The 66,899-nt window shown below is 49.5% G+C and overlaps 2 protein-coding genes and 1 long non-coding RNA gene across 4 annotated transcripts; 2 read left to right on the top strand and 1 right to left on the bottom strand.

Moving 5' to 3' along the window:
• Nucleotides 1-10,227: 10,227 nt before the first annotated feature.
• LOC146757067 (zinc finger CCCH domain-containing protein 11A-like) lies at nucleotides 10,228-22,564 on the top strand. The gene is made up of 3 exons (XM_085523317.1): nucleotides 10,228-10,248; nucleotides 21,401-21,475; nucleotides 22,306-22,564. Exons 1-3 carry the CDS (start codon nucleotides 10,228-10,230, stop codon nucleotides 22,477-22,479), a joined length of 270 nt encoding a protein of 89 aa, XP_085379443.1. The 3' UTR covers nucleotides 22,480-22,564.
• A 12,548-nt stretch (nucleotides 22,565-35,112) lies between these two features.
• On the bottom strand, nucleotides 35,113-36,012 carry LOC146757066 (uncharacterized). The gene is made up of 2 exons (XR_014937021.1): nucleotides 35,488-36,012; nucleotides 35,113-35,194 (listed from the first exon to the last, which is right to left on the bottom strand). It is a non-coding gene; the product is annotated as an uncharacterized LOC146757066 (long non-coding RNA).
• Nucleotides 36,013-36,248: 236 nt separating this feature from the next.
• Nucleotides 36,249-43,952, top strand: LOC146757065 (uncharacterized). Of its 2 annotated transcripts, XM_085523427.1 has the most exons (9): nucleotides 36,249-37,182; nucleotides 39,758-39,897; nucleotides 40,920-40,988; nucleotides 41,130-41,201; nucleotides 41,293-41,394; nucleotides 42,098-42,178; nucleotides 42,221-42,283; nucleotides 42,808-42,949; nucleotides 43,135-43,952. In XM_085523427.1, exons 2-9 carry the CDS (start codon nucleotides 39,885-39,887, stop codon nucleotides 43,229-43,231), a joined length of 639 nt encoding a protein of 212 aa, XP_085379553.1. In that variant the 5' UTR covers nucleotides 36,249-37,182; nucleotides 39,758-39,884; the 3' UTR covers nucleotides 43,232-43,952. The 2 variants fall into 2 exon arrangements, with proteins under 2 accessions (XP_085379553.1, XP_085379552.1); XM_085523426.1 differs by having other exon boundaries at nucleotides 36,250-37,182; nucleotides 42,098-42,283.
• The last annotated feature ends 22,947 nt before the right edge of the window (nucleotides 43,953-66,899 follow it).

Genomic DNA, 66,899 nt, shown 5'->3' with positions numbered 1-66,899 from the left:
GACAGGACATGCTGACAAGAAATGACACAGAGTGTGTGATGAGGACCTCAATCTGCTTATTATGTGGATAACGCGGAGAGGTCTTGCTGACGGAGCTTCTCACTGTGTGAGTTGGTCAGCATTAGAGAAAGCCAGCATGGAGTTCTGTGAGCTTTTGCAGGGGATGAAGAGGCGCAGAAGCTGCTACCCACCCTTGGTGCTCTTAGAAAGTTAACTGAATCGGCCAAGGAGGAGCGGGAGTTATGGCTAACCTGTTTCCTGCAGGGGTGAACCCCAGAGGTTTGAGACCAAATGAGGTTTGGCAGCTGGATGTCACAGACTTCCCAGAGTTTGGGTGTTTCCGTCACTTGCATGTCACAACTGACACATGCAGTGGTTTTCTCTGGGCTGTGGCACAATCTGGACAGACCGCCATGCATTACATAAAAGCGTTGTGCATGGCCATCACTGTCATGGGTGTACCTCATGAGTTAAAGACTGACAATGACCCAGGATATAGAAGTGCATGTTTTGGACGCTGGTGCACAGCTTGGGGCATTAAGCATATCTTCAGCATTCCCGGCAGCAGCACCTGCCAGGCTATTATGGAGTGTGCACATCAGACCTTGAAGGGGCGTCTTTGTGCGCTTAAAGAGGGGGGAGGGCTGGAGGGGCCTGAGCTGTGCCCACACGCTCTCCTCCTGCGTGAGAGAATCGGATGGGAGACCATCAGCTGACCGAATGGACACCAATAGGTCAGGTCCTGATCAGACCTGACGGAGGGCCATGGCTCCCAGACCCTATGCCACTCCTCGTCATGGGCAGGGGATACGCCTGTGTCGGGACCCCAAGTGGGCCCTGCTGGCTGCCGGCACGTTGGGTTAAGCCGGCACCAAATGACGAGCCATCCTGTGCACCGTGAGGATCCGAACATCTCAGCACCGGTTTTGGTCAATGTCTCCTTGGTTAATGTCTCCAGTGCAGCCAGTGATTTGACGTCAGCACTGGGCAACGGCTGCTGGTAACGGCACATGAGACAGCGTTGATCCAAATGTGCCTGAAGGTCCGAACTGGGAATCCAGCCTTCATGCCGGACTGATAGTTCGTGAGCGGGGGAGACCTTGTTCCTGGATAATCCCCCAGTGGAGGACATTCAGAAGGATTCTGCACAGCCAATATGTTTTTGTCTTGTTATTTGGTTATGGAGTGTGACATTATAATGCACACTGGACAGAACTGGACTGCCACAAAGATTCTGTACAATAGTGTTACATTGAACTTGGAAAAGTTGTAACTCCATTGTGTACTGTGCTGTTATCTTGAACTTGAGTGCACTGTTCTCTACAAGTTGACTAAGTGTTGCCATACAGCATTTCACAATTGTTAGGCAGATTGCTGTTGTGTGCTTTCAGGTTTGTAGTCACTGCAGCTGCATCACTTTGGTATGTTATTATGACAGCTTAATTGTTTTTCGCATATGTTTAATGTTTGAATCATTTGTGGAATCACCTTTGGAGTAACAGGGAGTACGCGGGGGAACCTTTACAGGGGCTGCAGATGATAAAGAGGGGGGAGATGTTGGGTATTGGGCAGGTGGTGCCTGCGTGCACCAGGGCTGGAGTCAGGGAGGTCACAAGTATCTGATGAGGCGGTTCTAGATTCTAGAACCCTTCCAATTGTGAGAACAGAAGTGCTGAGCTGTGTGCGTGTTCCACGGTGCAGAGTCCAGTGGTAGTTGGTGCCCGGTGTCTGTGCTGAGCAGCATTGAGGTCTTTAGGATCGTAGGAATCTGCCAGAGAGGAATCTGTTGTGAAGGTACTAAAGGTAAAAAGGCAGCATTTCTATCAGTATTATAGGAGGGAAGGAAACTTTATCCTTAACTGCTGTTTTTGTTCCCTTTGTCATGCAGTCTGTCCAGCAACTAACTTGAGAACCCGACTTCTCCTCTCTTTAGTTTAGATTTGGGAAAATTCCCTGAAAAAAAAAATTATTTTTTGGAAAATTCACTAGTGTTTGTGTGAGTAAAAGGTTCCAGCCTTTCCTTACTGACTGTAGGCAATGCTTAGCACAGAAAAGTGCAACACTTTAATGATAGAGTTCCGAATAACTTGAATTTGATCTTCTGTCTGTCCTGGTTGTAGGTTTTACTGCATTTGATACCTTAAAAAAAAAAAGCAACCAACAAAACAAATCTAAAATACCAAAATATTTGATTTTTACATCAGAAAAGAAAAAAAACCGACCCAAACCCTTGTTGTGGCTGAGCAGAACGTGCTGCAGCTCCATGCAGTGCTGAGTTACAGTATTCAGGCACATGTGTGTGGATTTGTGTATCGATACGCACTGGCATGCTTTTGCTGTACAAGTAACAAAGACAGGGGAAGGTTTTAGTGTTTTCTTCGTAGGTGAAGAAACCTTGAAGACCAGAAATTCCAACTTACAGAATTTGACATTGGCAAAGTGAGGAGGAAAATTCTTCCTACCCCATTATTCTTAATTGACGGATTCAGTGTTGGTTCAGCCTACAGGAGAAGTGAACTGCAAGGCTTTGAAGATCGCTGTCTTTGCTGAGGTTGTCCAGGTGGGTGAGCTTGAAGACCTGCAGCGGTCAGACAAATGTGTTGGGGTTACTCACTGCTGTCACTCGTGGTGTTGAAGGAGGGGCTCCATTGGAGGGCTTGCAGCCGTGCAGCCCAGGGGCTCCGTGCTGAGTCAGGGTGATGTTACTAGAGTTTGACCAGTGTTGAGGAGGGCAATGTTTTGAAACAACTGCTCCTGAGAGACTGATTGAATGAAGAAAGCTGGGAAGATGATAGATAGGAGCACAGCTCAACTTTATGTGCTTCTGATATTTCAGTTTTTTCTTGCATGCTCAGCTTCTTTCTGCTCCTGTGGCCTTTGCCTTGCAGGTTGTTTTCCTGAATTTAAGCTTTTACTGGGTGAATGTTGTGTAGGGGGGAATTTCTTTGTTCGCCCAGTAGCCAGTTGGATGGGCAACTGGAGACTCAGCATTTATCTGTGTGGGTTTTCAGCCTTGCTTGCCATCTTTGTGCAGTGGTTGTAAGGTTAGGATCAAAGTTTTAAATTGATCCTTTTATTCCTGTAGCTACTCTGCTGAGTCCACCAGAGTCTGCAGGTGACGATCCGAGGGCAGCTCAGATAACAGTGCAGCAGAGCAAGCTTTCTGTGCACTCCGATCCCTTTCCACAGTCATTGGAAGTGATGGAAGTGGAAAAGTCAGAGACTGTCCCAAGCCCGACACATCCTCCCGTTGTCATCAATTCTGCACATGGTGACAAATGTGATGGTGAGTGTGGTTGATTTCCTGGTTCTCTAGTAGTTAATCTATTCACATTGGCTGCTTCTATGGGTTTACCAGGTAAGTGCAGCTGTTTAAATAAAGAACCCATCTGTAGTCACTTACATTTGTACTTAAGAATATTAACTGTGGGCTGAAGTGTCATTGTATGAGCTACATAAATATGGGAAATCTGATTGAATTCCTACCGCGTAACTGAAGAGACTGATTTTTTCTTTCCTTGTACAGACCAGCTTTCTAAGGAGGGAGAAGGAATAAAAACACCTGTCCAGCAACCAGCTAAAGAAAACCATCATGGATCGCGGATCATTTCCATCAGGAAATCTAATGCTGATAAAAAACAAGGTATTCCAGGATTAATCAGAAGCACTTGCCAATTAACTCCAAAGCAATTTATTGAACAAACACAACAGAACATAGGGTTGCTGAATGGACTCGGCTATTTCCATGATCTTGTTACTACCTCGTATCTTCATGTGCCTTTCAGATTAGGAAGGTAAACTCCTTTGTTTACAGCATTAGAGCAAGACGAGGCCACAGCATGGAGTTTAAGTGCCTGTATGTGCATCTTTCCAACCAGTGGTGAAAGCCACATTTGCTGATAGAGAAATCTAATGTCGTGTGGATGGGATAAAGTAAGGGATAAAGCCTACTTTTAATATCCAGAAGGATGAAAGGAGGGCAGCAGACAGACATCAGGTCCATGGTGCTCTTAGCTGTGGGGAGAGCCGACAGGGTTTGTTCTGCATGCTTCTGAGCAGGAGGCAGTTTGCAGAGCTGTGGTCCTCAGCGTGTGCCTCTGTCCTTCAGTCTCATTCACTGCTCTGTGTTCCCAGATGACAGTCTGAATTTTGGAATAAAAACACTTGAAGAAATCAGACTGAAGAAACAAAAGGATAAAACCAAACAACAAAGTGGTGAGTTCATATGCCCTACTTTGTTATCCTTCTGATAATACTCAGATAGCTGGCACTGTGTTGGGGAATAGAGCCGTGCAGTGGTTGTTGCACATTGGACAGTAGTGAGTAACAAATGCGCTTTGGTCTTTGTGACAGTTCTGTCAGGTTTGTTTTTGTTGTTGGCAGTGGCTTTTCTTTTTCCTGTTGTAAACACTGTCTGTTTGTTCACTTGGATCAGAAGGGCCTTCAGGAGCTCCTGCTCATCAGCTCCAATCTCAAACTGTTCCTGTGCCGAAGAAGGAGAATGTGCGGACACTGGTCAGCACTGTGATGCTGCCTGCAAAGCAGGGTAATGATGAGTACCTTTGTTTCCATTTGGTGGCTCCTAAGTGGAATGGATAAATTACAATTTGGACTTACCCTGAGTGCATTACAGTTGCAATATTATTTTCTGTCAGGGCTGTCAAAGTGGTGTCTTTGTTTTGGGTGGGAAATGAGCTCACAGGTCAGTAATTCTGTTGGTTTCTGTCAAATAAGCACTTTGTTTTTCTTTGTTTTAGGGGAGGTGCCTGTGATTCAACTGAATATTGCTGATAAACCTGGAAAACAGGAATCCTCTGTAGGTAAGGGCTGCTTGTGAGCTGCTGTTTGGCTGCCTCCACGTAAATGGGAGGGCACTGCTGAAGCAGGTGGGAGGAAAGTGTGTCGTGGGTCTGTGATGACTCCAAGTGGCACACAAGTGTAGCAGCTAAAAGGTGAATTTGAGAACATACACTTGGAGAAACCAAAGTTTGTGGTTGACTTGTAAAAATCTTTCTCCAAAGGAATTATCTTAGCAATGTTGTTTTCTCTCTGTAGCTGATGTCAGTGGCCTTCCACTGAAGTGCAGCCTCGCAGAAAGGCTGGGGAAGAAGATCAAGATTGACAGAGCACCAAGGAGAGGTAAATGGTCATTGGTGTTTGCTGCACAGATTCTCTAGGCTTTCTGCTTATTCTTTCTCAGGAGCGTTGTTGTTGGGAACACGTATATTCTGTAATATTATGACAAATCTGGAAACTTAAGCTCTCGTTGGACTCTCATTTAATCATTATGTTTCTCCTTTCTTGATGATGGCAGAGAAGGGTGCCAAGCCAGCAGGGGAGATCCATGTCAAAACTCTGGAAGAGATCCGTCTTGAAAGAGCGAATCAGCGAGGAGAAACCCCAGCTGCCCCCCAGGCAGAAGGGTGCTGTAAGGTGGAGGATCCCAGCTCCGGGGTGAGGCCTTCTCCTGCAGTTCGCATTAAAACCTACTCGGAAGCCCTGGCTGAAAGGAAACACAAAGGACTGGAGGATGAGAAGCAAAATGTAGAAGAGCTTCTTACTGAGAAGAGAGCTAAGGGTAAATGCAAGAACGAGAGAATTATCCCTCCACCTGGGCCGGGTAACGTGAAACTGGAAGAGCCACGGCGTAAAATCAAGAGATTGGAAGAAATTCATATTAAAACTTTGGAAGAAATCAAGCAGGAGAAAGCCCTGCGGATGCAGCAGGTCGCAAAGCCAGCAGGTAAGGAGGTGTTTCACTGTCTGCTCTGCCAAAGTGCTTCCCCTGTCAAGCAAATGGAGTTTGCTTAGAATTGCCTGGGCTGTTTCTTACCAAATGCAAAGGCAGGAAGTGCCAGGATGTCCATCCATGTGTTTTTCCATTGAATCCGTGGTGTCTGTCTGCTTTATTCTGGAAAATTCATTCGCTGTGAGGTTTTGTAATTCAGTTTCTCTTGTACATTTTTTTTTCTGCCATGTTTTTGGTGTAGCATGTCCTGTGTGTTGATGCCAAGGTTGCCTTCATCTTTGGCGTGTGTTGCTTAGTTTGATATGTAAATGTATTTGAAAAGCATGGATTGACTCCTCAACATGGGGGCCAACCTCTGTCAGAAAGGTCAGGGGGGTGAATTATTCATTGGGGAGGTGAGAGAGGCTTTGTGATGAGACAGCATGTGAAGGAGGGAAGAGCTTGGATACTGTATGGACTGCGAGATGTCGCCTCTGTGCTTTGTTATTGAATGTGAGGAAATAAGCACATGGAGGAAACACTGGCACTCAGGTTTCTTTCTATGCTTGCTGTTGACCAAGTGATTTTCTTTTTCCTTGTTTTAAAGCACCTGGAAGAGAAGAGAAAAAGACTGTGGGATGGAGCAGGGCTGCTCCCAAAGCTGTCTCTGCACCCGCAGAGGTGAGTCCCTTCTGAAGATGGACACAGTGACACAATTTCTTCACATGTTCTCATGTCTCACTGCTCACCATGTGCCACCATCATGAGTGCATTCCTACCTTCCTGCCTTTGGTGAAGAGCTGCAGCCATGTTTCACAATCCTGATACTTTCAATGGCTTTCCCAGACAGCTTTGCACTCCTCAAACTCAGAATTGATCTGATTGTATCTGGCAGTGAGGCAGTAACCCTGCTGGCACCAGGTACAACATGTGAGGTTAACGTGGGGGGCACTGGATACAAAAAGTCCACAATGGCTTCCTGTTCAATGAAATCAGACTGTGGGTGGATGTTGTGTAGGGGAACAGGAATGACTTTCTGTTGCTCAGATAGAATGTGGTAGGTAACAACTCCAGTACTGCGCTGATTTAAACGAGCTTGCTTTGTTAATTGCACACGTTTGAAACAGTGTTTTCACAGCAAAGCATGGATCTTGTTATATGCAGGCATTTATTAAAGGGTCAGTGACCCAAGTGACAGGAATGTACTGTTCCAGGTGCAGCCGTTTTTGCAATATCTCCAATCTGATTTCCTTCATACACTCCCCCTGGTGTTTGTTCTTATTTTGCACTTACTTTATTTCTTTTTAGCCCTGGGATCAGAGTACACCAAATTCTAGAGCTCAAGCAAAGAGCCTTGAGGGGGCAATAAAGGAGAAGCTGCAGCTGAGACAACCAAAGAAGCTGAAGAAGGAAGTGGCTGCTGTGCCGGCTGCAGCTAAAGAAACAGTCAAAGGTAAAAGTGCAGAGCTTAGCAGTCCTGAATCCACCCTTCATGTTCAGCTTATCAGCTTGCAAAGGCCTAAGTGAAATCTCAGCACGGTGGGCAAACGCATTGCCAGGGAAACCATCAGCCCAACCTCAGAAGCAGAGAACTATGAATGAGTGTTGAGTGTGAGGTGGTCCTCGGAAGTAAAGGGACCTGAGTGCTCATGGTGGGTGCATGCCTTTGCTTAGTGCTAGAAAGGGAAATGCTTATTTTCTTAGTTCACTTGTGTTCCTTCCAGCCAGACTTCAGCTTGAGAACGAGGGACAGACAGTGGCACTGAGCTGCAGACTTACCTGTGTGATAAACCCCTGGATGTATTTTGTGGGTCTGTTGTGGCTTGCACAGCGTCTGGTTGCACACTCTTGTCTGTAGCTCCTGCTTTTTCCTTTCTCTAGAGGGACCATGTATTGCTTTCTCCTGCTGTATGGCTGTTTCCCTTGTCTGGGTTATAATATGGTGTAGCTGTGCAGTTTCTTTGTTCCTTTGGTGGGACTGTTGGTATGCAGCACTTACTGTGGAAGATATTGCTGAGATTTGTGGAAAGAGCAATGTAATTTTGCTGGCCAGATGTATTTAACTGTGGAGAAGAGCTGTGGGAATGACAGGACAACCTGGACTCCTCTCAAGGCACAATTGTACCAGCTCTCTCTTCTTCCTGTAGCCAAGGGCAACGTGTGTGAGAAGCCTTGGGATGGCAAAGCCAGCAGCCCCACGAAGCGAGCAAGGAAGAGGAAGGCTGCTGAGATCTCTCCCTCTGCTGTGGCAGCTGTTAATCGTCAGAGAAGCACTGAAGAAGAGGAGCCTCCAGCTAAAAAAGCTAAAATAGCAGCTTTGGTAAGGAGAGGAGGAAGCATGAGTGCTGCCCTGGTCAGGCTTACTGATAAGGTCCTTCAGGAGCCCCTTGGCCCCCGTGTTGGGTTAAGGCTCAGCAGTGCTGAAGGAGAAGCGCTGCAGAGGAAGGATCTCCTGAGCAATCATTGACTTTGTCTTCCTTCTTTCCAGACTGCTGCTCCAGCCCTGCCAGAGGTCAGCCTGCTCACCAAGGCTGTAGAAGAAGATGACTTTGAAAAGTTCATCTCAGAAATCTTAGCAGGGGAACTGGAAGCCAAGTGCAACGTGTGTGAGAAGCCTTGGGATGGCAAAGCCAGCAGCCCCATAAAGAGAGCAAGGAAGCGGAAGGCTGCTGAGATCTCTCCTTCTGCTGTGGCAGCTGTGAATCCTCAGAGAAGCACTGAAGAAGAGGAGCCTCCAGCTAAAAAAGCTAAAATAGCAGCTTTGGTAAGGAGAGGAGGAAGCATGAGTGCTGCCCTGGTCAGGCTTACTGATAAGGTCCTTCAGGAGCCCCTTGGCCGCATGTTGGGTTAAGGCTCAGCAGTGCTGAAGGAGAAGTGCTGTAGAGGAAGGATCTCCTGAGCAATCATTGACTTTGTCTTCCTTCTTCCCAGACTGCTGCTCCAGCCCTGCCGGAGGTCAGCCTGCTCACCAAGGCTGTAGAAGAAGATGACCTCGAAAAGTTCATCTCGGAATTCTTAGAGGAAATGGAAGGACAATATGACTTGGAGCTGCAGAAGGACGTGGATGAACTCCATCTTGAACTTTCTGAGATGATTGATAGTATATCTGAGTAGTCTTGTAGTATATATATATAAAAATAAATATTTTAAAAGGCTTCACAATGAGTCTTAAAGCACAGCTGAACTGGTAAAAGATTGGCAGACTGCATTCCACTGTCCTGAGTTTTCCTGCTGGTCAGAGTTGAGGTCCTGTGCATCCATTCCCTGATCCTGGTTGGCTCCTTTCAGCAGCAAGAGGACAAAGCAGTTCTGTGACAGCCCAGAAGGACGTCCATCTGTGTGCTGCAGTGCCTGGCAATTGATCTCCTGATCCAGTGATGCTCTGAAGGCTTCAACCTCAAGCTCCTTCCTTCCTCCTCCCTTGGCCATGCTCAGCGTTGGGTGCAGCTGGAAGCTTCTTTGGGGCTCCCATTTCTTGGGTAGTCCCTATGTCTAGCTTGGAGTTCTGCCAGCTCTTGAGTTTTGTTGGTGTATGCTTTTGTTTTTGACTTGAATACTTTAAGGCAACTTAATGACAATGTGGGGGTGGGAGGGAGCAGAATTATTCTGGTGTTTTGGACCAAATGTGCCTCCAAGAATGGGGGGTGCTCCCTGCCTTCCAGTTATCAGCAGTGATGCAGCAGCAGTGTGAGAAGCGGGAGCTGCACGCCACAGCTGCGTTATTCCCCCCTTTCCCTTTTTCTGGACTTAATAAGCCTCCCTGCTTATTAAGTGGATAATGCAGAGAGGTCTGGCTGATGAAGCTTCTCACTGTGTCAGTCGGTCAGCATTAGAGAAAGCCAGCATGGAGCTCTGTGAGCTTTTGCAGGGGATGAAGAGGCGCAGAAGCTGCTACCCGCCCTTGGTGCTCTTAGAAAGTTAACTGAATCGGCCAAGGAGGAGCGGGAGTTATGGCTAACCTGTTTCCTGCAGGGGTGAACCCCAGAGGTTTGAGACCAAATGAGGTTTGGCAGCTGGATGTCACAGACTTCCCAGAGTTTGGGTGTTTCCGTCACTTGCATGTCACAACTGACACATGCAGTGGTTTTCTCTGGGCTGTGGCACAATCTGGACAGACCGCCATGCATTACATAAAAGCGTTGTGCATGGCCATCGCTGTCATGGGTGCACCTCATGAGTTAAAGACTGACAATGACCCAGGATATAGAAGTGCATGTTTTGGACACTAGTGCACAGTTTGGGGCATTAAGCATATCTTCAGCATTCCTGGCAGCAGCACCGGCCAGGTTATTGTGGAGTGTGCACATCAGACCTTGAAGGGGCGTCTTCGTGCACTTAAAGAGGGGGGAGGGCTGGAGGGGCCTGAGCTGTGCCCACACGCTCTCCTCCTGCGTGAGAGAATCGGATGGGAGACCATCAGCTGACCGAATGGACACCAATAGGTCAGGTCCTGATCAGACCCGACGGAGGGCCATGGCTCCCAGAATCTACTCCTCGTCATGGGCAGGGGATACGCCTGTGTCGGGACCCCAAGTGGGCCCTGCTGGCTGCCGGCACGTTGGGTTAAGCCGGCACCAAATGACGAGCCATCCTGTGCACCGTGAGGATCCGAACATCTCAGCACCGGTTTTGGTCAACGTCTCCTTGGTTAATGTCTCCAGTGCAGCCAGTGATTTGACGTCAGCACTGGGCAGCGGCTGCTGGTAACGGCACATGAGACAGCGTTGCTCCCAATGTGCCTGAAGGTCCGAACTGGGAATCCAGCCTTCATGCCGGACTGATAGTTCGTGAGCGGGGGAGACCTTGTTCCTGGATAGTCCCCCAGTGGTGGACATTCAGAACGATTCTGCACAGCCAATATGTTTTTGTCTTCTTATTTGGTTATGGAGTGTGACATTATAATGCACACTGGACAGAACTGGATTGCCATGAAGATTCTGTACAATAGTGTTACATTGAACTTGGAGAAGTTGTAACTCCATTGTGTACTGTGCTGTTATCTTGAACTTGAATGCACTGTTCTCTACAAGTTGACTAAGTGTTGCCATACAGCATTTCACAATTGTTAGGCAGATTGCTGTTGTGTGCTTTCAGGTTTGTAGTCACTGCAGCTGCATCTCTTTGGTATGTTATTATGACAGTTTCATTGTTTTTCGCATATGTTTAATGATTGATTCATTTGCGGAATAGCCTTAAATGTGCAAATCACATTTGGGGTAACAGGGAGTATGCAGGGGAACCTTTACAGGGGCTGCAGATAATAAAGAGGGGGGAGATGTTGGGTATTGGGCAGGTGGTGCCTGCATGCACCAGCAGTGGAGTCATGGAGGTCATGGGTATCTGATAGGGGTGGTCACCTGTACCACTATATAGGGTTTGTGGCGCGGCATTAAACTGGTACTTTCAGCGTTACACACTGTGTGTTCTGGTTAGCATTTGGGCTGCTGTGCTAACAGATGTGTCTGGGGTTATCTTGTTTTAAAATGGAAGGGCTCGTAAGGAGCAGAGGGATGTGAGGTATTTCTAGTCCGCTTCATGCTCCCGATTCCAGAACCCTTCCAATTGTGAGGAAACAGAAGTGCTGAGCTGTGTGCGTGTTCCACGGTGCAGAGTCCAGTGACAGTTGGTGCCCGGCGTCTGTGCTGGGCAGCACCGAGGTTGTTAGAAGCATAGGAATCTGCCAGAGAGGAATCTGATGTGAAGGTACTAAAGGTAAAAGGCAGCATTTCTATCAGTACTGGAGGAGGGTAGGAAACTTTGTCCTTAAGTGCTGTTTTTGTTCCCTTTGTCATGCAGTCAATCCAGCAACTAACTTGAGAACCCGACTTCTCCTCTCTTTAGTTTAGATTTGGGGAAATTCCCTGGAAAAAAAAAAAAAAAAAAAAATTTCCTTGAAAATTCACTAGTGTCTGTGTGAGTAAAAGGTTCCAACCTTTATTGACTATCGGAAATGCTTAGCTCAGAAATGTGCAGCACTTTAATGAAAGAGTTCTGAATCACTTGAATTTGATCTTCTGTCTGGCCTGGTTGCAGGTTTTACTGCATTTGGTACCTTAAAAAAAAAAGCAACAAAACAAATCTAAAATACCAAAATATTTGATTTTTACATCAGAAAAGAAAAAAAAAAAAAAATGAACCAACCCAAACCCTTGTTGTGGCTGAGCAGAACGTGCTGCAGCTCCATGCAGTGCTGAGTTACAGTATACAGGCACATGTGTGTGGATTTGTGTATTGATACGCACTGTCATGCTTTTGCTGTACAGGTAATAAAGACGGAGGATGGTTTTTGTGGATTCTTCAAAGGTGAAGAATCCTTGAAGACCAGAAATTCCAACTTACAGAATTTGACATTGGCAAAGTGAGGAGGAAAATTCTTCCTAACCTGTTATAATTAATTAATTCACGGATTCAGTGTTGGTTCAGCCTACAGGAGAAGTGAACTGCAAAGCTTTGAAGATCACTGTATTTGCTGAGGTTGTCCAGGTGGTTGAGCTTGAAGACCTGCAGCGGTCAGACAAATGTGTTGGGGTTACTCACTGCTGTCACTCGTGGTGTTGAAGGAGGGGCTCCATTGGAGGGCTTGCAGCCGTGCAGCCCAGGGACTCCGTGCTGAGTCAGGGTGATGTTACTAGAGTTTGACCAGTGTTGAGGAGGGCAATGTTTTGAAACAACTGCTCCTGAGAGACTGATTGAATGAAGAGAACAAAGCTGGGAAGACGGGTGGGCATTCCTCATTCTTTTCTGCTTTTTGGTGTTTTGCTTAGGGTTCCTTTTCAAAAGAAGATTTCACTGATCAAGACTGTAGAAGACTTTCAGTCCAAGGAAGCACGAGCCAGCTCTTTGAGAAGCACAGGAAGAGCTGCACAGAGATCCCCAAGACCAGAACTGCTTCTGTGCGCTCGTCCAGCATGTCGATTAAAGGAAATGATTGCTATTTCTACTTCTATTCCACTTGTAAAAAGGTCTGCTTGGGTTTTTTCCTTCATTTTTTCTTTCTTTCAGTTCTGAAGTTAAGAGGAATGGGTAGAATAAGTAGAAGTATTACTGGTCTTCAGCAAACTTCATAACTAATTGCATTGTACAATAGAGCAACTCGCTAAAAATGAGCTGAAAGCATGGCCAGTTCTCAGGCTGTACTACTTCATTTTCCTCTCTTGGTTTCCATTGGGTTACAGGGAGACAACTGTCCCTTCAGGCACTGTGAAGCCGCTTTGGGCAATGAAACCATCTGCACGCTGTGGAAGGAGGGCCGCTGCTTCAGGAATGTCTGCAGGTTCAGGCACATGGAGATCAGTGTGAGTGTTGGCTCCTCAGAGTTTATCACCAAACCCACTTCTCATTTCTTTAGGTGGGCTGAATGTGCTTTTGCAGATTAGGTTCATTTGCTTTGAAATGATGATGGTTCCTATTGTTAAGAGGGGGCTGGGAGGAAGCAGAGGGAAGAGAGCTCAATGGCATTGGTATATCATAGCAGAATATTCTTGTAGTTGATACCAACAGTGTTCTATCAACAGATACTAAAGAAACACATCAATCAGACAAGCATTCTGCAAGGTGTGTTAGTTTAACCCCTTCTAAACTGGTGTCCTCACCCACAGAATGCTAGGAAAGCTCAGTGAGCCTGGTGCTCCCAGCCTGCGCACTCTTCAGAGTGGTGTTTGAGTGCTGCTTTGTGGCAGTCTGCTCACTGGCACCATCTGGAGCTCAGTCTCCCTTTGCAGATCTTAGGTCCACGTTACCATCAGCTCTTCTTCCTTTCTGTCTTCAGAAAAAACGCAGCATGATTTCCTGCTACTGGGAGAACCAGCCAGGAGGCTGCCAGAAATCCAACTGTGCCTTCCATCACACCAAGGGACGTTACCTCAATGGGGTTTTCTTTCCACCAAGCCAAAGTGAGTTTGTCTTTTTTAGGTACGAAAGATTAACTCTATTACTCACAGGTGGGTATAGTGTCATAAAGAACGCCAGGTAACGTTCACTTGTGAGCTGATAGATAGGTTCAGAGCTGAACTTTGTGTGCTTCTGATACCTCAGTTTTATCTTGCATGCTCAGCTTCTCTCTGCTCCTGTGGCCTTTGCCTTGCAGGTTGTTCTCCTGCATTTAAGCTTTTACTGGGTGTCAGGGAGATGAATGTTGTGTAGGGGGGGATTTCTTTGTTCACAGAGAAGCCATTTGGATGGGCAAGTGGAGACTCAGCATTTATCTGTGTGGGTTTTCAGCCTTGCCTGCCATCTTTGTGCAGTGGATAATCTGATTGAATTCCTACCGCATAACTGAAGAGACTGATTTTTTCTTTGCTTGTACAGACCAGCTTTCTAAGGAGGGAGAAGAAACAAAAACACCTGTCCAGCAACCAGCTGAAGAAAACCATCATGGATTGCAGATAATTTCCACTACAAAATCTGATGCTGATTGTCATGGTTTAATAATTTTGTATTTTTTGCTATCAGTATTCCACATCATAACATCATATAAAGCATGAATAATTTTACTGAATCTGCAACTTACAGAAGAAGACTACATCTCCCAGGGAACAACACGATGGGTCACGGGACCTGGACTCTATATTAACTCTGTCGCAGAACAGACTGACGTCTTTCGAGTTCTGGCGTTCAGGGGAGTGTGTGGGAGCCTTCAGCCGTTCGCCTAGATTTACAGTAGGCCTCTCGGTTACGGGACTCATTCTCTCTCCTATTTTGCTTGATTCGTTAGCTCAATTTTCAATTATATTTTATTATATTGTGTTATCCTGTATTTCGATATAGTATTTAGTAAATAAGTGTGCCTCCTTAGATCATTGCCGCTGTTTTCTTTTCTTAATTAATTTTTTTCCTTTCGGCCTAGGGCCCCTCTGGGGCCCACGGCCCCCTGTCACGGGCGCAGGTGGATTTTTAGTTCAAACCGTGACAGATTTTGGTGGAGAATGCGGGCATTATTGAGTTGCTGTTTTTCTGTGTTTTCTTCTGTTGCTCTTTTAGCTTTTAACAGAGCTACGAGTTTTTTTCCCTGTTAAGGAGCTATCTCGTGTTTGCGATTCTGCACCTGCGAGCTTGACCTTGAAAGTCCAGGCGGACTGCCAATACTCCAGTATATTTTATAAACACTGCTGAGCTTTGTTTTCTTTTACTTTTTTCTCTCTATTGGAGGAAAAAAAAAATGTTTTCTCTACTAAATTTGTTTTACCAGGGACTGTGTGCCATTGGTTCCTTTTTTGAGACGCTCCGAACATATTGGGCCATGTTTAAGCTAGCCACTTTTTCTTATGGAGCTATACAATTGTATAATGGATTGAAAGCATGGTTAGCAATGCTCACTTCGTATCTGTATACAGCTCCAGAGGGAGCAACTAATGCAACTAATTATACAGAAATGGTGATTTTTAAGCGTGCTCCTCTTTCTTTCTATGAATCCTTTATGCAGTTTTTGAATGATCAGTGGGCCACACTCTTAATCTCCCTGATCTTACTGTTGATTATTGTAATAATCTCACTCAGTATCTGGATTTATAACATCCGGAGGAAGTCTTCCCTAGAACCAGAGAATACTGAGTGGCAGGGAATTGAAGAGATTCTCAAAGGACAGACATCTTCAGTGTTATGGAGCTTCACTCCTGAACACTTGAAGAATCCTGAGAGTTTGATTGCATATTTGAGGCAGGAATGTTGTGGCTCAGGCAGATCTCAGGAGGCACAAATGATTTTGGGCCTAGCTAATGCTTATTGGGCCTTAGTCAATACCATTCCTGAGAGGGAAGTTTTTGAAGCTGAGAGAGAGAGTCTCAGGGCCGAGAAGGAGAGTCTTAGAGCTGAGGCAGAAAAACTTTGGGCTGAGAAGGTAGAGAGAGAAAAAGCTTTTGAAGCTGAGAGAAAAGATCTCCTGTACCAACGAGACTCAATCTGGTACGAGAAAGAGAGTCTTAGAGCTGACGCAGAAAAACTTTGGGATGAGAAGGTAGAGAGAGAAAAAGTTTTTGAAGCTGAGAGAAAAGATCTCCTGTACCAACGAGACTCAATCTGGTACGAGAAAGAGAATCTTAGAGCTGACGCAGAAAAACTTTGGGATGAGAAAAGCTCCCTGCAATCCCAACTCAACACTCTCCAGTCCAACTACAACAGCCTCCAGACTGAGCTTGGTGCTGTCCAGTTTGAGCGGAACGCTCTCCGAGACCAGCTATGTGCCCTCCAGGGTGAGTTGAATGTATTTAACCAACTACCAGGGGCACATGTAGTCCAATTTGGCCAGCCATTGGGGGCACATGTAGTCCAATCTGACCAGCCACCGGGGGCACAGGTAGTCCAATTGGACCAACCATCTGGGACACCAGATACAATGTTGGTTGCCCCTGTAAGAGGGCGAAAGACAAAAAAAGTTTCAACTCAGTTAGAGAAAATGCAGAAGGAGTTAGAAGAGCGGAGGGAGTTAGGAGAGCAGGACTCAGGAGACTCAGGGGAGCAGGGGGAGTCAGAAGACCAGAAGAAGTTGGAGGAGCAGAGGATGTTAGAGGGGTATAAGAAGATGATAGAGGAGCAGAAGATGATAGAGGAGCAGAAGATGATAGAGGAGCAGAAGAAGTTAGAGGAGCAGAGAAAGTTAGGAGAGAGGAAAAAGAAGGAGGGTTACCTGGAGGAAATAACACAAGCATCAGGGTCAGGGTCAGAGTCAGAAGAGGAGCCAAAAGCTCCTTTTTCTTTACGAGAATTTCTCAAGTCCAAACTCGTAGATGGGGCAGCCTCATCAACACAGTTGCCACTATCAACACCTGGGACTCTTGATAGAGCAAAAGGTGAGCAAAGTATTACGACCATTATTGATCGATCTTTTAAACTGAGTGAAATTCGAGATCTAAGAAAGGATTACACACGTCAGCCAAAAGAAAATATGGTCACTTGGTTACTTCGCTGCTGGGACAATGGTGCCAACAGTGCATGGCTCGATGGCAGTGAAGCTCGCCAACTGGGTAGCATTTCCAGGGACCCACGTGTGGACAGAGGTATTGGCACATGCCAAAATCGGTCCTACACCCTCTGGAAGCGGATGTTGATAGCAGTAAGAGATAGATTCCCCTTTAAACGGGACTTGGAGCCTGAGAGAAAGAAATGGACTGATATTGAGAAAGGTATCCAGTTTTTGAGAGAAAATGCTCTGGTGGAAATGCTATACAGCCGCGAGTTCAATCGTAATGATCCAGACCAATTACATGATCCCGAAGCAGTCCGCGTTCCACGACAAATGTGGCGTGACTTTACAAAAGCAGCTCCAGAAAAGCATGGCCAATGCTTCATCTTTATACTGATTCATGGATGGTGGCCAATGCCTTATGGGGGTGGTTGCAACAGTGGGAGGATGATAATTGGCAACGAAAGGGTAAACCTGTTTGGGCTGCTGAACTGTGGAAAGACATTGCTGCCCGAATAAGGAACATTGTTGTAAAGGTGCGCCATGTAGATGCTCATGTGCCTAAAAGTAAGGCTACTGAAGAACATAAAAATAACCATCAGGTTGATCGAGCTGCCAAAATTGAGGTGGCTCAAATAGACTTGGACTGGCAGAACAAGGGTGAATTATTCCTAGCTCGGTGGGCCCATGAGACTTCAGGTCATCAAGGAAGGGATGCAACATATAAGTGGGCCAGAGACCGAGGGGTGGACTTAACTATGGACGCTATTGCTCAGGTTATTCATGATTGTGAAACATGCGCCATAATTAAACAAGCCAAGAGGATGAAACCTTTTTGGGGGGAAGGGCGATGGCAAAAGTATAAATATGGAGAAGCATGGCAGGTTGATTATATCACCTTGCCACGATCTCGCAATGGTAAGCGTTATGTACTCACCATGGTGGAGGCAACCACTGGGTGGCTCGAAACATACGCAGTACCCCATGCTACTGCCCAAAACACCATATTAGGGTTGGAAAAGCAAATCCTGTGGCGGCATGGCACTCCGGAAAGAATTGAATCAGATAATGGGACCCATTTTAAAAATTCCCTTGTAACCACTTGGGCCAAAAATCATGGCATCGAGTGGATTTACCATATTCCCTATCATGCACCAGCTTCTGGTAAGATTGAACGATTCAATGGGTTGTTGAAAACTATGTTGAAAGCAATGGGTGGCGGAACGTATAAAAATTGGGAGAACCATTTAGCAGAAGCCACCTGGTTGGTCAACACTCGAGGATCTAGTAATCGCAATGGTCCTAACCAATCCAGCTCCCTACGTACCGTGGAGGGAGATAAGGTTCCTGTAGTACACATAAAGAGCGTGTTGGGAAAGACGGTTTGGGTCCTTCCAGCGTCTGGAAAGGGCAAACCTCTCCGGGGTACTGTCTTTGCCCAGGGACCTGGGTGCACATGGTGGGTGATGGACAAAAATGGGAATGTTCAATGTGTACCACAAGGGAATTTGATGTTGGGGGAGTGCAGCCAATGATTTTCCTGTAAATATATAGGTAGAGTCTCAGAAAATATTTCAATTAGGTACAGAATAGTTCAATTAGGTATAGGACTTAAGATAGAGTGGATTAATGTTAAGGAAACACTTTTTCTCTATATACCTTAATTAGGCATTCTGTAAGCAAGTTTTCCATCTGGACTCTATATCCTGCACTGGCCATGCATGTGTAGAGCACACATGGAAAGAAGTATAAGTCAAAAGGAAATCTGCTGTGGTGGCTGGGAAAGGATGAGTGCACCTTGATGTGGGGGACGCCCTACTAGCGCTGCCTTTCCCCTCTACCGCTGACATGTTTTCCTTTTTCTGGCAGTTTTGCCATTTTCTCAAAATTAATAAATAGTAGGTTAGGTTATAGAGTTTTGTTCTCAACTTAGGGATTTGTATGTATGTATAAACATAATGTAATGATGTAGAATAAGGGGTGGAATGTCATGGTTTAATAATTTTGTATTTTTTGCTATCAGTATTCCACATCATAACATCATATAAAGCATGAATAATTTTACTGAATCTGCAACTTACAGAAGAAGACTACATCTCCCAGGGAACAACATGATGGGTCACGGGACCTGGACTCTATATTAACTCTGTCGCAGAACAGACTGACGTCTTTCGAGTTCTGGCGTTCAGGGGAGTGTGTGGGAGCCTTCAGCCGTTCGCCTAGATTTACAGTAGGCCTCTCGGTTACGGGACTCATTCTCTCTCCTATTTTGCTTGATTCGTTAGCTCAATTTTCAATTATATTTTATTATATTGTGTTATCCTGTATTTCGATATAGTATTTAGTAAATAAGTGTGCCTCCTTAGATCATTGCCGCTGTTTTCTTTTCTTAATTAATTTTTTTCCTTTCGGCCTAGGGCCCCTCCGGGGCCCATGGCCCCCTGTCACGGGCGCAGGTGGATTTTTAGTTCAAACCGTGACACTGATACAAAACAAGGTATTCCAGGATTAATCAGAAGCACTTGCCAATTAACTCCAAAGCAATTCATTGTACAAACACAACAGAACATAGGGTTGCTGAATGGAATCAGCTATTTCCATGATCTTGTTCCTACCTTGTAACTTCATGTGCCTTTCAGATTAGGAAGGTAAACTCCTTTGTTTACATCATTAGAGCAAGACGAGGCCACAGCATGGAGTTTAAGGGCCTGTATGTGCATCTTTTCAACCAGTGGTGAAAGCCACATTTGCTGATAGAGGAATCTAATGTCATATGGATGGGATAAAGTAAGGGATAAAGCCTACTTTTAATATCCAGAAGGATGAAAGGAGGGCAGCAGACAGACATCAGGTCCATGGTGCTCTTAGCTGTGGGGAGAGCTGACATGGTTTGTTCTGTATGCTTCTGAGCAGGAGGCAGTTTGCAGAGCTGTGGTCCTCAGCGTGTGCCTCTGTCCCTCAGTCTCATTTACTGCTCTGTGTTCCCAGATGACAGTTTGAATGCTGGAATAAAAACACTTGGATCAGAAGGACCTTCAGGAGCTCCTGCTCATCGGCTCAAATCTCAGATTGTTCGTGTGCCTAAGAAGGAGAATGTGCGGACACTGGTCAGCACTGTGATGCTGCCTGCAAAGCAGGGTAATGATGAGTACCTTTGCTTCCATTTGGTGGCTCCTAAGTGGAATGGATAAATTACAATTGGGACTTACCCTGAGTGCATTACAGTTGCAATATTATTTTGTGTCAGGGCTGTCAAAGTGGAGTCTTTTGGTTGTATTTGTTTTGGGTGGGAAATGGGCTCACAAGACAGTAATTCTGTTGGTTTCTGTCAAATAAGCACTTTGTTTTTCTTTGTTTTAGGGGAGGTGCCTGTGATTCAACTGAATACTGCTGATAAACCTGGAAAACGGAAATCCTCTGTAGGTAAGGGCTGCTTGTGAGCTGCTGTTTGGCTGCCTCCACGTAAATGGGAGGGCACTGCTGAAGCAGGAGGGAGGAAAGTGTGTCGTGGGTCTGTGATGACTCCAAGTGGCACACAAGTGTAGCAGCTGAAAGGTGAATTTGAGAACATACACTTGGAGAAACCAAAGTTTGTGGTTGACTTGTAAAAATCTTTCTCCAAAGGAATTATCTTAGGAATGTTGTTGTTTTCTCTCTGTAGCTGATGTCAGTGGCCTTCCGCTGAAGCGCAGCCTAGCAGAAAGGCTGGGGAAGAAGATCGAGGTTGAAAGAGCACCAAGGAGAGGTAAATGGTCATCGGTGTTTGCTGCACAGATTCTCTAGGCTTTCTGCTTATTCTTTCTCAGGAGCGTTGTTGTTGGGAACATGTATATTCTGTAATATTATGACAAATCTGGAAACTTGAGCTCTCGTTGGAATTTCTTGTAATCCTTATGCTTCTCCTTTCTTGATGATGACAGAGAAGGGTGCCAAGCCAGCAGGGGAGATCTGGAAGAAGAGACGACTGGAAGAAGAGAAGCAAAAAGTAGAAGAGGTTCATACTGAGAAGAGATCTAAGGATAAGCGCAAGAAGAAGAGAATTTTCCCTCCACCTGAGCCTGGTAACGTGAAACTGGAAGAGCCACCGCGTAAAATCAAGCGATTGGAAGAAATGCATATTAAAAGCTTGGAAGGAATCAAGCAGGAGAAAGCCCTGCGGATGCAGCAGATCGCAAAGCCAGCAGGTAACGAGGTGTTTCACTGTCTGCTCTGCTGAAGTGCTTCCCCTGTCAAGCAAATGGAGTTTGCTTAGAATTGCCTGGGCTGTTTCTTACCAAATGCAAAGGCAACAAGTGCCAGGATGTCCATCCATGTGTTTTTCCATTGAATCCGTGGTGTCTGCCTGCTTCATTCTGGAAAATTCATTCGCTGTGAGGTTTTGTAATTCAGTTTCTCCTGTACTTTCTTTCTGCCGTGTTTTTGGTGTGGCATGTTCTGTGTGTTGACGCCAAGGTTATCTTCATCTTTGGCGTGTTGCTTGTTTTAATATGTAAATGTGTTTGGAAAGCATGGATTGAGTTTTTAACATGGAGGCCAACCTCTGTCAGAAAGGTCAGGGGGGTGAGTTATTCATTGGGGAGGTGAGAGAGGCTTCGTGAAGAGACAGCATGTGAAGGAGGGAAGAGCTTGGATACTGTATGGACTGCGAGATGTCGCCTCTCTCGTGTTCTTTGTTATTGAATGTGAGGAAATAAGCACATGGAGGAAACACTGGCACTCAGGTTTCTTTCTATGCTTGCTGTTGACCAAGTGATTTTCTTTTTCCTTGTTTTAAGGCACCTGGAAGAGAAGAGGAAAAGACTGTGGAATGGAGCAGGGCTGCTCCCAAAGCTGTCTCTGCACCCGCAGAGGTGAGTCCCTTCTGAAGATGGACACAGTGACACAATTTCTTCACATGTTCTCATGTCTCACTGCTCACCATGTGCCACCATCATGAGTGCATTCCTACCTTCCTGCCTTTGGTGAAGGGCTGCAGCCATATTTCACAATCCTGATACTTTCAATGGCTTTCCCAGACAGCTTTGCACTCCTCAAACTCAGAATTGATCTGATTGTATCTGGCAGTGAGGCAGTAACCCTGCTGGCACCAGGTACAACTTGTGAGGTTAACGTGGGAGCACTGGATACAAAAAGGTCACGATGGCTTCGTGTTCAGTGAAATCAGACTGTGGGTGGATGTTGTGTAGGGGAACAGGAATGACTTTCTGTTGCTCAAATAGAATGTGGTGTGTAACAGCTCTAGCACTGTGCTGATTTAAACGAGCACTGAAGAAGAGGAGCCTCCAGCTAAAAAAGCAGCTTTGGTAAGGAGGGGAAGAAGTGTCAGTGCTGTCCTCGTCAGGCTGATACTGAGATACAACTGCTGCAGAAAGTGTGGAGAACTGAAATGTTCTGCAGGTTTCCTTTCAAAGTAGTCACTGTGTGCAGGATGCTGGATGAATGGCAGTGTGTGCACAATGCTCTGCAGCCCTGTGATTCCTTTGTGGTGTGAAGGAATTTGTCCATTATTGCTGCATTGTTAAAAAGACCTGAGGTGCTCTGCAGCCTTCACGTGGTTGTTAACATCCTTCAGGAGCCCCTTAGCCCCCGTGTTGGGTTCAGGATCAGCAGTGCTGAAGGAGAAGCACTGCAGAGGAAGGATCTCCTGAGCAATCATTGACTTTGTCTTCCTTCTTCCCAGACTGCTGCTCCAGCCCTGCCGGAGGTCAGCCTGCTCACCAAGGCTGTAGAAGATGACACTGAAAAGTTCATCTCGAAAATCTCAGGAGGGGAAATGGAAGCAGAAATTGACTTGGACCTGGAGAAGGATGAGGATGATCTCCTTCGTGAACTTTCTGAGATGATTGACAGTTGAACTGCATAGTAGTTATTATAGTATGTTTAAAAAAACAAACAAAAAAAAAACAAAAAAACAAACCTTTAATTTAATAAAAACCTTTTCTTTTTGGTTGGATACCCCAGGGTGGTACTTTACTAAAAGAGTCTTTGCAATAATGAGTCATAAAGCACAGCTGAACTGGTAAAAGATTGGCAGACTGCATTCCATTGTCCTGAGTTTTCCTGCTGGTCAGAGTTGAGGTCCTGTGCATCCATTCCCTGATCCTGGTTGGCTCCTTTCAGCAGCAAGAGAAGAAAGCAGGGTGGATCTGTGCCCTGGGATGTGCCCAAGCCTCCAGCCTGGCACCCACCTGCCTGGTGCTGCCCCTGGCACGTGTGGTGCTGGGATGAGGGGGGAGCCCAGCGGGTTCTCCCTGCTGCTCCCTTCAAACCAGTGTGCGAGGTATGACCCACTGACGCCATCACCCCGGAGTGGGGCAGAACGCGGTGCCAGCATCATCATCACTGCGGGCACTGCAGCGCAGTCAGCGCGGCTCGGGGGCGGGGGGGGGCAGAAAGGAGTTGGGAGGGAGGGAGGAACCTCACAACATCCCGCAAACGGCCCCGGTGCCAACACCGCCCACCGCCCGCCGTCCCCGCACCGCAGCCCGCGCTGCCACCTGGCGGCTGTCCCCGCAGCGCTGCCGGGGGTTCCAGCAGCCGGGCCGCCCCCAGGATGGGACAAATGCGGGGGCAATTAAATTGGATGGAGGAGCCGGAAGGGACCGAGAGGGTCCTGAGCGCTTCAGGGCTGCCCTGAAGTTAAGCACCACATTCGGGGCATTGTCCAAACGCCACTCGGTCAGTGACGGGCTCGGGGCATCCACCACCCCCCAGAAGGGCCCGTGCCTGCGTTGGACCACCCCCACGGCAAAGACGCGTTTCCCGGCCCTACCCCGCTTCCTTCATCAGTTACGGGCATCTCTGTGCCATTCCCCTGCTTAGGAAGCCACAACGAGCAACGGGACGGATTCTCAGCCCCATCTCCTGCAGCTCGGACGAGCCGGGGGTCCTCAGCCTCTCCTACAGGATGAACCTCGTAGCCTTTACCAGCTTTGTCGCCTCCTTGCGATGCTTTCAAGGACCTTTTTGTAGGGTGGAGTGCCCCAAAATGCACTTTGCTCCCTGAGCTGGCTCACTGAGCCCAGGCAGCTGCTCAGGTACATCCCAGAGCCACGGGGACATCCCTGCAGTCCCTGAGGACCCTGTTCCCATGTGCTCACTTCCTCACAGCACCCACGGCACAGAAGGACAGGATGCACATCAGGACGGGCGGCTCCCAGCTCTGTTCTTCCCCATAACAGTCAGCACTGCTTTGTCTCTTCCTTTCAGTAACGCTTTACTTGTGAAGACAAAGAGGCGAGGAACAAACACATCCATCGGGAAACAATTCAAACCAACGTACATCATGAGAGCGAAATAAGTTACACTATTTACAGGAACACATCGAGGGATCAAATATTTGTACACACCTTGACAAACCCAGAGCGCAGTGCTGGGCTGCACCACCCAGCAGAGAAAAAAAGCCTTCACCAACAGGAGTTGGGCTCTGTACAACAGCTCTGAGCAAGAAAAGGCACCTGCTGCTGTGTGGGATGGGCTGATGGAGCAGGCAGTGCAGCACTGCAGAGCAGGGAGCAGAGTGCAGGGTGGTGGTGGGATGCAGAGGAGTGAGCAGCTAAAGGGGCAGAGCTGCTCCACTGGGAATGGGGACAAAGGCCCGGGGTGGCAGGAAGGTGAAGGGCAACGCTTTGCTGGAAAGGCCTGGGGGGGGAGTGGGACTGTGCTGGGATCCCTCACAGTTGGGGTGGGAGCAGCACGGGGAGAGAGGGGCAGCTGGTGGGAGCCCTGGGGAGGGTGATGCTGCCTGCAGGATGGAGCAAAGCAGGGGTGAGCACGCTGCAAGGCAAGGGGACAAGTGACAGGTGCTCTGTGGGATCGTACCTGGAGCCCATCCAGTGTGGGATGGGAGGGCATCCCTGGGAGCAGACTGCCCAGGCAGGGAGCCCAAAGCAGCTGTGCTTTTGGAGGCGCTGGGGAGGAACAACGCATCCTTGTGCTTCTCGCAGCTGGCCAGGCTGGGGACAGCCCTACAGCCTTGTCTTTTGTGCCGGGAGAGCTGCAGCTCCCTGGAGGGGCTCACAGTGGTTGGTTTGGGGGCCCAAACATTTGGACTTCTGGGTCAACTCCAGCCCTTGTGTGCAAAGCTCAGCTCCAGGCAGTGCAGTGCCCTTAGCAGAGCATGAAGCTGGCTCCTGTGTGCTGGGAGGAGGAGATCCAGGAGCAAGAGGCAGAAGCCAGGAAGAAGAAGTCCCCCAGCTCTCAGCAAAGCTCCCTCCCTGGACAGCAGTTATTATCTCCATGCTTGACACCACCAAAGGCACCGAGGGAGAAGCAAAATTAGGTGCACAGAGGCTCAGAGACCACAAGAAAGCAGTGCAAGTCCTGAGCCCTAAAGGAGCACCCAGCACAGTGCGAAAGGACGGAGCCCATCTGCAGCCCAGCCCTGAACCTTCACCCTCTGTGGCCAAAGCCCTCAGCCCCAGCACGGGGCCTGCAGGCACCGTGCTCTGGGGCATGGAACAGATGGCAAAACAGGCAAGTGCAGCCCCAGGGCCTCCTGCTGCCTGCCCACAGGCAGAGGCAGGGCAGCAAGGGAAGGATCTGAAGAAGCAGAGGCCAAGAAGCCACGCTCACTGGACTGCAGCTGAGTTGGGACTTTGTGCTTTAGCATTTGGGGGGACCTGCCCTCCCAACCTGACAGCATGGCTCAGAGCTGCCCCCCCACAGCCTCCTGTGATGGGGAGCAGGGCAGAGCTCTGTGCCAGCTTCCTGGGGCTGTTCTCATCATGTTCAGTGCCTGGGACAGGATCTAGATTGAACTGCATTTTGGGGACAACAACTCTTAACAGCATTACGAGATTCAGTTTAACTCAGATTGCCTCGACCTCAGGCAGAGGCTGTTACAACACCAGAAACCCTTGAGCTCCCCAGCCCACCCCCAAAATGAAATCAATGACAACAGCACCCAGCTTGAACCGTGAGGTAGCTACACCAAATCAACACACACCCTCCATCTCCCCAGATCAACACCCCCCCACTCTTCCACATGGGAGATACCGACCCACACAGGTACTGAGACACCAGTACCTATGGTACACCCAGCTACAGCCACACGAACGCAGACATACACATCCCAATGGAAAAGAACAGGCTGAGAGGGCAGCGTTGCCCCCACCTCCCAGTGCTGTGCGTCACAGGGCAACCATGGGGCCTGTGATCCATCCTGCCCAGCCCCACAGCACAGGGCTCAGCTGTGACCCAGGAGCAGCCACCATCCTGTCCATGGCAGGGTGACCCTGCGCATGCCATCGTGCCCTCCACCAGGCCATGGAAACTGCATTTTCTTCTTCCCCTCCCCCCCATTCCCAGAATGATAAAAGACAGACTCCATCAAGTAAATAGAGATGCTCCTGTTTCAAGGTGTGCAGAAATTCCCACCCTGCAGTGGTTTGAACGAGGGCTGGTGGCACAAAATAACAGGGCTGCAGAAAGCAGAAGGAAATTGGTCTGTGCTTTCGCATCCGCCCTTACAACTTTCCCAACCACCTTTACATGTCAACAGAGCATTCTACAAAAACTCTTCAACTGTCCATGCAGGCACATATCCAATCAGAGCCGTGAGTCCCTTCTTCTCCTTCCAGAGGTGTCCTTGGTTCTCATGCTGTTGATCTGGCTCCACAGCTGCTGCTCTGAACAGCTTTTCCGGTATTCCCACGTTCCCCTACGAGCCCAGAGGGGGGCAGGGCACGATGGAGCAGGGGATGCTCCAAGGGACCACAGGAGAGGTAGAAGAAAGCTCCAGTGTGAGACCAGGGCCTCGTCGGCCCCCTGAGCAGAGAAACGTGAGCAGGGCAGCTGGAGAGGCTGCGTCCTCATTGACACTCCTGGGCTGAGCCTTCAGCCTTCTGAAGGGCTCCAGCCATGCACCATCGTTCTCTGTAGGATTGTCCTTCAGGCGTGCAGCCGTGGGGGGAGTCGTGCAGGATCAGGGTCCAACCCGTCCGCACTCCGCTCCTGGCACAACCATCTCCATCCTCACCCATCTGCAGCCCTTCCCCACCCCACTGCAGAGCAAAGTGGGTACCCAGGGAAGAGCAGAGGGTCAGCAGAATTTGCAGCTGGGATTCAGAGATCTCTGCAGGGAAGCTCAGGGTGAGCCAGCTGTGCAGCACTGGCTGCTTCAGAAACAAAAGAGAATGATGGAATGAGTCAGGAGCTTTGCATGCTTCAGACAGGCACCGCCAGCAGAAGCAGCGCCCACCCCCAGCCCATGGTGGGCTGCCGACTCCCCCCCCCACTGTCCTTGCAAGGGTGAGTGCAGAACACGGCTGCCACAGATGTGGGCAATATTTGGGGTGAGAAGATGCACAAAAAGCCACATGCAGAACAGGGGAAACCAGAAATATGGGCAAGGGGGAGAGAAGAGGTCTCAGAGGGGTGCTCTGCCCAGCAGCCACAGGAGACTACCTTGACATAGTGATCTTTGGAGCCCGTCACCACCAGGTCATGGTTGCTTGCTGTCTGGCTTACTGCGAGACACATCACGGGCCCAGTGTGGCCACTCAGCTTCCCAACAGGCTGCAGCCTACAACCAGTGACAAGGGTCAGTCAGCCCCTTCCCAACAGCACAGCTCCTCCAGGGCCCTCCCCCAGCACAAAGCCCACTGCCCTCAAGCACTCCTGACATAGAAAGGTCCCCAAACACGGGCATCGCCATCAGGGGTACCCTGCTTCACAGTGATGCTGAGGGATGAAGGCAGCTCTGGGGCACACCGACAGCCATCTGCAGAGCCCAGGCTGCAGTGAGGGCTCAGGGTCAGTGGCACAGCCTGGGGAAGCTGCTGCTCATCTCCCATTTCTTCCCTCTTCTCACAGATGGAAGCCACGCCTCAAGTAGTCCCATTGCTGCTCATCACCCATCAGGTCCAAAACAGGGGCTTGAAAAGGCATATGAAAGGGTTCTGTAAGCCCTCATTTGAGGCAGCTTCCACAGCTACAAAGGTTTTCCCTTTCCTAAGGGGAGTCTTTTCAGATGGACACCGTCCACACAGAATCAGTCAGTTGTCCTGCCTGCCTCTGTGCTGCCCCTCACCTGCTCAGCTCCCAGATGCGGACGGAGTTCCCAGTGGCAGCATAGAGGGTGGTACCAGTGGGGTTGAGAGCAATCTGGTTGATCTGGTGCTCCCCCTGCACACTGGTCACAGGGCGGGTGGTTGTCCCAGCACATGCATCCCCAGAGATCACCTGGCCAGAAGACCTAGAGGAGGGAGGATGGGAGGAGAAAGGATGATCAGAGACCAGCTCAGAGCCTGCGAGGCCCCACCGAGGAACCCAAAGAAGCTGTTGGCTCTCAGCTGGTCCCACACTGGGAATGGTCCTGCAGCTGTCTGGCCGCCATGGGACCAGCAAAACCTCCACCTTCCAGAGCAGTGCTTTCCTTTGAGCATTTGCTGCAGAGGGTCCCCACAGATTCCATTCCAAGATCTCCCTAAGCCTCCCTTCTTCCTACAGCTGTAGGCACTGATCCTAAAACAGCTGGGCTCTGTTTCCAGCCTGTGGGACCCCAGGAGTTTCTCACACCATCCTCTGCAAAGCCAGAGCTGCCCACAGTCCCCCATAGCCACTCTTCCCACTACATACATCAGGGTGCGGATGCAGCACGCTTAGTCCTGGATGTCCCACACTTTGATGTACGATGTGGACACGGTGAACACCAACCCCGTGTGGCTGCAGTACTTGATGGAAATGACATTATTTGGGTGACCCTTGAGGGAAAGGCACAGCACTGTAAGGTCCTACAGGCATGGGAAAGCACGAGCTGCCTCACCCCCAAGCATCTTCCACTTCCTGGTAGGGCAATGGGCCCCTCCATCTGAACTCAGGCATATCTGAGCAATCATCTTGATGGAAAACCTTGGCATCTCCCCACTAGCAGCCCCTGCTTAACGGCTCTGCCCAGGTGACACAGACTGTGAGACGTGATGCTCACGGCCTCTGCTCTGAGCCAGGAGCATGATGGCCATTGTGCATGGCCATCGCTGTCATGGGTGCACCTCACGAGTTAAAGACCGATAATGACCCAGGACATAGAAGTGCATGTTTTGGACGCTGGTGCACAGCTTGGGGCATTAAGCATACCTTCGGCATTCCCGGCAGCAGCACCGGCCAGGCTATTATGGAGTGTGCACATCAGACCTTGAAGGGGCGTCTTCGTGCACTTAAAGAGGGGGGAGGGCTGGAGGGGCCTGAGCTGTGCCCACACGCTCTCCTCCTGCGTAAGAGAATCGGAAGGGAGACCATCAGCTGACCGAATGGACACCAATAGGTCAGGTCCTTATCAGACCCGACGGAGGGCCATGGCTCCCAGACCCTATGCCACTCCTCGTCAAGGGCAGGAAACACGTCTGTGTCGGGACCCCAAGTGGGCCCTGCTGGCTGCCGGCACGTTGGGTTAAGCCGGCACCAAATGACGAGCCATCCTGTGCACCGTGAGGATCCGAACATCTCAGCACCGGTTTTGGTCAACGTCTCCTTGGTTAATGTCTCCAGTGCAGCCAGTGATTTGACGTCAGCACTGGGCAGTGGCTGCTGGTAACGGCACATGAGACTGCGTTGCTCCAATGTGCCTGAAGGTCCGAACTGGGAATCCAGCCTTCATGCCGGACTGATAGTTCGTGAGCGGGGGAGACCTTGTTCCTGGATAATCCCCCAGTGGTGGACATTCAGAATGATTCGTCACAGCCAATATGTTTTTGTCTTGTTATTTGGTTATGGAGTGTGACATTATAATGCACACTGGACAGAACTGGAATGCCATGAAGATTTTGTACAATAGTGTTACATTGAACCTGGAGAAGTTGTAACTCCATTGTGTACTGTGCTGTTTTCTTGAACTTGAATGCACTGTTCTCTTCAAGTTCTCTTTAAGTGTTGCCATACAGCATTTCAAAACTGTTAGGCAGATAGCTGTTATGTCTTTTCAGGTTTGTAGTCACTGCAGCTGCATCTCTTTGGTATGTTATTATGACAGCTTCATGGATTTCCGCATATGTTTAATGTTTGATTCGTTTCCAGAATATCCTTTAATGAGCGAAATCACCTTTGGGGTAACAGGGAGTACCTAGGAGAACCTTTACAGGGGCTGCAGATGATAAAGAGGGGGGAGATGTTGGGTATTGGGCAGGTGGTGCCTGCTTGCACCACGGCTGGAGTAAGGGAGGTCACGGGTATCTGATAGGGGCGGTCACCTGTACCACTATATAGGGTTTGTGGCATCGCATTAAACTGGTACTTTCAGTGTTACACACTGTGTGTTCTGGTTAGCATTTGGGCTGCTGTGCTAACAGATGTGTCTGGGGTTATCTTGTTTTAAAATGGAAGGGCTTGTAAGGAGCAGAGGGATGTGAGGTATTTCTAGTCCGCTTCATGCTCCCGATTCTAAAACCCTTCCAATTGTGAGGAGAACAGAAGTGCTGAGCTGTGTGCGTGTTCCACGGTGCAGAGTCCAGTGACAGTTGGTGCCCGGCGTCTGTGCTGAGCAGCATTGAGGTCTTTAGGAACGTAGGAATCTGCCAATCTGTTGTGAAGGTACTAAAGGTAAAAGGCAGCATTTCTATCAGTATTGGAGGAGGGAAGGAAACTTTGTCCTTAAGTGCTGTTTTTGTTCCCATTGTCATGCAGTCAATCCAGCAACTAACTTGAGAACCCGACTTCTCCTCTCTTTAGTTTAGATTTGGGGAAATTCCCTGCCACCCTAAAAATATTTCCTGGAAAATTCACTAGTGTTTGTGTGAGTAAATGGTTCCAGCCTTTCCTTACTGACTGTCGGAAATACTTAGCACAGGAAAGTGTGGCACTTTAATGAAAGAGTTCCGAATCACTTGAATTTGATCTTCTGTCTGTCCTGGTTGTAGGTTTTACTGCATTTGATACCTTAAAAAAAAAGCAACAAAACAAACCTAAAATACCAAAATATTTGATTTTTACATCAGAAAAGAAAAAAAAAAAAAACAACCCAAACCCTTGTTGTGGCTGAGCAGAACGTGCTGCAGCTCCATGCAGTGCTGAGTTACAGTATTCAGGCACATGTGTGTGGATTTGTGTATTGATACGCACTGGCATGCTTTTGCTGTACAGGTAACAAAGACAGGGGAAGGTTTTAGTGTTTTCTTCATAGGTGAAGAATCCTTGAAGACCAGAAATTCCAACTTACAGAATTTGACATTGGCAAAGTGAGGAGGAAAATTCTTCCTACCCCGTTATTCTTAATTGACGGATTCAGTGTTGGTTCAGCCTACAGGAGAAGTGAACTGCAAGGCTTGGAAGATCGCTGTCTTTGCTGAGGTTGTCCAGGTGGTTGAGCTTGAAGACCTGCAGCGGTCAGACAAATGTGTTGGGGTTACTCACTGCTGTCACTCGTGGTGTTGAAGGAGGGGCTCCATTGGAGGGCTTGCAGCCGTGCAGCCCAGGGACTCCGTGCTGAGTCAGGGTGATGTTACTAGAGTTTGACCAGTGTTGAGGAGGGCAATGTTTTGAAACAACTGCTCCTGAGAGACTGATTGAATGAACAGAAGAAAGCTGGGAAGATGGGTGGGCATTCCTCATTCTTTTCTGCTTGTCGGTGTTTTGCTTAGGGTTCCTTTTCAAAAGAAGATTTCACTGATCAAGACAGTAGAAGACTTTCAGTCCAAGGAAGTACGAGCCAGCTCTTTGAGAAGCACAGGAAGAGCTGCACAGAGATCCTCGAGACCAGAACTGCTTCTGTGCACTCGTCGAGCATGTCGAAGAAAGGAGACGATTGCTATTTCTACTTCTATTCCACTTGTAAAAAGGCCTGCTTGGGTTTTTTCCTTCATTTCTCCTTCTTTCAGTTCTGAAGTCAAGAGGACGGGGTGGAATACTTAGAAGTATTACTGATCTTCAGCAAACTTCATAACTAATTGCATTGTGCAAAAGAGCAACTAGCTAAAAATGAGCTCAAAGCACGGCCAGTTCTCAGGTTGCACTAGTTCATTTTCCTCTCTTGGTTTCCATTGGGTTACAGGGAGACAACTGTCCCTTCAGGCACTGTGAAGCTGCTTTGGGCAATGAAACCACCTGCAGGCTGTGGAAGGAGGGCCGCTGCTTCAGGAATGACTGCAGGTTCAGGCACATGGAGATCAGTGTGAGTGTTGGCTCCTCAGAGTTTATCACCAAACCCACTTCTCATTTCTTTAGGTGGGCTGATGTGCTTTTGCAGATTAGGTTCATTTGCTTTGAAATGATGATGGTTCCTATTGTTAAGAGGGGGCTGGGAGGAAGCAGAGGGAAGAGAGCTCAATGGCAATGGTATATCATAGCAGAATATTAATGTAGTAGATACCAACAGTGTTCTCTCAACAGTTGCTAAAGAACCACATCATTCAGACAAGCATTCTGCAAGGTGTGTTAGTTTAACCCCTTCTAAACTGGTGTCCTCACCCACAGAATGCTAGAAAAGCTCATTGAGCCTGGTGCTCCCAGCCTGCGCACGCTTCAGAGTGGTGTTTGAGTGCTGCTTTGTGGCAGTCTGCTCACTGGCACCATCTGGAGCTCAGTCTCCCTTTGCAGATCTTAGGTCCACATTACCATCAGCTTTTCTTCCTTTCCGTCTGCAGAAATTTCGCAGCATGATTTCCTGCTACTGGGAGAACCAGCCAGGAGGCTGCCAGAAATCCAACTGTGCCTTCCATCACACCAAGGGACGTTATCTCAATGGGGTTTTCTTTCCACCAAGCCAAAGTGAGTTTGTCTTTTTTAGGAATGAAAGATTAACTCTATTACTCACAGGTGGGTATAGTGTCATAAAGAACGCCAGATAACCTTCACTTGTGAGCTGATAGATAGGTGCACAGCTGAACTTTGTGCGCTTCTGATACTCAGTTTTTTCTTGCATGCTCAGCTTCTCTCTGCTCCTGTGGCCTTTGCCTTGCTGGTTGTGTTCCTGCAATTAAGCTTTTTCTGGGTGTCAGGGAGATGAATGTTGTGTAGGGGGGGATTTCTTTGTTCACAGAGAAGCCATTTGGATGGGCAAGTGGAGACTCAGCATTTATCTGTGTGGGTTTTCATCCTTGCCTGCCATCTTTGTGCAGTGGTTGTAAGGTTAGGATCAAAGTTTTAAATTGATCCTTTTCTTCCTGTAGCTACGCTGCCAAGTCCACCAGAGTCTGCAGGTGACGATCCGAATGCAGCTCAGATAACAGTGCAGCAGAGCAAGCTTTCCGTGCAGTCCGATCCCTCTCCACAGTTGATGGAAGTGATGCAAATGGAAAACAAAGAGAGTGTCCCAAGCTCTACACATCCTCCCGTTTTAATCAAAGCTGCAGATGATGACAAAGGTGATGATGGTGAGTGTGGTTGCTTTTCCCGGTTCTTTACTAGTTACTCTATTCACTTAGGCTGCTTCTATGGGTTTACCAGGTAAGTATAGCTGTTAAAATAAGGAACCTGTCTGTAATCACTTCCATTTGTACTTAAGAATATTAACTGTGGGCTGCCAATTAACTCCAAAGCAATTTGTTGTAAAAACACAATAGAACATAGGGTTGCTGAATAGACTCAGCTATTTCCATGATCTTGTTCCTACCTCGTATCTTCATGTGCCTTTCAGATTAGGTAGGTAAACTCCTTTGTTTACTTCATTAGAGCAAGATGAGGCCACAGCATGGAGTTTAAGTGCCTGTATGTGCATCTTTTCAACCACTGGTTAAAGCCACATTGTTGATAGAGGAATCATGTGGATGGGTTAAAGTAAGGGATAAAGCCTACTTTTAATATTCAGAAGGATGAAAGGAGGGTATCAGACAGACGTCAGGTCCATGGTGCTCTTAGCTGTGGGGAGAGCTGACAGGGTTTGTTCTGCATGCTTCTGAGCAGGAGGCAGTTTGCAGAGCTGTGGTCCTCAGCGTGTGCCTCTGTCCTTCAGTCTCATTCACTGCTACAGCTGAACTGGTAAAAGATTGGCAGACTGCATTCCACTGTCCTGAGTTTTCCTGCTGGTCAGAGTTGAGGTCCTGTGCATCCATTCCCTGCTCCTGGTTGGCTCCTTTCAGCAGCAAGAGGACAAAGCAGTTCTGTGACAGCCCAGAAGGACGTCCATCTGTGTGCTGCAGTGCCTGGCAATTGATCTCCTGATTCAGTGACGCTCTGAAGGCTTCAACCTCAAGCTCCTTCCTTCCTCCTCCCTTGGCCATGCTCAGCGTTGGGTGCAGCTGGAAGCTTCTTCAGTGCTCCCATTTCTTGGGTAGCCCCTATGTCTAGCTTGGAGTTCTGCCAGCTCTTGAGTTTTTTTGGTGTATGCCTTTGTTTTTGACTTGAATCCTTTAAGGTAACTTAATGACGATGTGGGGGTGGGAGGGAGCAGAATTATTCTGGTGTTTTGGACCAAATTCACCCCAGTTCATCCCAGTTCCCCCCAGTTCATCCCCTGTTGCCCCAGTTGCCCCCATTTCACCCCATTTCCCCCCCAGCCCCCCACCCCCTCCCAGCCTGCAGCCCCTCTGTGCCCTGTGGACGCCGATGGGGACCCGGCCTCACCCAGCTGCACCCCCAGGTCGGACCCCCCCCCCCCCACCAGAACCCAGAGCTCATTTTGGGCTTAAAAAGCCCCGGATTGGTGCCATTTTCACCCCCTTTGACCCCCAGGAATGAGGTGGCACCACGTGAGGGTGCGTCTGCGGTGCTGGGGGGGCTGATCCTCGAGCTGTCCAACCTCAAGTGAGTGCTGGGGGGGGGTTAGGGTTAGGGTACCATTGGCACTTATGGGGTCTCGCTGTCCCCTATGGGGTCTCACTGTCCCCTGTGTGGTCTCACTGTCCCCTGTGGGGTCTCACTATCCCCTATGGGCTCTCATTATCCCCTATGGGGTCTCATTGGTCTCTATGGGGTCTCATTGTCCCTGCAGCCGCCGTGTGATGAGCGCCCATCGTGCCCTATAGGGGTCTCACTATCCCCTATGGGGTCTCACTGTCCCTTATGGGGACTCTCATTGCCCCCTATGGGGTCTCATTGGTCTCTGTGGGGTCTCATTGTTCCCTATGGGGTCTCATTGGTCTCTATGGGGTCTCATTATCCCCTATGGGGTCCCATTATCCTACAGCCGCAGTGTGATGAGCGCCCATCGTGCCCTGGAGTCGCTGCTGCGGCTGCGTCGTGAGCGGAGCCGGGGGGTGAACAACAGCAGGAGGAGGAGGAGGAGGAAGATGGAGGGGGACGAGCCAGGATGAAGCTGCAGCTGTGAGTGGGGCTTTATTGGGGGAAAAAAGCCCATAATGGTGCAATAAACACACGAGTGTGAGCAGGGCTGGAACAACACAACTACACAATAACACAACAACACAACAGGGAACAGCTGCTGAGCTCTGCTCCTGGTGCAGAGTGGGGGTGTAAAGTGGGGGTGTAAAGCTGATGGTGCACAAGTGATGGTGCAAAGTGGTGGTGCACAACTGAAGGTGTAAAGTGGTGTAAAGTGATGGTGTAAAGATGATGGTGCACGAGCGGTGGTGCAAAGCTGATGGTGTACAAATGATGGTGCACAAGTGATAGTGCACTAATGATGGTGCACAGTTGGTGCCCAGCTGCTGCCTTCTGTCCCACATTGCGCTCAGCACAGCCTGGGGATGACACAGAGTGCATTATTAGTAATAGTAATTAGTAATTACGGCCTTAATTAACATCATCACCACCACAACTGCCCCGACACACACAGTACAATATGTGGGGGCCAACCCCATAACCCCTATAGCCCATAACCCCTTATAACCCCCATAACCCCACAACCCCAAACCCCAATAACCCCATACCCCTATAACCCCATAAATAACCCCATAACCCCATAAATAACCCCATAACCCCATAACCCACAACCCCATCACCTAATAGCCCCTATAACCCCATACCCCATTACCTGCTATCAGTCACCGCCGTCCCCGTGTCCCCGTGCTCTCGGTGCATACACAGAGCGATATGACGCCGGGGTGAGCGGGCAGAACCTCTTGGTGTGCGCGTTGTCCCGCGTGGCGCCGCACTGCGGACACACGTAGCGCCGCAGGATGGGGCACAGCACGCGGCCACGCGCGTCCTTCAGAGCGTGGCTGCTCCACACCGCGCGGGACTCCCCGTTACGGCGGCAGAACGGGCAGAACGGGGACGGGAAACGGCGGCGGGCTGATAAGGGGGGGCGGGCCGACAGGGGGCGCTGTGGTGGTGCGATAGTGGGTCGTGATAGTGAGAAGGAGGGCCTTGGTGGTGATGGGGGGGACATGGTGATAAGGGGGGATGGGGGGATGGGGGGGGTCCTGCTGATAAGGGAGGTCCTGCTGATGCTGTGCTGAGCCGTGGTGACACCGACACACCTGGGGACACACACAGACATGGTGGAACATGGCAAATGGCGACCAGGGATGGGGACACCCCCCCCAATATGGTGACCCCAGTGGCAATGACCCCAGTTGACCCCCATTATGTTGACCCCCCCATTATGGCGACCCCTCCCCCCCCCCATGACAGTGACCCCAGTAATGGTGACCCCAGGTGACCCCCCCCAATACGGTGACACCCCCATGATGGCGACCCCAGTGACACTGACCCCAGGTGACCCCCCGGTCACATTGCCCCCCCCTGCCGTTGCCCCCCCCCCCATTCCCATACCTGCCGTCCCGGTTTGGTCCGCTCGGTTCTGTCCCGACCCGGCTCGGTCCGTTTCGTTCTGTCCTGTCCCAGTTTGGTCCGTTCCGTTCAGTCCAGTCCTATGGTTCCGTTCCCGCAGCAGAGCCCTCAGCAGGGCCGGCAGCCCCATGGAGTCGCACCACGGCTCCCATATAGGGCCGTGATCCCTTATAGGGCTCTGATCCCATAGGGGGCCCTGATCCCATATAGGGCTGTGATCCCTTATAGGGCCATGCTTCCATAGCCGTCCATGCTCCCCTATAGGGCCGTGCTCCCGTTGCCGTCCGTGCTCCATTCCCCCCCCAGCCCTGTCCCCCACCTCCTTTATCCCCCGACCCCCCCTTTATCGCCCCCCATTGGACCCTCCTCGTCTGCCCTGTGGGGCGGCGGCGTCTGGGGCTGCTGCCGTGTGGGGTCGGTGGTGCTGCTGTGGGGTGGGGCTGGCACCGGGGGAGCGTTGGGTGGGGGGCACCTCATGGGGGCACGGGGGGGCCCGGCGGGGGCTGATGGGCCCCTTTGGGGTCCCATTGTAAGAAGTTTGTAAACGTTTGTTCATTGTGTGGGGTGTCACAGTTTGTAAACGTTTGTTCATTGTGTGGGGTGTCACAGTTTGTCAATGTTTGGGGGGATGTTGCTGGGGGTGGGGGCTGTGCGGGACCGGGGTCGAGCGGGCTGCCGGGTTTTGTAACCGCCCCTCGGCTCCCGCTTTCTCGCTTTTTTTTTCGCGGCTCCTGCCCTCCCCGCTCCTGGTTACGCCGCTCCGCCCCCACCGGCTCCGGATTGGACGAGCTCGGGACGGGGAACGAAGGCACCTGGCGACGGGGAAACTGCTCCTCAAACCCTTCACCGACGAACCTAAAATAAGGGCATAAGCAAACCGGTTAACCCCTAGTAATCTCTGTGCACGAAGGCCGAACGAAGACCCACGGGGTGGGTAAGTATAGGCCGGTGAAGCCGTTCGGTTGGGTTGGGTTCCCCGGGGCACAACGACTGAGACGTCCAATTGCGGGCGAAGCGAGTGCGGACCCGTCGGTAGTGCGGTTCCCACATCCCGCGAGGGACCGGGCCACGAAAAGGGGGAAGCGTGTGTGTGAGCGTGTGTGTGTGAGCGTGTGTGTGTGTGTGTGTGCGTGCGTGCATGTGTGCGTGCGTGCGTGTGTGTGTGTGTGCGTGTGTGCGTGTGAGTGCGTGTGTGCGTGTGTGTGAGCGTGTGTGTGTGCGTGTGTGTGTGTGCGTGTGTGTGTGTGCGTGTGTGCGTGTGTGTGTGTGTGTGTGCGTGTGTGTGTGTGCGTGTGTGTGAGCGTGTGTGTGCGTGTGCATGTGTGTGTGCGTGTGTGTGCGTGCGTGCGTGTGTGTGCGTGCATGTGTGTGTGTGCGTGTGTGTGTGTGTGCGTGTGTGTGCGTGCATGCGTGTGTGTGCGTGCGTGCGTGTATGTGTGTTCGTGAGTGTGTGTGCGTGCGTGTGTGTGCGTGCGTGAGTGTGTGTGCGCGTGTGTGCGTGTGTGTGTGTGCGTGCGTATGTATGTGCGTGTGTGTGTGCGTGAGTGTGTGTGCGCGTGTGTGCGTGTGTGTGTGCATGTATATGTGTGCGTGTATGTGTGTTCGTGAGTGTGTGCGTGAGTGTGTGTGCGTGCGTGTGTGTGCGTGCGTGAGTGTGTGTGTGTGCTTGTGTGTGCGTGCGTGTGCGTGTGTGTGTGTGCGTGCGTATGTATGTGCGTGTGTGTGTGCGTGAGTGTGTGTGTGTGCGTGTGTGTATGTGCGTGCGTGTGTGTGCGTGCGTGCGTGTATGTGTGTTCGTGAGTGTGTGTGCGTGCGTGTGTGTGCGTGCGTGAGTGTGTGTGCGCGTGTGTGCGTGTGTGTGTGTGTGCGTGCGTATGTATGTGCGTGTGTGTGTGCGTGAGTGTGTGTGTGTGTGTGTGTGTGAAGGTGCTGCAGGAAGATGGGACAGAAGAAGAGTAAGCCTTCTGGTCCCATGGGTGGGGGAACTAGTGGTGAGGTTATAGGTATACCCTGTATTCCCCAGACAGTCCATTGGGACTCATGATTAAGAATTGGAATGATTCCCCTTCTAGGCGGGGAAAAAGTAAAGTTAAAATGATTCATTATTGTGTAGAAGTATGGGGCAATAAGGCCATAAAAGGGGAGAGTGTATGTTGGCCCCTTTTTGGCTCCTCTAAGGACTGGGTATGTCAGGCCCTTATCCTCTGTGTAAATGCTAAGGAGTCTTTTAGTTCAGAGGAAAGTGAGTCTGCCCACCTCTGGATAGCCTCAGAGCCGAGGAGGCATTTATATCACCTAAAAGAAAAAGGAGGGCGGGAGGAGAAGGGATTTAGAAGTCCCAGTGTCACCACCGCCCTACATAACCCCACCTGAACCCACGGCCCCGTCTGCCAGGGGGCCGGGAGCACAGACCCGACCTTCCCCTCTATCCTTTACCCGCACTCTCCCCGCGGCGCCGGTCCGCCGCCGGTCCGGTCCGCTTCCGGGTCCAGGCCGTCCTGATGGGTCGCCGGGCGGCTTGGGTCCCGTGCGGGCGGGGCGGTCCGAGCTGCTTTTATTCTCCCGAGCACAGCGGCCACCAGGCGCCGTGTTACGAAGGGAAACCCCAAAATCAGTAGCTATCAGGGTGTTACGGAGGTTCCACGTTACATTGGGGTACTCAGGCCTTAGTGGATCAGTTTGCCAATAATTCTATGTGTACAGGGGTATATAACATAGCAAAGGGGATTGTTAATGGACATATGACTTGCTGGAGGGTGAATGCAAAGAATATGAGAAAAAGAATCCCAGGAGGGCGAGAATTGGCTTATCGACCCTTCGCAAGGATCCAGTTGGACTTTACTGAACTCCCTAAAACTGGGAGATATAAATATTTATTAGTGATTGTAGACCATCTTACAAACTATGTTGAGGCATTCCCTACGGCAAGGGCTACAGCACAAACAGTAGTGAAGGTACTATTAGAAAATATAATTCCTCGATATGGAATTAGAGAAGCAATAGATTCTGACAGGGGAGCTCATTTTGTGTCAAAGGTTACACGTGACGCAATGAAAATTCTAAGGATTAAATGGGAATATCATACTCCTTGGCACCCTCAGAGCTCTGGTAAAGTAGAACGAATGAATGGGGAAATTAAAAAACAACTTAGAAAATTAATGATAGGAACTAAGACATCTTGGATAAAATGCTTGCTGTTAGCTCTGTTAAATATATGTGTGAAGCCCAGAACTGATCTGGGAATTTCACCTTTTGAAATGCTGTATGGTATGCCCTATAATCTTGAAATACCTCTTGGTCACCCCCATTTACAAGATGATCAATTAATATCTTATACAATTAATGAGTGGGTGCAAGGAACTACAAGAAGAATCTGATTGCACAGCAGTCCCCATTGGAGATAGCAATCCATAGGATACAGCCGGGGGATGGGGTCCTAATAAAAACTTGGAAAGAAGCTACACTAACACCACAAGGGGAAGGTCCCTATGTTGTTTTATTTACTGCAGAAACAGCTATTCGAACCGCAGAGAGAGGATGGACTCATGCCAGCCGTGTTAAAGGACCCACCGGTGACGAGAAGTGGGAGGTAGCTCCCGGGAGTGACGACCTGAAACTCACAATGCGACAAGCCCAATGGGTATTCCAGGTAAAGGCTTCCCCTGAAGAACACTACTGCTGCTGAGAAGAACTAAAAAAACCCCTCGTAGCTGGTTGCAACCCAGTTGACGAGTGAGGCAGAGGAGTGAATTGTGGGGAAAGATGGGCCTTAGGGGTATCCATTGGTACTTGGGGATTCTCACAGTGATCACATTTTGTATAGCAGCACAACGCCACCCACACCAAGCTTCCTTACATCCCTGTGTGACCTGGTACCTATACAGCCCAGTCTAAACCAAAAGGGTTACTATTTTTGCCTAAGCTCAAACCTAGGGAGGGGATACTGTAACCACCCAGGCTCATATTACTGTGCCTATTAGGGATGTGCAACTATTGCCTCAAATTGGGCACCTGGGGCTGGGCAGGATAAATATCTACAAGTAGGGCATGGACCCTATGGGTGCATACCTCCTAACCGAAACCCACAGTTGGGAAGATGGGCTGTGTGGGGATTAAAGACAGAGAGAGAGAGAGAAACATCTGCCAGCAACAATGGATAAATGTAACGAATCCAGATAACCCAGTGTGGCTGTTAGGGAAAATATGGGGTGTAAGTGACTTGCGGAATCAAACTCTATAACACATAGATGGGTTATAAAGCAGGTATGTTTATTCCAGTGCTGGGTGCAAGGGGGATAGCTCCACCAAACTTGCACATGGACTTGTAAAATCGTGACACAGATATAGGTACATCTCATACATAGTCAATGATTTCTCGGAATTCTGATACATATTCAATAGTTGTTTAGCATGCAGACCCCCTCTTGTTCTTATCAGGGGGATGCAACTCCTCTTCTGGTATTTACAACATCTATTCTCCTCCTTGCCTGATGACTTCCGTGAGGTCTCACTCCTTATCTGCATCCTTCCTGCTCTCCCAGGCCCCTTGTTTCCCTGTGCGGAAGGGAGAGAATAGTGTTGTGAAGGAATCCCTGGCTTTAATTGCATCCTGCGACCTTGTGGCTGAAGGGATGCTCAGTAGCAGTTGCTTTGTCCTGTGTTCATTTGCAGATTTGACTAGAGGAGTTGATCCAGCTTCCTCTCTGAGATCTGGAACTGAAACTCTGTCGGATCGCGCAGGTACGTCATAGCTTTGAAATTCTTTAGAGAGCTTTTGCTGCCCGTTTCAGTGCCATTTCATGGCACAGTCCCCTGTACGCTCTGCTACTCAGTTGATGCTGTAGTGTGTGACTGAAACTTTTCATGGGTCTTTGGTTGCAGAAGTGCCCCCAGTGTGGGCCCTGCCCGGTCATCGGTTTCCTCCTGTGCTGGAGCCCAGCTGGAATCCCAGCAGTGAGTACTCTGTCTTCACTGACTTGGCTGACTCGCCGCTGATCTTCAAAACTTCATGCACATGATATTTAACTTCATACATTCTGTTAAGGTCCGGAAAGAGAAGAGGATGAATACAAACGAGGAAAATACTCTCAGGGCTCATCCCGTCTCCTGAAGCGACTGCTGAAGGAAATGGAGAAGGCAGAGCGTGGTGGGTATACTTCAGTCTGTTCACTGTGGGACCTGGGAAGCTGAGGTGTGATATGCAGGTGTGGGCAGGCTGTAGCCTGCACAGCAGGAAGGAATGGGTCAGAGCCGTGCTGCAGCCGTGTTCCATGTATCACCTTGCAGGTGCTGTCAAGCACCAGAGCTGGTCTGCTGCCAGATGGTCTGCATCCAGCCAAGACCCAGAGGCAGCTGCTCCCCCAGCACAACCATTACTTGTCAGAGCTGCTTTGTGCAGTCGTTGGCACCCAGATGGCAGCAAGTGGCAAGCGCTGTGCTTCTGTTCATCCAAAGCCCTCCGTGCAGCTGAGCAAGTTCAAGGCAGGAGGAGCATCCCGAGCAGGGTTGGCTGCCTTTGCTAATGCTGGAAATGAGGTGGAGATGCTAATTCTGAAGGCTTGGACTGTGTGTTAGAGCTTGGATTTCAGCCTGCAGCTACCTGGCTGTGATGGGCTGGTGACAGCACAGAATGTGAGGGCCTTGCACAGGAGCTGATTCCTCAAGAGGTGTGAGGGAGTCAGCATTGTCCAATAGCTGGGAGGGCCCAAATGCCTTTGGGTAACAGAGGGGCTCACAGTGTACTTGGGGGTGGGGGGCCTGGACTTCTCCTGAGCTCGGGATTGGAGAAGCTCAGTTTTTGATGAGGGCACGTGACATCCCACTCCTACTGCCCTGCTTTCTTTCTAAAGGAACGGACCAACAAAGTGAGCGGGATGCACTCCAGGAAGGTGGATATCCCACACTGCCGGTCCCGGATGCACTCCAGGAAGGTGGATATCCCACACTGCCGGTCCCGGATGCACTCCAGGAAGGTGGATATCCCACACTGCCCATCCCGGACAGAGGAATGCAGGCAGCACCAACCAGCATGCCAGGTAATTTCTGTCCCATGATCATACGGTGTCACAAACCAGAGTCACTGCGTGCCTGCAGGCTCTTGCTGCCAGCTCTTGCACACCAGGTCAGCAGCCAGACCTGAGCGTGTGAGCATAGAGCACATGTAAAAGAAGCAGGAGTGTTTCTCCCCTGGGCTGGCTCTGGCTGTGCCCTGTGCTGGCTGAAGCCTGACCTTCAGCCTGGGGGGCGTCCCACAGGAGAGCTCAGGACACGCATGCCGGGAAAAGCATGAGGGATTCTGCTCTGTAGCTCTCCCCACAGACCAAGCCCAGACCCCAGAGTACAGCCCCAGCTCTCGGCCCAGAGGAGGACACGGGTAGTGCCTGTGCAGCCTCTTCGTACCCAACGAGAGGTGGAAGCAATCCTTCTTGTCCTCCGGTGCTTCGGCACCAGAGACGGAGGCACCCACTGACAAAATGACCTCTTGGGTCCATGAAGCACACTGAGAGATTATCTGTAGCGCAGCTGAAGGTAACGTGGGACATTGTCTCATTTCTTCCAGGGATGAACACAGGCAAAAGCACAGAGGCTGCTGCTCACAGATCTGTGCGGAAGCGCCGCATTCCGGTGACGGTCTCAGCGATGCTGCTGCCTGCGCTGGTGCTGGCCGTTGGTACTGTGATATGGGTGCTCAAAAACTACCTGTGAGTTGGCCTTTCCCCAGAACACCTTATTGCTGCATTTGGCAATGAAGCATTTGTGGTGCCAGGATCCTGGACGGCCAAATCAGCCGCTGGCAGTACACTGCCAGGACTCAGGTTGCAAAGTCTTTCAAGTTTCCCCTTATTTCCTGTCAGTGAGTAGTGCTTTCTGAAACTCATTCTCACAGAGCGCGCAAGAGGGAAAAGAGAGCAGCAGAAGCAGCAGATGGAGCTGGGGAAGGCAACGAGACAGACTCTGACCCAGTCAAACAAGAGTCTCCGTAATAGCTCCAGTCCTTCCATTCTGCCATTGAAGAGGCCAGAAGTCTTCAAGGTCATCTGGAAGACCTGGAGCTTGAACTCAAAGCCATGAAAGAGATCCTTGGGAACAGTCCTGAGTGCTGCCTTCTGTCAGAGGATGGCCCTGAATGTGAGAGCAGAGCTTTTGTCCTTCATCCTGCATTCTCCAGGACAGGTATCACCAGCAGTTTGAAGATTCTTAGCTCGACACAGCTACATTCCTGTTGAGGGTCCTAATGAGGACCCAGAAAACGAGCTTCCTCTGACTGCCGGACAATGCGTAATGTCTTTGGAGATGTGGGTGAGAATGGCTGGTTTCAGGGAGAGCTGACAGATGGCACAAGAGGACTGGTCCCTTCCAATTTGGTTGCGGAGCTTTCAGATGATGAACTGGATACACCTGGAGATCCTGTCAGAATTCCTGCATTGCTCCATCTGCAAGACTACCATTGTTCCACTCAATGGAACAACTCGATGTTGAGCAGAATGTGGTTGAGCTCCTTCGGGAACTCTCTGAGGCGACTGACAGCGGAACTGCATAGCTTTATTGTATATGAAAAACAACCAAACAACTGTCCCCTCCCTCTCCCTTCCCCTCGCACCCCCCTACCCCCCCCTCCCAAAAAAAGACCAAAAAACCCCCAAAAAACCCTAAAAAAACAACAAAAAACAACCCACCCTCAATAAAACAAAAAACCAAAACCAATTAAAATCTCAACGCTGTTCTTTTTCTGGGATACACTGAGGTGACGCTTCTTCTAGCTTAGACTTTGCAATGAGTTTGTGTCACGGAGTTCTCTCTAGAGCTCACTCGGTGACAGCGGGAACAAACCCAGGGAGAGAAGGAACAAAGAACCTCCCCTCTCTAACAGCGCGGTGCGGGGGCAATAAAGAACTGGGGGGGGGGTTGGCACTCACCTCTCATCGGGGTACCATCCCGTTCTCTGCCATCCACGATGTTGTGGGAAGCTGTGGAGGAACTGCTCAAATGTATTCTCTCTAAGAGAGGGGAGCAGGTATCTCCTAAATGCATATCCGAGCTGGTAAAATGGGCTCATATGAATGGACACCTTCAGGAGGTGGCACTGATGTTCACTGTAGCCGAATGTCGAGAAATAGTCGACCATATGTGGGACTTTGTTATCTCCAAAAATAAGGAATACAAAATAAATACACTGAAGAATATGCAAGCCGAGCGGCAGTTCGCTGCTGCTGTGGTACAAGCTCTATCCGGACCTAGTGCTCAGTCAAGGTCAGAACTTGACTCCCTGTTACCAGGAGTTTCGTACTCCGTTTGCTCATCAGCCTCACAAGTCAGGGCTGCCGCAGAAGCCCCGAATAATCCCCCGTCCTCGACCTCTTCAACGTCTCTGGCAGATCCGGTTTTGGCTGGTGAGGAAGGTGCGGTGGGGGGGGGCTGAGGGGTGTGCAGAGCAGCAAGAAGCTCCTGAGAGTGAAAGCGACTCGGATAATGGTGGGAATGAGAAAGCGTTGGAGGAACATAATAAAACATTAACTGAGGAGCTGCAGGACTTAGGACTGCGTACGAAGGAGGCATCAGTCTCTTCGAGCGTTTCACCGATGTCTTTACAGCCCCTGTCTATGCGATTCCCCCCCACACGTAGCGATCCTCCACCTTTGCGTTGGTCTGGAGTCATTAGAGACATGATATTGGAGGGACCGTGTCAAGCTGTGTTTCAGCTCGCTTGCCCGCTGATAGACGATCAGCAGGGAGCTGCTCGGTGGGAAGTGCATCATTGGAAATTGTTACAGCAGGCTGGTAAGACTGTGACTGACTATGGGATACGATCTGAAGCTTCTAAGCAAATCATTCAATGGATTTTCACTGAGGATACTCATATGACACTAGACACTTCTAATCTTGTGCGGTTGTTACTAACACCACCAGAATACGTTGTTGGTCTCATCTCAAGGCAGAAAATAGCATCCAGCCTTTATAGTAACTGTGTTTGTGTGTTTCTTTCCTAGTGGAATTGCTTTGTAACTTGCGGTGTTATAAATAATATTAGTAATGGTTTGACATAGTGTGTGATTTTCTGTGTTACCAATGCAGTCTCAAGAATTAGAATTTTAGGCATTATCCATAGATCAAATGTGTGTTAAAGAAAGGATTTGATGTAATCAGTGCTGTAATCTATGGGAATAGCTCTTTTAGTATGTTAGTACTGCTCACTCATGATGTTATTAGCCTATTAATTAGCTTTTCTTAATTTGCAAAGACAAAACCTGGAAAGGAATCCCAGGCAAAGGGATGACCCTGTATTGTAGAATGGATACGTCTCTTACACCCAACTAATTGGGATTTTAAAAATATGACCATGCATCACTTGAGACAAAAGTGCATACTAATAGAACTAAATTTGATAGTTTATTCTGTTTTCCAGGCAGCTGTTCCACTTGGGCTCTGTATCACGCACTGGCCATGCGGATATGGTGTACAACTGGAAGAAATCCTTCAGACCCTGAATGCAGGAGAGAATCTGTGATGGGTGAGAGAGGAAAGGTGCACTTTGAAGCAGGGAAGGCCCTGCTGGCACTACCTGTCGCATCCACCACCAACATGGTTTGCTGTTTCTCAAGGGTCAATAAGTAATAATGCCCCTAGTGATACTCCAGCACATTTGTCCTCTAAAACTGGTTCTATCTGACATGCAACTTCATAAAGTTCAATTATCAATTATTAGCTCAAAGGCATGGTTATGAGCATCCTAAAAGCATTTGTTGCACAATAGTTAGTGGCCATTAAAAATCAATATATCAGAGTATATGAAAGTTGAAGACTTTTCCTAACTAGTGACATGTGAACACAATGGGACCCTCATGGATTTATTTCCAGGTTGCAGAAACTTAGGTTGCAGAGCAAACGAGTTTGTTCTTTTTAGTAGGTTTAACAGTAATGTTGTTATCTGTGTTTGACTTGTCTCTTTTTTCACTTCTAGAGGATTGTCAATCGAGGTCTTGATTGAGTTATAATGGTTATGTTCTTAATATAAGTAGTGTTGTTATTCTATAGGCAGTAGCTTGCTAATTAATAAAAAAGGGGGGGTCGCCGCGCTCCGACCCCGCAGAGCTCCACTCCATGCGGTACTTTGAAATAGGGATGACGGAATCCGGCCCCGAGCAGCCCTGGTTCTTTGAAGTGGGGTACGTGGATGGCGAAATCTTCGTGCACTACAACAGCTCCGGTCGGAGGTACGTGCCCCGCACAGGGACAAGTACCAGTGCTGCGTGGAGCACGCCAGCCTGCCCCAGCCCAGCCTCTACTCATGAGGTGAGTGAGGGGATGTGGGGCTGGGGGGCTCTGGGCTGCCCCTTCCCCTGCTGACAGTCCTGCCTTCCCCCAGAGCAGTCACAGTCCAGCGTGGTGCCCAATGTGGTGGGGGTGGTTGTCGCCGTTGTGGCCATTGCCATCATGGCTGGCGTTGGATTCATCATCTACAGACGCCATGCAGGTAAAAGTGGAGGGGTGTAGGAGGACAGTGGGGGCTGTGGGGGGATTTGAGGCTCCCTCAGGAGCCCTCAGCCTGGGTGTGATGTGAACCTGTGCTGATGCATCTCTCTGTCTGCAGGGAAGAAGGAGAAAGGCTACAACACGGCGCCCAGTCAGTGATGAGGGCAGCGCTGTCCCCCACCTCTGCCCAGTGCCAGGGCAGCATTGGGGTCCCCGCTTTCTCCCAGGGTTCCCCTTCCTGGTGCTCAAAGCTGCTCCATGCCCCACAGCAAGAACAGGGCTGGGGGTCATGGCTGTGAGAGTCCTTCCTTGTTTTCTGGCTCCAAGCTTGCTTCCTGAGGTGTTTCTTGTGAGAAGACTCTCAATGATTTATTGAAGTGGCAAGTAATGGGTGCTACCGTGTGACAATCAATATCACTTTTTGGGTATCTGAATATTTGAAAGCACCTTCCTTCAGAGCTGTTTGCCTCCAGAAGAGTGCTCAGGACTGTTTATGAGCGGAAGATCTGGCCCGGGACTAAATAGCTCCAGCTTGGTGTGGGAAATCTGGGTAATGAAGCCATCGTGCCCTGTGAAAAACAGGATGCGGATGGGTATCCCTGCTCCCTCTTATCTGCTGGCACGGCTCAGAAGATGGGAACAAAGGAATTTCTGCTAAGATCCCAGAGCCAGAAGCTTCCATTCCAAGGAGTGCTGACTCAACTACTTTGGATTCGAGCTGTCACTCCAAAGAGAGCTGACTTGACCACTTTGGACATATAAATAAGTTGGTGCTACCATTGGAAATTGTCATCGTGGTCACCATTAACAGAACAACGCCTGACGACCCACCACGACTGAAGACCAATGACTGAACTACAAACCTCGATGGATCCATGGTGGTGAATATCTCCCTCTTGCTTCCTACAGAGACTCCTTGCTTCTATTTCATATTTTTACTGCATTCCCTTCCCCATCACCCTACACCATAATAGCGTCCGTCCTCCCCTTCCCCATCTCCCTGATAAAGTCTTGTAATAAACTGGTCGGACCAATGTTTGAACCGTTGTTTCTTAATCCCGCACCAGGTATACGCATATCAAAGAACCTTGCCTCCCTCCTACAAACTGGGCTGAGACAATGGCTCTTCTTACCTTACAGGCCAGGAAGGTGGAACCAGCAACTCGAGCACAGCTGCGGTGTGGGGCTGGGGGTTGGAAGGGGTCCCTGTGCTCCTTGTGCTCCTTGTGGTGCTGCACCAGGGCTGGGCTGGGACTCTGCAGGGAGCTGAGGTCTGGGATGTGAACGTGGCCCTATGGGACACCATCTCTTCTTCTTCACACAGGAAGTAACCAAACCGTCTGAGTGCTGTGCTTCAGCCTGCAAGGGGCCAACTGGCAACACGAGCATTTGGGGTCGGTGATGAACACAGCCCCATCCCCTCTACCTCTCACATCTCCCTCTGCTTCCTATGCTGTTATGCTTTTCCTGTGCTGCTTATTGTGAAATAAAGTGTTGGGCTGTTCTGTGCTCAGCCTGCCTGCATTCTGCTCTGTGCTGTGCTCAGGGTTGGGGTGGATGAGGGGACCTCTCCTCATCCCTCCTCCCCCCACCCCACACTCTTTGCCCATTGCTCCATTTCACACTGCTGCTCTCCTCCTCCCCTTTGCACTCCCTGTGCTATCTGCACCGCTTTGGCATGAAGACATGACTGGAAAGTTCATCTAGTATTGGGCTGAGCTGTGCTTCCCCCCCATAACCCACAGTGCTGCCACAGCCACATTCTGAGGGCAGACACCCAGCTTCCATAACCAACCATGCACTGAGGCTGAGCTGCCCACACCCCCCATCCCAACCTGCTCCTCTACAAAACACCTCCACTTTATTCCATACAAATCCCAGAGCATCCCACTCTTCCCATCCTGCAGCGGGGAGCGGAGACAGCCACAGCTCCCCATGTCCCATCGCATCCCACTCCAGCTGCCCTGTGGTCCTCAGTGCTGCAGCAGCCGGCTGTAGGGTTGTCTCGCTTCAATTTAGGAGTGAGGCAAAGGTTCTTTTGATATGTTATGCCCGGGTGAGATTAAGAAGAAGAACATTCAAATGTTGATCCGTTTATTGGAAATACATTCCAGTTTATTGGAAATAATAGACAGTTGATTCCAGTTTATTGGAAATAATAGACAGTTGAGGAGATGGGGAAGGGAGAGGGACAAATGCCAAAATTAGGGTGATGGGGAAGGGAAAGTAGGCGATAGAAAAAGGTAGAAAAGAGCAAGAATTACGTTAAAGCGGGGAATAGTCACCTCCTGAATGCAGCAGCGTCCCATAGCACGTTGTTAATGTTGGTCCGGGGCAAAATAAGCGTAGGGGAGAGCAGCAGCGAAGTAGCTGGCCACAGATCGATGAAACGCAGAGAAGATGGTCAGAATAGCGAGGTCTCAGGAAGTGGAGTCTTGGGCAGCGAGGTCCCTCAGAGCAGAGTCTCGAGCAGCAATCCCAGAAGAGATAATAGGCAGCAGTAGGACAACGGTGGAGGAATCTGAGGTCAGATACCTAGATGCCCACAAAGGTTCTTCAGCATGCAGGCATCTTCTTCAGCATGCAGGCGCTCGCGTAGAGAGGCATCTGATGACAGAAAACATCCTTGTTTCCATAGTGAGGCATCTGGTGTCAAAAAACCTCAAATTTGGGGTTTGTCCGTGCCCTTTTTATCCTTCTTTCCAGCCTTCGAGACATTTCGGGACCGCTCAGGTCAGAGTCCTGTGATTTCCTCAGAGTTGTCAATCTTCCTTGAGATGGGCCAACATGGAAGACCACTTGAGGGACATTAGTCCTCAGAGATGGCCATCTTCCTTGAGATAGGCCAACACAAAAGACCACTTAAGGGCCATTAATCAGTATCTTATCTCCCTTTGGTAGCTCCCCGACTTGTCCATCTCCTAAACAAAGGGATTTCTCGAACCTTGGTTCCTGTGTGTCTCAGTCCTGGAACCTTGGTCAGGACTTGCCTGAACTTGTCCATTTCAGCAAACTTTGAGACAGTAATGTAAAAAGCATGGCCTCTTACAAGGGTCCATTGCGGGTCCTCAGTTCGGTGGGTGTCCCCATCTCAGCCATCGTGTCATGCTCCAGCACCACAACATGGTCTGCCTTCTCCAGCATCTGGGGTTGATGGCTGATGAGCAGCATTGACTGGTCCCCCCTGTTGGGTATTGGGTAGGTTTGTGGCGTGGCATTAAACTGGTACATTCGGTGTTACACACTGTGTGTGAGTCCCGTCCGTTCCCGTGTGCGGAGGCACGGTACTTTCACACAGCAGCCTTGATTTGTCGCCGGATCGGGAGGCGACAGCCTTCATGTCAGAAATGTGGACAAATGCTTCTGTTGTCTGAACCGTCTCTTGGCCCTCAGCACAATGATGCGCTGCCTTTCCAACCCTTCACAGCACTGCTAGGTGCCAAGTGCTGTGCTTTAAGTCTGTTGTACGATGAGTGGCAGCAGAGACTTTCCAAGTGAAATGCTTCATGCTGTAGATAAACAACAACAACAAATACAGATGGGTTAATGTGGTCGTCTTCCTGTGGCATATTAGTTGAAGCAAAAAAGAAAATCCCCATCCCTTCTTGCTGGTGCTCTTGGCCACCCCCAGGAAGGGCTGAAAAGCTCTTCCAGGTCCTTTCCTTTGAGCCTTTGCTGCAGAGGGTCCCCACAGATTCCATTCCAAGATCTCCCTAAGCCTCCCTGTTTTCTACAGCTGTAGGCACTGATCCTAAAACAGCTGGGCTCTGTTTCCAGCCTGTGGGACCCCAGGAGTTCCTCACACCATCTTCTGCAAAGCCAGAGCTGCCCACAGTCCCCCACAGCCACTCTTCCCACTACATACGTCAGGGTGCGGATGCAGTGCGCTGAGTCCCAGATGTCCCCGTACTTTGATGTACGACGTTGACACGGTGAACACCAACCCCGTGTGGCTGCAGTACTTGATGGAAACAACATTATTTGGGTGACCCTTGAGGGAAGCAATTTCCTGACCTGTCACCAAGTTCCACATCTTACAGCTCCGGTCTGTAGGAAGAAGAACGTGCCTGAGAGAGTTGGGCTGGGGAGTTCCTCCGTGGCGTGGAGGCACCGACTCCTTCCCAAGCGCTGCCTCCCACCACCCACAGCTCCACTCCAGGGCAATGGAGCCAGCCTGCTCCAGCACCTGGACATCAGAAGGCAGGGACAGGGGAGCAGCCCAGAAGGAGCCAGCCCTGCCATGCACCCCAATTCCCCACGCCAGCCTGGGGAGATCTATGAGAATAGCGCATAAAAAGCCAGCAGCCCCCACACCTGTTCTGTCCAACATATACCTTTTCAGGCAGTGAAAAGCAGTTCATCGGTGGCATCCAGGCAGAGCACAGGCTTGGTGTGTCCTTCTGCCACAGAGACGCACTGCAGTGGGGCTGTCCGGGCATTCTTGGTGCCACCCACTGGATTAATGATGACCCCTGCATGGGAAAGAAAGATGGTGGGGTAGGTATGTGGAAAGGCACAGCACTGTAAGGTCCTACAGGCATGGGAAAGCACGAGCTGCCTCACCCCCAAGCATCTTCCACTTCCTGGTAGGGCAATGGGCCCCTCCATCTGAACTCAGGCATATCTGAGCAATCATCTTCATGTTAAACCTTGGCATCTCCCCACTAGCAGCCCCTGCCTAACGGCTCTGCCCAGGTGACACAGACTGTGAGACGTGATGCTCACGGCCTCTGCTCTGAGCCAGGAAACTCAGCTCATTGGACCTCAGCTCAGTAGAGGACAAACTGCAATTTCTCCATCCTGAAGCTCTGCCAGGAACGTTTCATTAGACCTATTTCATGGCAGTTCCTTCAAGCTGCCAGCCAGCCCGTGGTTGGCAAAGTTTGGAAACGGAGCTGTGCTCCTTTTAAAACCAAAAGGATGACAGGGGGCAGCACTGGCATTTGCACCCAGCACCCTGTCCCCGATGCTGGCTCAGAGGATCCATCCTCACCAAACCTTCTTCCAAGGGACGCCCTGCAGGTACCTCATCCCTCCGGCCACAGCATCTGCCAATCACTTCCACATCAGAGTGTTCAGAACACTGAGGTCCAGCAGCCCCACTGCTGCAGTCCTGAGCTATGTGGACACCAGCAGCTCTTTCCTGCTGGCATTCCAAGCGCTGCCTGGGGCTCTGAGCTATGCTAAATCTTTTCCTATGAGTAGGCAAAACAAGGCAGGAGGCTGGAGAAGGGCAGGCCCAGGGCTGCATGAGGTCTGCATTAGTCAGGAGGGTGAAGGTAAGCTCATTAATTCGGGTTTAGAAGTCACACGAGTGCGACCTCCTTCTCAATTAGCAGCTTTGCTCACACATTCAGCAGCTCTCCTCTGACCCCTAGTGTTGCTACTGGTCTCGAAGTGACACCGAGACCAAAGGGAAATCCCGGCTCCCCAGGGTGAGATGCGATCAGAGCAAAAAGCTCAAGGTGACAAAGCACACACGCGTCTGGCGCCGTGTATCCAGTGGTTGCTGAGAGCAGAGCACCCATCAGCACCAGAGGTGCTCCTAAAGGGCAATGAGAAGGTTGTCCTTGCACTGGGACAAACTCAGGAGCACATTCACCCCGAGGCTGAGCTCTGCACAGCAGTGACTTGGCTTCTGGGGCAGAGAACTCTGCTCACACAGGACCCAGCACTGCAGAGATACGGCCAGGAGTGGGGAACGCCTGCACGTGTTTCCCTGGAAGATGCTTGCAAGAAAAACACACTGACAGTGCCCAGTGTTGCTCACCCCAGCATTACAGTCCTGCTGGAGAGCCAGGGATGGGACAGGACATGCTGACAAGAAATGACACAGAGTGTGTGATGAGGACCTCAATCTGCTTATTATGTGGATAATGCGGAGAGGTCTGGCTGACGGAGCTTCTCACTGTGTGAGTTGGTCAGCATTAGAGAAAGCCAGCATGGAGTTCTGTGAGCTTTTGCAGGGGACGAAGAGGCGCAGAAGCTGCTACCCACCCTTGGTGCTCTTAGAAAGTTAACTGAATCGGCCAAGGAGGAGCGGGAGTTATGGCTAACCTGTTTCCTGCAGGGGTGAACCCCAGAGGTTTGAGACCAAATGAGGTTTGGCAGCTGGATGTCACAGACTTCCCAGAGTTTGGATGTTTCCGTCACTTGCATGTCACAACTGACACATGCAGTGGTTTTCTCTGGGCTGTGGCACAATCTGGACAGACCGCCATGCATTACATAAAAGCGTTGTGCATGGCCATCACTGTCATGGGTGTAGCTCATGAGTTAAAGACTGACAATGACCCAGGACATAGAAGTGCATGTTTTGGACGCTGGTGCACAGCTTGGGGCATTAAGCATATCTTCAGCATTCCCGGCAGCAGCACCGGCCAGGCTATTATGGAGTGTGCACATCAGACCTTGAAGGGGCGTCTTTGTGCGCTTAAAGAGGGGCGAGGGCTGGAGGGGCCTGAGCTGTGCCCACACGCTCTCCTCCTGCGTGAGAGAATCGGATGGGAGACCATCAGCTGACCGAATGGACACCAATAGGTCAGGTCCTGATCAGACCCGACGGAGGGCCATGGCTCCCAGACCCTATGCCACTCCTCGTCATGGGCAGGAAACACGTCTGTGTCGGGACCCCAAGTGGGCCCTGCTGGCTGCCGGCACGTTGGGTTAAGCCGGCACCAAATGACGAGCCATCCTGTGCACCGTGAGGATCCGAACATCTCAGCACCGGTTTTGGTCAATATCTCCTTGGTTAATGTCTCCAGTGCAGCCAGTGATTTGACGTCAGCACTGGGCAGCGGCTGCTGGTAACGGCACATGAGACAGCGATGATCCAAATGTGCCTGAAGGTCCGAACTGGGAATCCAGCCTTCATGCTGGACTGATAGTTCGTGAGCGGGGGAGACCTTGTTCCTGGATAATCCCCCAGTGGAGGACATTCAGAAGGATTCTGCACAGCCAATATGTTTTTGTCTTGTTATTTGGTTATGGAGTGTGACATTATAATGCACACTGGACAGAACTGGACTGCCACAAAGATTCTGTACAATAGTGTTACATTGAACTTGGAAAAGTTGTAACTCCATTGTGTACTGTGCTGTTATCTTGAACTTGAATGCACTGTTCTCTACAAGTTGACTAAGTGTTGCCATACAGCATTTCACAATTGTTAGGCAGATTGCTGTTGTGTGCTTTCAGGATTGTAGGCACTATAGCTGCATCACTTTGGTATGTTATTATGACAGCTTAATTGTTTTTCGCATATGTTTAATGTTTGAATCATTTGCGGAATAGCCTTAAATGTGCGAATCACCTTTTGAGTAACAGGGAGTACGCTGGGGAACCTTTACAGGGGCTGCAGATGATAAAGAGGGGGGAGATGTTGGGTATTGGGCAGGTGGTGCCTGCGTGCACCAGCAGTGGAGTCAGGGAGGTCACAAGTATCTGATGAGGCGGTTCTAGATTCTAGAACCCTTCCAATTGTGAGAACAGAAGTGCTGAGCTGTGTGCGTGTTCCACGGTGCAGAGTCCAGTGGCAGAAGGTGCCCGGTGTCTGTGCTGAGCAGCATTGAGGTCTTTAGGATCGTAGGAATCTGCCAGAGAGGAATCTGTTGTGAAGGTACTAAAGGTAAAAAGGCAGCATTTCTATCAGTATTATAGGAGGGAAGGAAACTTTATCCTTAACTGCTGTTTTTGTTCCCTTTGTCATGCATTCAGTCCAGCAACTAACTTGAGAACCCGACTTCTCCTCTCTTTAGTTTAGATTTGGGGAAATTCCCTGAAAAAAAAAATTATTTTTTGGAAAATTCACTAGTGTTTGTGTGAGTAAAAGGTTCCAGCCTTTCCTTACTGACTGTAGGAAATGCTTAGCACAGAAAAGTGCAACACTTTAATGATAGAGTTCCGAATAACTTGAATTTGATCTTCTGTCTGTCCTGGTTGTAGGTTTTACTGCATTTGATACCTTAAAAAAAAAAAAGCAACCAACAAAACAAACCTAAAATACCAAAATATTTGATTTTTACATCAGAAAAGAAAAAAAACCGACCCAAACCCTTGTTGTGGCTGAGCAGAACGTGCTGCAGCTCCATGCAGTGCTGAGTTACAGTATTCAGGCACATGTGTGTGGATTTGTGTATCGATACGCACTGGCATGCTTTTGCTGTACAAGTAACAAAGACAGGGGAAGGTTTTAGTGTTTTCTTCGTAGGTGAAGAAACCTTGAAGACCAGAAATTCCAACTTACAGAATTTGACATTGGCAAAGTGAGGAGGAAAATTCTTCCTACCCCATTATTCTTAATTGACGGATTCAGTGTTGGTTCAGCCTACAGGAGAAGTGAACTGCAAGGCTTGGAAGATCGCTGTCTTTGCTGAGGTTGTCCAGGTGGGTGAGCTTGAAGACCTGCAGCGGTCAGACAAATGTGTTGGGGTTACTCACTGCTGTCACTCGTGGTGTTGAAGGAGGGGCTCCATTGGAGGGCTTGCAGCCGTGCAGCCCAGGGGCTCCGTGCTGAGTCAGGGTGATGTTACTAGAGTTTGACCAGTGTTGAGGAGGGCAATGTTTTGAAACAACTGCTCCTGAGAGACTGATTGAATGAACAGAAGAAAGCTGGGAAGATGATAGATAGGAGCACAGCTCAACTTTATGTGCTTCTGATATTTCAGTTTTTTCTTGCATGCTCAGCTTCTTTCTGCTCCTGTGGCCTTTGCCTTGCAGGTTGTTTTCCTGAATTTAAGATTTTACTGGGTGAATGTTGTGTAGGGGGGAATTTCTTTGTTCGCCCAGTAGCCAGTTGGATGGGCAACTGGAGACTCAGCATTTATCTGTGTGGGTTTTCAGCCTTGCTTGCCATCTTTGTGCAGTGGTTGTAAGGTTAGGATCAAAGTTTTAAATTGATCCTTTTATTCCTGTAGCTACTCTGCTGAGTCCACCAGAGTCTGCAGGTGACGATCCGAGGGCAGCTCAGATAACAGTGCAGCAGAGCAAGCTTTCTGTGCACTCCGATCCCTTTCCACAGTCATTGGAAGTGATGGAAGTGGAAAAGTCAGAGACTGTCCCAAGCCCGACACATCCTCCCGTTGTCATCAATTCTGCACATGGTGACAAATGTGATGGTGAGTGTGGTTGATTTCCTGGTTCTCTAGTAGTTAATCTATTCACATAGGCTGCTTCTATGGGTTTACCAGGTAAGTGTAGCTGTTTAAATAAAGAACCCATCTGTAGTCACTTACATTTGTACTTAAGAATATTAACTGTGGGCTGAAGTGTCATTGTATGAGCTACATAAATATGGGAAATCTGATTGAATTCCTACCGCGTAACTGAAGAGACTGATTTTTTCTTTCCTTGTACAGACCAGCTTTCTAAGGAGGGAGAAGGAATAAAAACACCTGTCCAGCAACCAGCTAAAGAAAACCATCATGGATCGCGGATCATTTCCATCAGGAAATCTAATGCTGATACCAAACAAGGTATTCCAGGATTAATCAGAAGCACTTGCCAATTAACTCCAAAGCAATTTATTGAACAAACACAACAGAACATAGGGTTGCTGAATGGACTCGGCTATTTCCATGATCTTGTTCCTACCTCGTATCTTCATGTGCCTTTCAGATTAGGAAGGTAAACTCCTTTGTTTACAGCATTAGAGCACGACGAGGCCACAGCATGGAGTTTAAGTGCCTGTATGTGCATCTTTCCAACCAGTGGTGAAAGCCACATTTGCTGATGGAGGAATCTAATGTCGTGTGGATGGGATAAAGTAAGGGATAAAGCCTACTTTTAATATCCAGAAGGATGAAAGGAGGGCAGCAGACAGACATCAGGTCCATGGTGCTCTTAGCTATGGGGAGAGCCGACAGGGTTTGTTCTGCATGCTTCTGAGCAGGAGGCAGTTTGCAGAGCTGTGGTCCTCAGCGTGTGCCTCTGTCCTTCAGTCTCATTCACTGCTCTGTGTTCCCAGATGACAGTCTGAATTTTGGAATAAAAACACTTGAAGAAATCAGACTGAAGAAACAAAAGGATAAAACCAAACAACAAAGTGGTGAGTTCATATGCCCTACTTTGTTATCCTTCTGATAATACTCAGATAGCTGGCACTGTGTTGGGGAATAGAGCCGTGCAGTGGTTGTTGCACATTGGACAGTAGTGAGTAACAAATGCGCTTTGGTCTTTGTGACGGTTCTGTCAGGTTTGTTTTTGTTGTTGGCAGTGGCTTTTCTTTTTCCTGTTGTAAACACTGTCTGTTTGTTCACTTGGATCAGAAGGGCCTTCAGGAGCTCCTGCTCATCAGCTCCAATCTCAAACTGTTCCTGTGCCGAAGAAGGAGAATGTGCGGACACTGGTCAGAACTGTGACGCTGTCTGCAAAGCAGGGTAATGATGAGTACCTTTGTTTCCATTTGGTGGCTCCTAAGTGGAATGGATAAATTACAATTGGGACTTACCCTGAGTGCATTACAGTTGCAATATTATTTTCTGTCAGGGCTGTCAAAGTGGTGTCTTTGTTTTGGGTGGGAAATGAGCTCACAGGTCAGTAATTCTGTTGGTTTCTGTCAAATAAGCACTTTGTTTTTCTTTGTTTTAGGGGAGGTGCCTGTGATTCAACTGAATATTGCTGATAAACCTGGAAAACAGGAATCCTCTGTAGGTAAGGGCTGCTTGTGAGCTGCTGTTTGGCTGCCTCCACGTAAATGGGAGGGCACTGCTGAAGCAGGAGGGAGGAAAGTGTGTCGTGGGTCTGTGATGACTCCAAGTGGCACACAAGTGTAGCAGCTGAAAGGTGAATTTGAGAACATACACTTGGAGAAACCAAAGTTTGTGGTTGACTTGTAAAAATCTTTCTCCAAAGGAATTATCTTAGGAATGTTGTTGTTTTCTCTCTGTAGCTGATGTCAGTGGCCTTCCGCTGAAGCGCAGCCTCGCAGAAAGGCTGGGGAAGAAGATCAAGATTGACAGAGCACCAAGGAGAGGTAAATGGTCATTGGTGTTTGCTGCACAGATTCTCTAGGCTTTCTGCTTATTCTTTCTCAGGAGCGTTGTTGTTGGGAACACGTATATTCTGTAATATTATGACAAATCTGGAAACTTAAGCTCTCGTTGGACTCTCATTTAATCATTATGCTTCTCCTTTCTTGATGATGGCAGAGAAGGGTGCCAAGCCAGCAGGGGAGATCCATGTCAAGACTCTGGAAGAGATCCGTCTTGAAAAAGCGAATCAGCGAGGAGAAACCCCAGCTGCCCCCCAGGCAGATGGGTGCTGTAAGGTGGAGGATCCCAGCTCCGGGGTGAGGCCTTCCCCTGCAGTTCACATTAAAACCTACTCGGAAGCCCTGGCTGAAAGGAAACACAAAGGACTGGAGGATGAGAAGCAAAATGTAGAAGAGCTTCTTACTGAGAAGAGAGCTGAGGGTAAATGCAAGAACGAGAGAATTATCCCTCCACATGGGCCGGGTAACGTGAAACTGGAAGAGCCACGGCGTAAAATCAAGAGATTGGAAGAAATTCATATTAAAACTTTGGAAGAAATCAAGCAGGAGAAAGCCCTGCGGATGCAGCAGGTCGCAAAGCCAGCAGGTAAGGAGGTGCTTCACTGTCTGCTCTGCCAAAGTGCTTCACCTGTCAAGCAAATGGAGTTTGCTTAGAATTGCCTGGGCTGTTTCTTACCAAATGCAAAGGCAGGAAGTGCCAGGATGTCCATCCATGTGTTTTTCCATTGAATCCGTGGTGTCTGCCTGCTTCATTCTGGAAAATTCATTCGCTGTGAGGTTTTGTAATTCAGTTTCTCTTGTACATTTTTTTTTCTGCCATGTTTTTGGTGTAGCATGTCCTGTGTGTTGATGCCAAGGTTGCCTTCATCTTTGGCGTGTGTTGCTTAGTTTGATATGTAAATGTATTTGAAAAGCATGGATTGATTCCTCAACATGGGGGCCAACCTCTGTCAGAAAGGTCAGGGGGGTGAATTATTCATTGGGGAGGTGAGAGAGGCTTTGTGATGAGACAGCATGTGAAGGAGGGAAGAGCTTGGATACTGTATGGACTGCGAGATGTCGCCTCTCTCGTGTTCTTTGTTATTTAATGTGAGGAAATAAGCACATGGAGGAAACACTGGCACTCAGGTTTCTTTCTATGCTTGCTCTTGACCAAGTGATTTTCTTTTTCCTTGTTTTAAAGCACCTGGAAGAGAAGAGGAAAAGACTGTGGGATGGAGCAGGGCTGCTCCCAAAGCTGTCTCTGCACCCGCAGAGGTGAGTCCCTTCTGAAGATGGACACAGTGACACAATTTCTTCACATGTTCGCATGTCTCACTGCTCACCATGTGCCACCATCATGAGTGCATTCCTACCTTCCTGCCTTTGGTGAAGAGCTGCAGCCATGTTTCACAATCCTGGTACTTTCAATGGCTTTCCCAGACAGCTTTGCACTCCTCAAACTCAGAATTGATCTGATTGTATCTGGCAGTGAGGCAGTAACCCTGCTGGCACCAGGTACAACTTGTGAGGTTAACATGGGAGCACTGGATACAAAAAGGTCACGATGGCTTCGTGTTCAATGAAATCAGACTGTGGGTGGATGTTGTGTAGGGGAACAGGAATGACTTTCTGTTGCTCAAATAGAATGTGGTATGTAACAGCTCTAGCACTGTGCTGATTTAAACGAGCACTGAAGAAGAGGAGCCTCCAGCTAAAAAAGCAGCTTTGGTAAGGAGGGGAAGAAGTGTCAGTGCTGTCCTGGTCAGGCTGATACTGAGATACAACTCCTGTAGAAAGTGTGGAGAACTGAAATGTTCTGCAGGTTTCCTTTCAAAGCAGTCGCTTTGTGCAGGATGCTGGATGAATGGCAGTGTGCGCACAATGCTCTGCAGCCCTGTGATTCCTCTGTAGTGTGAAGGAATTTGTCCATTAATGCTGCATTGTTAAAAAGACCTGAGGTGCTCTGCAGCCTTCACGTGGTTGTTAACATCCTTCAGGAGCCCCTTAGCCCCCGTGTTGGGTTCAGGATCAGCAGTGCTGAAGGAGAAGCACTGCAGAGGAAGGATCTCCTGAGCAATCTTTGTCTTTCTTTGACTTTGTCTTCCTTTCTTTGACTTTGTCTTCCTTCTTCCCAGACTGCTGCTCCAGCCCTGCCGGAGGTCAGCCTGCTCACCAAGGCTGTAGAAGATGACACTGAAAAGTTCATCTCGGAAATCTCAGGAGGGGAAATGGAAGCAGAAATTGACTTGGACCTGGAGAAGGATGAGGATGATTTCCTTCGTGAACTTTCTGAGATGACTGACTGTTGAACTGCGTAGTAGTTATTATAGTATGTTAAAAAAAAAAAACAAAAAACACAAACAAACAAACAAAAAACCAAAAAAACAACAAAACAACAACAACAAAAAAAAAACCTTTAATTTAATAAAAACCTTTTCTTTTTGGTTGGATACCCCAGGGTGATACTTTACTAAAGGAGGCTTCACAATAATGAGTCTTAAAGCACAGCTGAACTGGTAAAAGATTGGCATTCCATTGTCCTGAGTTTTCCTGCTGGTCAGAGTTGAGGCCCTGTGCATCCATTCCCTGATCCTGGTTGGCTCCTTTCAGCAGCAAGAGGACAAAGCAGTTCTGTGACAGCCCAGAAGGACGTCCATCTGTGTGCTGCAGTGCCTGGCAATTGATCTCCTGATCCAGTGACGCTCTGAAGGCTTCAACCTCAAGCTCCTTCCTTCCTCCTCCCTTGGCCATGCTCAGCGTTGGGTGCAGCTGGAAGCTTCTTCGGTGCTCCCATTTCTCGGGCAGTCCCCATGTCTAGCCTGGAGTTCTGCCAGCTCTTGAGTATTTTTGGTGTATGCGTTTGTTTATGACTTGAATCCTTTAAGGCAACTGAATGACAATGTGGGGGTGGGAGGGAGCAGAATTATTCTTTTGTTTTGGACCAAATGTGCCACCAAGGCGGGGGGTGCTCCCTGCCTTCCAGTTATCAGCAGTGATGCATCAGCAGTGTGAGAAGCGGGAGCTGCATGCCACTGCTGCGTTATTCCCTCCTTTCCCTTTTGCTGGATTTCCAGTGCTGTTTGCTGGCAGAGCTTGATGCTGTGCTGATGATTTCTGGAAGCCAACACGTGTGCGCTTCGCTTGTCTCAGTTCAGAGTGCAGCCATCCCAGCCCTGCTGTGGGCACAGTGCAGCCCTGGCCCTGCTGGAGGACGCCGTGGTGACTCTGTGCTTCAGCAGGGTATTGAGTGGTTTTCTGCTGACTCTGGGTGGGACTGTGCCCATGTCGTGTCTGCCACTGTTACTGTAAATATTTTATCTTTTCCTTTTGTATTTGCCTTCTATTTAAGATATTGTATGAACGTAGTCAGGCTCCTCTGTTTATGCCGGCGGCTCTCAGCTGTGTTTTTAAATAAACCTGGCACAGGACAGCAGTGCTGTACGTCTGCCTGCAGCTCTTGGAGGGAGCAGGAGGGGAGCCAGGAGTGCTGCTCCAACAACATCCTGGTGCTGCTGCCACCAGGGTTACTGCTGTGCTGCTGTTATGAGCTCCATGGAAGAGATGAGCTCCAGCACGGCCTCCTCACACTTATTTGGCTCTGAAGCCTTCAGTTGCTATTGGCCGTGGCACATTCCATGCAGTGTGAATCTCTCTAACAGACATAACTGTATCAGTGGAATTGTGGGGGCTGGGAGGGAGGACACAGTGCTGCTGAGAGCAGGGCCAGGCAGCCCAGCATGCTCAGCACCACAGCCAGGTGAGGCTGGCAGTTCAGTTACAGGTGTGTGTGCAGCTGGTCACCACTCAGCCTCCCCCATTGCAGCTCCCCGTGTCCCACAGTTCCCCCATCCCCGTTCTCCCGCTGTCCCATTGTCACCCTGCCACACCACTGCTGTGTGCACTAAACCTTTATTGCCCCCCGAAGAGGTCCTCATTGTACACCACCTGCGCCCGCTTGTCGCGGTGTGAGCCCTTGGCACTGTTCTTTACGGCTGTTGGGGCACAGGATGGGGGCAGGGACTCAGCACTGCTGGCACCCCCACACCGTCCCTGTGCCCCCCCAGTGCCCCCCAGCTCACCCAGGGATCCCCAGAGCCTGGTCATCTGATTCCATCTTCTTGTAGGTGACAAAGGCACAGCTGTGGGGGGGTGAGGTCAGCACAGCTTCCACCCCATTCAGCACCACCCCACAACAGATGCACCCATACATCACTGACTCACCCACAGCTTTGCCCACGCCCCCGGCCCCTCTGCCCATCCTGCTCTCGCCTCCCCCGCTCCTCAGGCTCCGGCTCCTGCTCCCAGTCCAAGCGGCTGTCGCGCTCTCCCCTCTCAGGGGGGTCCCCACGTCCCCCACCAGCTTCAGGGTCCCGCAGGTGCTTGCTGGTGCAGACGAAGCTGGTTTGAAAAAATTGCGGGGGCGGAGGGGGGGTGAGCAAAATAAACACAGAGTGAGGGCACAAAAATGGGGGAGAGAACAAAATAAAGGGATAGGAACCACAAATAATGAGGTGGGGGCAATAAAGAACTGGGGAGGGGGGTGGCACTCACCTCTCATCGGGATACCATCCCGTTCTCTGCCATCCACGATGTTGTGGGAAGCTGTGGAGGAAATGTATTCTCTCTAAGAGAGGGGAGCAGGTATCTCCTAAATGCATATCCGAGCTGGTAAAATGGGCTCATATGAATGGACACCTTCAGGAGGTGGCACTGATGTTCACTGTAGCTGAATGGCGAGAAATAGTCGACCATCTGTGGGAATTTGTTATCTCCAAAAAAAAGGAATACAAAATAAATACATTGAAGAATATGCAAGCCGAGCGGCAGTTCGCTGCTGCTGTGGTACAAGCTCTATCCGGACCTAGTGCTCAGTCAAGGTCAGAACCTGACTCCCTGTTACCAGGAGTTTCGTACTCCGTTTGCTCATCAGCCTCACAAGTCAGGGCTGCCGCAGAAGCCCCGAATAATCCCCCATCCTCGACCTCTTCAATGTATCTGGCAGATCCGGTTTTGGCTGGTGAGGAAGGTGCGGTGGGGGGGGGCTGAGGGGTGTGCAGAGCAGCAAGAAGCTCCTGAGAGTGAAAGCGACTCGGATAATGGTGGGAATGAGAAAGCGTTGGAGGAACATAATAAAACATTAACTGAGGAGCTGCAGGACTTAGGACTGCGTACGAAGGAGGCATCAGTCTCTTCGAGCGTTTCACCGATGTCTTTACAGCCCCTGTCTATGCGATTCCCCCCCACATGTAGCGATCCTCCACCTTTGCGTTGGTCTGGAGTCATTAGAGACATGATATTGGAGGGACCGTGTCAAGCTGTGTTTCAGCTCGCTTGCCCGCTGATAGACGATCAGCAGGGAGCTGCTCGGTGGGAAGTGCATCATTGGAAATTGTTACAGCAGGCTGGTAAGACTGTGACTGACTATGGGATACGATCTGAAGCTTCTAAGCAAATCATTCAATGGATTTTCACTGAGGATACTCATATGACACTAGACACTTCTAATCTTGTGCGGTTGTTACTAACACCACCAGAATACGTTGTTGGTCTCATCTCAAGGCAGAAAATAGCATCCAGCCTTTATAGTAACTGTGTTTGTGTGTTTCTTTCCTAGTGGAATTGCTTTGTAACTTGCGGTGTTATAAATAATAGTAGTAATGGGGTAATAGTAATTTTAGGCATTATCCATAGATCAGATGTGTGTTAAAGAAAGGATTTGATGTTATCAGTGCTGTAATCTATGGGAATAGCTCTTTTAGTATGTTAGTACTGCTCACTCATGATGTTATTAGCCTATTAATTAGCTTTTCTTAATTTGCAAAGACAAAACCTGGAAAGGAATCCCAGGCAAAGGGATGACCCTGTATCGTAGAATGGATACGTTTCTTACACCCAACTAATTGGGATTTTAAAAATATGACCATGCATCACTTGAGACAAAAGTGCATACTAATAGAACTAAATTTGATAGTTTATTCTGTTTTCCAGGCAGCTGTTCCACTTGGGCTCTGTATCACGCACTGGCCATGCGGATATGGTGTACAACTGGAAGAAATCCTTCAGACCCTGAATGCAGGAGAGAATCTGTGATGGGTGAGAGAGGAAAGGTGCACTTTGAAGCAGGGAAGGCCCTGCTGGCACCGCCTGTCGCAGCCACCACCAACATGGTTTGCTGTTTCTCAAGGGTCAATAAGTAATAATGCCCCTAGTGATACTCCAGCACATTTGTCCTCTAAAACTGGTTCTATCTGACATGCAACTTCATAAAGTTCAATTATCAATTATTAGCTCAAAGGCATGGTTATGAGCATCCTAAAAGCATTTGTTGCACAATAGTTAGTGGCCATTAAAAATCAATATATCAGAGTATATGAAAGTTGAAGACTTTTCCTAACTAGTGACATGTGAACACAATGGGACCCTCATGGATTTATTTCCAGGTTGCAGAAACTTAGGTTGCAGAGCAAACGAGTTTGTTCTTTTTAGTAGGTTTAACAGTAATGTTGTTATGCTGTGTTTGACTTGTCTCTTTTTTCACTTCTAGAGGATTGTCAATCGAGGTCTTGATTGAGTTATAATGGTTATGTTATTAATATAAGTAGTGTTGTTATTCTATAGGCAGTAGCTTGCTAATTAATAAAAAAGGGGGGGTCGCCGCGCTCCGACCCCGCAGAGCTCCACTCCATGCGGTACTTTGAAATAGGGATGACGGAATCCGGCCCCGAGCAGCCCTGGTTCTTTGAAGTGGGGTACGTGGATGGCGAAATCTTCGTGCTCTACAACAGCTCCGGTCGGAGGTACGTGCCCCGCACGGGGACAAGTACCAGTGCTGCGTGGAGCACGCCAGCCTGCCCCAACCCAGCCTCTACTCATGAGGTGAGTGAGGGGATGTGGGGCTGGGGGGCTCTGGGCTGCCCCTTCCCCTGCTGACAGCCCTGCCTTCCCCCAGAGCAGTCACAGTCCAGCCTGGTGCCCAATGTGGTGGGGGTGGTTGTCGCCGTTGTGGCCATTGCCATCATGGCTGGCGTTGGATTCATCATCTACAGACGCCATGCAGGTAAAAGTGGAGGGGTGTAGGAGGACAGTGGGGGCTGTGGGGGGATTTGAGGCTCCCTCAGGAGCCCTCAGCCTGGGTGTGATGTGAACCTGTGCTGATGCATCTCTCTGTCTGCAGGGAAGAAGGAGAAAGGCTACAACACGGCGCCCAGTGAGTGATGAGGGCAGCGCTGTCCCCCACCTCTGCCCAGTGCCAGGGCAGCATTGGGGTCCCCGCTTTCTCCCAGGGTTCCCCTTCCTGGTGCTCAAAGCTGCTCCATGCCCCACAGCAAGAACAGGGCTGGGGGTCATGGCTGTGAGAGTCCTTCCTTGTTTTCTGGCTCCAAGCTTGCTTCCTGAGGTGTTTCTTGTGAGAAGACTCTCAATGATTTATTGAAGTGGCAAGTAATGGGTGCTACCGTGTGACAATCAATATCACTTTTTGGGTATTTGAATATTTGAAAGCACCTTCCTTCAGAGCAGTTTGCCTCCAGAAGAGTGCTCAGGACTGTTTATGAGCAGAAGATCTGGCCCGGGACTAAATAGCTCCAGCTTGGTGTGGGAAATCTGGGTAATGAAGCCATCGTGCCCTGTGAAAAACAGGATGCGGATGGGTATCCCTGCTCCCTCTTATCTGCTGGCAAGGCTCAGAAGATGGGAACAAAGGAATTTCTGCTAAGATCCCAGAGCCAGAAGCTTCCATTCCAAGGAGTGCTGACTCAACTACTTTGGATTCGAGCTGTCACTCCAAAGAGAGCTGACTTGACCACTTTGGACATATAAATAAGTTGGTGCTACCATTGGAAATTGTCATCGTGGTCACCATTAACAGAACAACGCCTGATGACCCACCACGACTGAAGACCAATGACTGAACTACAAACCTCGATGGATCCATGGTGGTGAATATCTCCCTCTTGCTTCCTACAGAGACTCCTTGCTTCTATTTCATATTTTTACTGCATTCCCTTCCCCATCACCCTACACCATAATAGCGTCCGTCCTCCCCATCCCCATCTCCCTGATAAAGTCTTGTAATAAACTGGTCGGACCAATGTTTGAACCGTTGTTTCTTACTCCCGCACCAGGTATATGTATATCAAAGAACCTTGCCTCCCTCCTACAAACTGGGCTGAGACAATGGCTCTTCTTATCTTACAGGCCAGGAAGGTGGAACCAGCAACTCGAGCACAGCTGCGGTGTGGGGCTGGGGGTTGGAAGGGGTCCCTGTGCTCCTTGTGCTCCTTGTGGTGCTGCACCAGGGCTGGGCCGGGACTCTGCAGGGAGTTGAGGGTTGGGATGTGAACGTGGCCCTATGGGACACCATCTCTTCTTCTTCACACAGGAAGTAACCAAACCGTCTGAGTGCTGTGCTTCAGCCTGCAAGGGGCCAACTGGCCACACGAGCATTTGGGGTCGGTGATGAACACAGCCCCATCCCCTCTATCTCTCACATCTCCCTCTGCTTCCTATGCTGTTATGCTTTTCCTGTGCTGCTTCTTGTGAAATAAAGTGTTGGGCTGTTCTGTGTTCAGCCTGCCTGCATTCTGCTCTGTGCCGTGCTCAAGGCTGGGGTGGATGAGGGGACCTCCCCTCATCCCTCCTCCCCCCACCCCACACTCTTTGCCCATTGCTCCATTTCACACTGCTGCTCTCCTCCTCCCCTTTGCACTCCCTGTGCTATCTGCACCGCTTTGGCATGAAGACATGACTGGAAAGTTCATCTAGTATTGGGCTGAGCTGTGCTTCCCCCCCATAACCCACAGTGCTGCCACAGCCACATTCTGAGGGCAGACACCCAGCTTCCATAACCAACCATGCACTGAGGCTGAGCTGCCCACACCCCACATCCCAACCTGCTCCTCTACAAAACACCTCCGCTTTATTCCATACAAATCCCAGAGCATCCCACTCTTCCCATCTTGCAGCGGGGAGCGGAGACAGCCACAGCTCCCCATGTCCCATCGCATCCCACTCCAGCTGCCCTGTGGTCCTCAGTGCTGCAGCTGCTGGCTGTAGGATCCACCGCGGGTCCTCAGTTCGGTGGGTGTCCCCATCTCAGCCATCGTGTCATGCTCCAGCTCCACAACATGGTCTGCCTTCTCCAGCATCCGGGCTTGATGGCTGATGAGCAGCATTGAATGGTCCCCCCTGTTGGGTATTGGGTAGGTTTG

The sequence above is a fragment of the Coturnix japonica genome, chromosome 24, assembly GCF_054131305.1.
Source record: "Coturnix japonica strain WE chromosome 24, WE-NBRP24, whole genome shotgun sequence".
NCBI classification, from domain to species: domain Eukaryota; kingdom Metazoa; phylum Chordata; class Aves; order Galliformes; family Phasianidae; genus Coturnix; species Coturnix japonica.
The sequence above is the reverse complement of the archived record's forward strand: the minus strand, read 5'-3'. Positions and strand labels throughout refer to the sequence as shown.

Bases quoted from the DNA above. Each gene is read 5' to 3' on its own strand.
- LOC146757065 (XM_085523426.1), top strand. The intron at 41,395-42,097 runs GTGGGTATACTT...TTCTTTCTAAAG, and splicing joins AATGGAGAAGGCAGAGCGTG to GAACGGACCAACAAAGTGAG. The intron at 42,950-43,134 runs GTGAGTTGGCCT...TCATTCTCACAG, and splicing joins TGGGTGCTCAAAAACTACCT to AGCGCGCAAGAGGGAAAAGA.
- LOC146757067 (XM_085523317.1), top strand. From the start codon at position 10,228: ATGGGCAGGGGATACGCCTGT. The intron at 10,249-21,400 runs GTCGGGACCCCA...CCTTGTTTTAAG, and splicing joins TGGGCAGGGGATACGCCTGT to GCACCTGGAAGAGAAGAGGA. The intron at 21,476-22,305 runs GTGAGTCCCTTC...CCTTCTTCCCAG, and splicing joins CTGTCTCTGCACCCGCAGAG to ACTGCTGCTCCAGCCCTGCC.